At 43.1% G+C, this 71393-nt stretch overlaps 2 protein-coding genes across 3 annotated transcripts in view; both read left to right on the top strand.

Annotated features, from left to right (window-relative positions):
- Positions 1-4020: 4020 nt before the first annotated feature.
- On the top strand, positions 4021-42500 carry TMCO1 (transmembrane and coiled-coil domains 1). Its single transcript, XM_060644426.3, has 7 exons — positions 4021-4242; positions 4635-4712; positions 8983-9042; positions 14296-14342; positions 16140-16207; positions 25754-25898; positions 41910-42500. The coding sequence occupies exons 1-7, from the start codon at positions 4173-4175 to the stop codon at positions 42006-42008; spliced, it is 567 nt and encodes a 188-aa protein (XP_060500409.1). The 5' UTR covers positions 4021-4172; the 3' UTR covers positions 42009-42500.
- A 16424-nt stretch (positions 42501-58924) lies between these two features.
- Positions 58925-71393, top strand: part of ALDH9A1 (aldehyde dehydrogenase 9 family member A1) — a 23576-nt gene continuing 11107 nt past the window's right edge. The window contains exons 1-5 of one of the 2 annotated variants that reach the window (XM_078441054.2): positions 58925-59170; positions 61834-61979; positions 68197-68326; positions 69263-69397; positions 70939-71135. In XM_078441054.2, coding sequence (XP_078297180.1) covers positions 58990-59170; positions 61834-61979; positions 68197-68326; positions 69263-69397; positions 70939-71135 — 789 coding nt within the window. In that variant the 5' untranslated portion in view covers positions 58925-58989. The remainder of the gene's footprint in view (positions 59171-61833; positions 61980-68196; positions 68327-69262; positions 69398-70938; positions 71136-71393) is intronic. The other variant, XM_078441053.2, reaches the window with a different exon arrangement.

Genomic DNA, 71393 nt, shown 5'->3' on the forward strand with positions numbered 1-71393 from the left:
TACATAAAAGAATGGCTTGTGGGGGGGACATAGGTGGGTGTGTAACTAGAGACCATTTAGAAGTCTGTAATGCAAAGGAAGACAATGGTAACCTGAGCTAAAGTTCAGAAGGAATTGAAAGATGTAGAAAAGAGAGAGAGAGAGAGAGAGAGAGAGAGAGAGAAATGAAGCGGGGAGAATTTATCACATTTGGTGATTAGATGTATAGGATAAAGAAGAGGGAATAACTGAGGGTAGTTCCTGTTTTCTGGCTTGAAAACCAAGTGGTGCTACTCTGTGAGAGAAGAAAGGAAGAAGGGAATATTGGACTTAGTGTAGAAGAACTGGGTATGTTCAGTCTGGGATCTCCAAATGGAAATGCCCACTTGGCAGTCGGATATCAGGTCTGAAAATCAGGACAGAAACTCAGGCTGTAGATACTGCTTTATGGATCATCAGAAGACAGACAGTAACCAAGGTTTTTTGTTTGTTTTTTTTAAATGTTTATTTTTGAGAGAGAAAGACAGAGAGAGGAAGACAGAGGATCCAAAGCGGGCTGTGCGCTGACGGTAGTGAGCCTGATTAGGTGCTCAAACTCACGAACCAGGAGATCATGACCTGAGCCAAAGTTGGACACTTCACCGACTGAGCCACGCAGGTGCCCCATAACCGAAGCTTTTGAAGAGAACAAGAATCCAGGGAAAATGGATAGAAAAAATAAAATTAGTTCAAGGATTATGTGCTAGGTGATTTAATAGAACCAGTAACAATAACAATCAACACTTCACGTGCCCTTTCTCTGAGCCTGGTACTCTTCTAAACACTTTACCCACAAAATCTTTAAAAAAAAAAAAAAAAACCACCTTTGGATTTAGGCCTCACTACCATTATGCTACTGCATATTCTAGGAAACCATGGCACAATGCAGTGAAATGATTTGCTTAAAACTGCACATCTACTGGAGTGGCGAAGCCAAGATCTGAAGACAGGCGGTCTGACTCCAGAGTGGTGGTCTCAGTCCTACATAAACCTCAAAGTAGTTCTGGAAGGTAGGCATTTTTATCTCTGCGAATTTAAACTCAAGTGAGGCTCGGAGAAGCTAAATCACTGATAGTAATAGGGCTCACACCTAGTGGGGTAGCATTCAAACCTAAGGCCCATATCCGTTCATATCTGTTATAAAGCAGGGGTTTAATTTCTCTCGTCTTTTATGATGCCTGGCCCGGTCCGAAACATTCGTTTAGAACCAGTGTTGTTACTAACACTTCTAATAATCACATTGCAGGTTTAGCTCCCATTTACCTTCCACAAGTTACTGGAGGATGTACCATAACGTAAGAAAGTATAAACTAAGGGAGAAGATATGGGTACATGTAATAGTGAATCCTATCCAAGAGAACAATAAAAGGAAGTCCCAGGACAAAAGCCTTGTCATAGGCATGGGGACTGAAGGCAGTACAGTAAACTCTGAAATGGTGGTCCTCATGGGGAAAACTTTTGAAATCTAAAAATCTGTACAACTGAAAGATTAAAAAACTTGGGATATAGGATAAAGGAATCTGGTAGAATGTAGGAAGTGTGTTATTTTAACTTGCCTCTAGCACTGTTCTTAAACAAGGGTAATAGGGTCATGATATTGTTGCCCCAGGAAATGATATCCTAGCAGCCCATGGTTCTGTAGTAAACTTTTACATAGGAGTAATAGAAATTCCTCTTATTGTATTGTTGATTGTTACTGTATTGAGGCTTTTTTCACTTAAAAAAATATATATTTGTTTAGAGAGAGTGAGAGAGGCAGGGAGTGAATCCCAAGCAGGTTCTATACCGTCAGCGCACAGCCCAATGCGGGGCTTGAACCTACAAACTGAGACTATGACCTGAGCTGAAAGCAAGATACTTAACAGACTGAGCCATTCAGCCACCCCACATTTTAACACCTCTGAATGGCATGCATCTTACAATCGACGGCGCATCACGGTTTCCCTAGTTGTTTATTTTTTCTTAGCCGCTTATGTTTCATCTTACATGTTGGATTTGAGGAACTGTGTCAGGCACAGCTTTAAACGCTGTATAATATACTTTCTCATTTAATCCTCTGAACAGTTTTATGCAGCTTGTATTATTATCACCATTTTGCAGATAAGGGAACTCAGGCTCAAGGACAAGATGTTCAAGGACAGCTGTCAATGAAGTGGCAAAGCTAGAACAGAAAACCGGGTCTGATTTCAAAGGTCATGTTCTTGACAGATGGTAGTTAACATTTGTGGTGAGCAGAGCATAATAGCTGTGGAACCACTACCTTGTGCACCTGAAACTAATGTCACGTTGTGAGTCAATTGTACTTCCATTAAAAAAAAAAAAAAAGAAAAAAAAGTCATGGGGTCCCCGGGTGGCTCAATGGGTTAAGTGTCTGACTTTGGCTCAGGTCACAACCTCCCGGTTTGTGAGTTCGAGCCCGGCGTCTCGGGCTCTGTGCAGGCAGCACTGAGCCTGGAGCTTGCTTCGGATTCTGTGTCTCCCTCCCTGTCTGCGCCTCCCCAGTTTGCACTCTCCTCTCTCTCAAAAATAAACACTAAAAAAACAAAACAAAGAAACAAAAAAAAAAAAACCCCACCATTAAAAAAAAAAAAAAGTCATGCATTTCTTGTGCTTCAATATTTACACAAGTGATACAGAGTTGAATAGAAACCTACCCTACCCAAACCTTTAGTCCAATGGTGGTCTAGCTCCAATGGGAAGTCTTCTCAACTTCTCCAAGAAACGAATTTGCCTTCATCTATGCTCGCATATTTTACAAATACCTCGATTATATCTTACTATAATGTATGACTTCCAAGAACTTGGAAGTCAGCAATACTATCTTAATCACCCTCTCTGACCCTACAGGGCTTACCTCTGTACCTACTACCACATAGAAATTCATAGTTCAAAGGAGACAGGTTCTCTGCTGCGAACTCTTAAGAGACGAGAAATGCACATAAAACTAAAAAAGGCCAAAAGTAGCATTACAGAACTCTCAGCACATCGGAGTTTAAGTGAAAAGAACCAGTGGTAGAAAGTACAAGCCAAGGGGAGCCAGTTGAGCCAGCTTCCAGATTTTCATAAACACCCACTCCACACAGACATAATCAGTCTGAAAAAGCTGAAAACCTCTGCACAGGCTGAAACCAAGCTTCTGAGGCATTTTCTTTCACTGCTACGGCATTTAAAACGAGTTACCAGCATCTAGAGATTGAACGTTCACATGCATCAAGACTTCTGTATTTTCCTGGAAAGCGCGAAGATAATCAACACTGGGAGCTCCTTCTCCCAGGGAAACTGGCCGGATGTTGAGAACCCATCGTTCCTTTCAGAGAAAATGATCGCTCCCTCGTTCATGCTTAGCGCCTCCCATCGTTTCCTTGTGCCCAGCCTGCATAAGATGATTTATACGCCGCCACCGTCGGCATTTGGGTTTATGACCCCTTCTCTGGACTCGCCACTCACTGCTCCACTACACCACGTACTCTCCACCGCCCGCGTCTTTGCCTAGAAAGGCCTCTGCTTCCCCGCAACGCACTCCTACCCCTCGAAGCACTGCTCCCATTCCTTTCGCGGCTGTCTCTGACCACCCCCTCAACTGGGTCACAGCAGCCTTCGGGCCACACCTCTCTCAAAACCCTAATCGCACCGTCTGTACAAGTTTCTCTCCTTCGCTAGGACGGGCGTTCCTTGAAGCCAGCAGCCACGACTAACTGATTTCCGCGTTCCCAGCTCCAACTCCGTGGCCTGGCACCTAACGCAGGCGTTCAATAAGCCACCTGACCGGCCGTAGAGGTGTGGCTGGGGCAGAGGTGCGGACGAGCGGGCACAGTGGATTCCGGCAGGAAGGAGGACATCCCAACAGCCAGGGCCGCTGGGCCCAGTCTCGCCGCCGCAGTTCCGGCGCGGCCGCTCAAGGCCCAGCTCTCGCGAGATTAGGCCTGAGCGCCAGCCCTCGGGGCGGCGTGGTTCCCGCTGTGTTCGCGCGGCCACGCAACTCTCCGGAAGTAGCCCTTCCGGCGCCGTGCCCCGGAAGCGGAAGTGTGGCTCCGGGCTGTCAGAGAGCGTTGCTCGGTGGTCCTGAAATCTAGGGAAGCCGTTTTCGCTTCATTTTTGCTGGCTCTCGAGCGCTTCCCCCCTGGCGGGTGGGAGTGCAGAGAGGAAAGCGCAAGATGAGCACCATGTTCGCGGACACGCTGCTCATCGTTTTTATCTCCGTGTGCACGGCTCTTCTCGCCGAGGGTGAGAGCGGCTGCTTCTCTGACGTTTGATCACCTTCCGAGGAGAAGGATCCTAAGGCGCGGGACCGTCGGGCCACCAAGGGAGTGGTCGCGAGCGTTGCTTGCTTAGGGTTGGGATGGGAGGGCTCATCCAGGGAATCGGGGTAACTCGGGAACAGGAGCGGGAGGGGTCGCTAGGGTAGATTTCACTTGCGTATTTGTGGAGACACCTTCATATCATGTCTCCGTTGTTTTGGTTGAAGAGTCCATTGTCTTAACATTCGAAAAAAGTTAGCTGCTGGTAAATATAAAGCAAAAAGTTGAAATCCCTCCTTACCCAGCAGTCACCACTAATAAGTTTGTTGTGAGCGTTATAGACATTTCTCTATTAGCATGTTGCTTTTGATGTTTCAGGCATCACCTGGGTCCTGGTGTACAGGACAGACAAGTACAAGAGACTGAAAGCGGAGGTGGAAAAACAGAGTAAAAAATGTGAGTATGGCAACAGCCTTTAGCTGTAGCTCCCATATATCAAGTTCATTGAGCTCATGCATGTTCACAGTAAATATTTTAGGAGCACCAACCGATACAAAAACTGTATAGGAATACAAAGGTGAATCCGATTTGAATTGGAGCTGGATATAGATATGTGCAGTATTGGATATTTTTATGCAAAACGTGTAATACAAATGGCAGTGCTACGGGACATGAGAAGTACTCGTTATGTGCTGTGGTGGTTCTAAAACAGAGATCCCGTTCACTTTTGAGCAGCCCTGGAAGCGTTTGTGACGCAGATGGCCTTGGTGTCCTCCTTGGGTAGTTAGAAATTGGATAGAGAATGAGATGGGGGAAGGATCGGGGGTGAAGAAAATAGCATGTGTGCAAAAAAAATGTGGGCATTTTAACAAGAAAGTGTGTTTGGGGACCTAGGTCATTATGATTAGTATCAAGGTAAGCAGTGTCTTCAGGGATAAGCCAGGTTTCTGATGTGTGAGGAGGTTGATGGAGTTTGAGGAGAAGGTTAAGAACACGTAGAGTTTGCTGTCTTTGAAATCCAGCAGGAATTCTCCAGGACGCAGCTGAGGGAGCTGCGAGAGGTATTACGTGAATGGTTCCTTCCAGGTTTGATGTGGCTTTCAGTGTCCTTTTCTGCCTTTTAAAGATTAAATATAACTTTTGTATCTTAACATTTCTGTGACTTTCTGTATTCTATGACATACCTTTATGTCTTCATAAGAGTTTATAGGGTTTTCTTCTTTGCAGTATCTCACCTGATCTGCATAGTAGCCATTTATGGTTATGTAAATATTACCGTCTCTGTATAGAAAAGAGATTGAGGCTCGGAAAGGTTAAATGACATACTAATGTCTCAGCAAAGAATTAGAATCCAAACTTCTACTTTTAAAATTATAGTTTGCTGCTCCTTCACTTATTCAATGTGGATAATGTACCTCCACATATAGAAACCAAGCTCATTATCTTTACCTTCACTAATGCGGTCCTCTTGCAGTATTTCCCTATGTGGTGAATGGTACCTCCATGCCTCCGATAGTGCAAACCTGAAACCTTGACTGTGAACCTTTCTTCACTTGACTTTCAGAGTTTGCTCTTATCTTGCTGATCATTCTGTTGCAGTTTCCTTGTTGGTTACTCTTCTTAACCTCCTATTGTTGGTGACTCCAAATTTGTGTTTATCTCTCTTTTTTTTTAATGTTTATTTATTTTCTGAGAGAGAGAGAGACAGAGCACGAGCAGGGGAGAAGCAGAGAGAGGGAGACACAGAATCCGAAGCAGGCTCCAGGCTCTGAGCTGTCAGCACAGAGCCCGACGTGGGGCTTGAACTCACAAGCCAGGAGATCATGACCTGAGCCGAAGCCGGACGCTCAACCGACTGAGCCACCCAGGCGCCCTATTTTTAATCTCTATACTCACTCCCTTGGTGAACTCAATCATGTGCTATATTTGGCAATGGCACCTCAATTTATATCCTGAGCTCTCTCTTCTTAACGTGGGATTCATATATCCCTGTAAAAGCTCACCTTGTGGTGAGCTTAGCATAACATGTAAAGGAGTTGGATCAGTATGTTGTATACCTGAAATGTAACATTATGTGTCAGCTATACTCAAAGAAATTTTTAAAGATTCATGTCTCCGTTTGGTCAATTACACTGTAATGTCTAACACACATTTCAAACCCAGCATATCCAAATTGAATACTTGTTTCTCACTTCCAAGCCTCCTTCCTTGGTAGCAATCGTGATGGCAAGTGTATCCTTCTACTTGCTCAGGCCGTAATCCTTGTGCAATTATCTTTAACTCTTCTCTCACACCCCGCCTCTAAGACTTTTGCACCACCTTCAGATACATTCAGAATCTGACCACTTTTCATCACCTCCATTGATAACTGCCACAGTCCAAGACACCTTCATCCTTTGCATGAATTATTGCCGCAGTCTCCAGCAGGTGTTTCTGTTTACCTGTGGTCTGTCCCCAAGATAACACAGAATGATCCTTTTTAAAGACTCTTGGCTCATGTCCCATCTCTGCTCATAACCCTGTGATGGGGTCCCATTTTCACTCAAGAAGAGCCAAAGTCCTTACAGTGGCCTACAGAGCCTCCCCTATTTCTACTCTGATACACTTTTCCTCTCAACACACTCTGCTTCAACCACACTGACCTGCTTGCTGTTCACTGTGTATCAGCCATACTCCTGTGCTGGGACCTTTCTACTGGCTCTTCCATCTGCCTAGAATGTTCATGTCTCTGATGTCTGCTCAGCCAAGCCTCTTACCTTCAAATCTTTACTCAAAGTTTACTTCTGTGAGTCTTCATTTGACCACTGTCTTTGAAACTGCTTATCTCTTCTCCCACTACTACTCCTCATTTTCCATATCCTGCTCTATTTTTTCCCCCATGGTTCTTGTCACTTTCTAATATATGATTTATTTGTGTATTGTGTTGCTGTTTATTGTTTATCTCCACTTGCTAAAACAAAAGCTTCACTAGGACAGGGTTTTTGTTGTTGTTGTTCTGATATATTCCACGCACCTAGAACAGTGACTGGCACGTACTAAATGTTTCATAAACATTTGCTGATTTGAATACTTTCTTCTCTCACTCTGTATGTGCAGTCTACCCTCAAGTTACTATTCTCCTCTTGGGAAGCTTTCAATCTCTCTACATCCCTCCAGTCCTGCCACCACCACACGGTCTAAACTTGTATCATGTTTCATTTCATCTACTGCAGTAGCCTCCTCATTGGTCTCCCTGCAGCCACTCGAATTTATTGTCTATAGTACATCTAGAGTAATTTTTTCAAGACACAAATCTTATGTTACTTGCCCTTCTTTTGTTTTTTGTTTTGATGTTTATTTATTTTTGAGAGAGAGGGAGACGGAGCACAAGCAGGGGAGGGGCAGAGAGAGAGGGAGACACAGAATCCGAAGCAGGCTCCAGGCTCCGAGCTGTCAGCACAGAGCCTGACTCGGGGCTCGAACTCACAAACAGCGACCTGAGCCACCTAGGCGCCCCTTTAATACAACTTTTAGAAATAATACATGTACTGTACTGTTTGCTAGTAAGGGAAGTATGCTGAGATAATATACAGAACAAAGAACGTAAATAAACTAAAGCTAATTTTTGACATACCTATTCTTAGTGCATTCATAGGTGGACTATGATAGGTGGATAGATCAAAGATAGTAAATATAAAATTTAAATATGTTACATTATTCCTCTTTATTTATTTAAATTTTTTTTAATGTTTATTTTTGAGACAGAGAGAGAGAGACAGAGTGCGAGCAGGGGAGGGGCAGAGAGAGAGGGAGACACAGACTCCAAAGCAGGCTCCAGGCTCTGAGCTGTCAGCACAGAGCCCAATGTGGGGCTCGAACCCACAAACTGTGAGATCATGACCTGAGCCGAAGTTGGACACTTAACCGACTGAGCCACTCAGGCGCCTCGCATTATTCCTCTTTAAAAGGTTACTTTTGCTTTTACTTTTTTTATCATCATATTAATTGAAATGCATCCAAAGAAGTTGGTCTTAGCTTCCTTTGTTTGTTTTTAAGTAATCTCTATGCCCAGCGTGAGGCCCGAACTCATGACCCTGAGACCCAAGAGTCGCATGCTCCGCTGCCTGAGCCAGCCGGGCACCCCGGTCTTAGCTTTTTTGACTCTCCTGATCTCCCTACCTTGTGCATAGGTCTGTCATGGCAGTTTTCTGTACTATAATTGTTATTCGATTGTCTGCCCTCACTAGATTGCTCCTCAGAGGGCAGGGATCATGTTTATCTTTTTATCTACCTAGAACAGTGCCTGTTATTTGGCACCAGTAGCAGAATGAATGAATCCCTACCTTCTGGAGGGGATTGAATATGAGAATGAACTGTAAGTAACCGTAGTTCTCTGAGAGAGCAGAATTTGAAAATCATGCTTAGACTCAACCTAAGGCAATCACCCTCAGCTGATGGCTTAAAAGCCATCTTAGTTTTTATTATGTTCCATCAGTTATTATTATTGTGGCCTTATGTAGTCCATTACAGGTGTTTGGTGATGCTTACAGTATTGTTTTAGCCTTAGATTGCTGTGTCTGCCTTGTCCTGCCACCAGGTGTGGGAGTAGATCAGGTGACTTACTCATGACCATAATCAAAGGCAGGTGTAACTTTCTTGTGAGCTTCTTTCATTGGTTCAGCTGTGGTAAAGCCTCCTTCATTAGCATAATGCATGATTAATTTTTGCCATATTACTGTGTTTACAGTGGAAAAGAAGAAGGAAACAATAACAGAGTCAGCTGGTCGACAACAAAAGAAAAAAATAGGTAAGATGAGTTACTGCTATACACAAAATTTACCAGAAATAAATTTTGGAAATTTGAAAAATTTTAAATTAGAAAAATAAATTCTTAGGTAATGAAAATATAATGTAGTTGTTAGCAGTGGTAACTCATGTTTGTATAATTTTGTGGTTTACAAAGCACTTGAATACATTCCCTTGATTGTCTCTTGTCCATTTTGTAGGATAAGTTCAAGCAATTGCTACTTTTTTCTCTTAGCTTTGAAATTTTAGTTTTTGTAAAATGATGCTGACCGTTGTAGCTTTTGAACTTGGCTGAGGGTTCTTGGCATAGTTTGATAAAAGTGTATTTTTTTTCACATCTGACATTATTTCCAGTTAAGTCTGAGTAACTTGTATTGTTGCCATGGCTTCCTTAATGAGAATTGACTAATGATGGAAATCCACCAGGGGTAGGAAATTTTCTGCTGCGTAATTTTTATCTGATCTGGAGAGTAATACCTGTTTTTGGTTTTTCAGCGTATTTTAGAACTTAATTTCAAAATGTAATTCTGTTCCGAAAAGATAAGTGATGAGATATGATTTGTATTTATACTTTATGATACTTCTTTATTCTGAAATCAGGAAAAAACTGTGAAACTGTGTGTTTGGTTCAGAAACTGTGTCTGCCTAGGTCACTGCCGTTAATTATATCCTAGGAGAGAATTCTATCAAGCTGGACTGTGCTGCCGTCCTGTTCTGATTAAAGCTTTTGAATATAGTGTAGCTGATGGTTTCTAAATGGCTGACTCATTTAGCTCCATGGCAGGACGCTGCTGTAAACTTACTCTGGCTCAGGTGCTCTGGTCGGCACCAGAGAAACAAAAGTAGAAAAAATTCTATTAGAAGTCCATTCAGAGAGGGAAAACCGACCAATGCTGTATGGGAAATACTTTTGTAGGGGTATATTCTGAGTGTTATAAAGGTAAAGAGAAAGGATATTTAAACCAAGCTAGGGGATTCGTTTTTCTTGAAGAGATAATGTTTTAGTTGAATCTTAAAGTTTTAGTGTGAATTAAAGAAAAATGTAAGTAAATAAAATAGTGGTCAGAATTTATTGAGTACTTAACCATCTACAGCACACTGAAGTAAGCACTTTACATGTTGTTGTTTTTTTAAGTTTATTTACTTATTTTGAGAGAGACAGTGTGCACACAAGGTAGGGGCAGAGAGAGAAAGAGAATCCCAAGCAGGCTCCACGCTGTCATCCCAGAGCCCAATACGGGGCTGGATCCCACGAACCCGTGAGATCATGACCTGAGGTGAAATCAAGAGTCCGACACTTAACCGTCTGAGCCACCCACGTGCCCCAAGGCGTCTTTTTAAAAATCAACTTTACCTTTTTATATGTGTCTTTTTTGTCCTGTTCTGTTGGGAATGGTCCCTAGTGAAAAGTGGAATCAGTGGAGTATGTAACACACACCTTAAAATTTTTTTTTACATTTATTTTTGAGAGACACAGTGAGAGCGTGAGTGGGGGAGGGGCAGAGGGAGGAGGAGACAGAATCTGAAGCAGGCTCCACGCTCTGAGCAACAGTTCAGCAGAGAGCCCCATGCAGGGCTTGAACTCACAAACCGTGAGATCATGACCTAAGCCAAGGTCAGATGCTCAACTGACTGAGCCACCCAGGCGCTCCTGTAACGTATGCCTTTTAGGCAGCCTCAGACATAATCAGCTGTTACTTGCCCATGACTAAAATGCCTCATTAGTAGGACTAATGAGAATTAGTCTTAGCTTCTATACCATCTGACTACATCTTGTACAGCTGATCGTGCTCAGCCGTGAATTTATCAGAGCTGGGCAGGAGTGAAGCAAACATCTAAGAAATTTGCGTTTTTTACCTCCTCTAAAATCAAGTGAATATTAACTTATTTCTGAATTATTTAAAACCCAACTAAAACTGCTTTATTTGTATATGGGCAGTACTTAATAACAATTTGAGTTGAAGAATCTTCAAGAACTATAGTAGTGTTGGCATGTTTCATATACCTGTGTTGCTATATTTTTGTTAAGCCATGTATCCATACAGCCTACCTTGACAATACTTAGGGTTATAGTTTCTGTTTGGACATAATTGGAAAAAATGGAATAGAGCTTCAGAAAAACCGTCGCTTTAGTTTGCTCTCAACTTTGAGGCTCTTTTTGCTTTTTCTGCCTCTTTAGGCTACCAGCTTTCTCATAAAGGACTACCCTTCCTAGAAAAGGGTTTTTGGTATGCTTTATCTTCAGATCAACTTTTATTATATTGCTGAGTCATTCATGCAACAATTGTTGAGCACACACTACAATGTTGAGCAACTAACTACATGCCAGTTACTAAGGATACAGAGGTGAAGAAGGCATAGAGGTTCCTTGTCCTCCAAGAGCCTACCATCTAGTTGGGTTTATGGGTATAGAAACAGATCATTATAACAGAATGTACAAATTCAGTGAGTATAATGATAAAGATGAATATGGAATATTCTGGAAGCATAAAGAAAGGACTGCTAATCCAGTGTCTTGAGCCTACATTGTCTAGTACAGCAGCCATTAGCTACGTTTGGCTTTTTTAATTAATTAAATTAAGTTAAAATTTTAGTTCCTCTATCACATTGGGCCACATTTTCTTTTCTCAGGAGCCACATGTAATTTGTGACTACTTTACTGGCGGCACAGATACAGAATATTTTCATATTGTAGAAAGCTCCATAGAATAATGCTGACTAAGGAATCAAGATTTTCAAAAGGAGATGAGACAGCTGAGGCTTAAAAGTTGAGTACTAACTAACTAGGAAGGGGTTGGATAGGGACAGGATAAAACATTCTAGGTAGAAATCCCAGTTGGTCAAGACTGAGGAGTTTTGGGGGATGTGTGGTTCTCAGAGCTAAAATGAGAACAATCCAGGGAAAGTTGGGACAGTTTGTCATCCAAGTAGAAAGGACTTCATGAACAAAGACGTTGAATCCAAAGAAAAACTTCATATAGAGGGTGTTTGGTGTTGCAGCAACATAAAACTTAATGGGTGGGGGGAGGGGGTTAGCAATGAGGCTGCAGAATAAGCAGGGCCAGACGGCCGACTTGCAGGTGACACCGGGACATGCTCTTGAGGATGAAAAGCCATGCCAGAATTTTAAGCGTGGGAGCATCACAATTTTGGTCAGTTCTGCCTTGTGGGTAGATCTAACAGGCAGCTACGTGGAAGATGGATTTGAGGGAGCAAGTTTGGAGGCAGTGAGACGTGCTGGGAGACTTGAAATAACATAGGTAAGAGGGGTTAGAAATCTTCATTCAGATGTGGTAGGAAGGAGGTGAGCAGGGGGAGGGTTTCATAAATATGAGGTAAAATTAATAGGATGTGGTGTTTGGATGAGAAAGTAGGGAGTCAGGGATATGCCCAGGTTTCTAGCATAAGTGCCTTTTATAAGTACCTTTTATTTTATTTTATTTATTTTTAATTTTTTTGAACATTTATTTATTTCTGAGAGACAGATCATGAGCAGGGGAGGGGCAGAGAGAGAGAGGGAGACACAGAATCCAAAGCAGGCTCCAGGCTCTGAGCTGTTAGCACAGAGTCTGACGTGGGGCTCTCTCAGAGCCATGAACCGTGGGATCGTGACCTGAGCCGAAGGCGGATGCTTAACCGACTGAGCCACCCAGGCTCCCCTCTGTAACTTTTTAAAATTTCTTAGCAGTAGTCCCTTCCATCTGTAGTTATTTTAAGCCTACCTTCTCATCATCTCATACCCCAGTCCTTAACCCCACAATTTAAAAATGTCTTGTTACGTTGTAAGAGGACTGCCCGGATAGAAAAAGAGCTCCTTCCCCCAAGATAGACCTCAGCTTCATTGCTTTTCGTTTATTTTCTTCCATATACCTGCAGCATCCCCCTGTCTCCTGTCCATATCCTTTCCTCCCACGGAGAACAAACTGGATAGGAGCAGTTCAGGGCAAGAGATCATATATTCATCCCACTGTGTACTGTTGGGAAACTGCGGTCCGGTCTGCAGGCCAGTCTTCCTGTAGGCCTGTTCTTGATCCTCCTTTCCTTTACCTATCCAAATTTGCTAGCCCTCACACCAATTTATTCTAATGGTAGATTTTTTTTTTTAATTTTAGAGGATATTATATTTTGATTTTATAATCTTCCCGGGAGGGTGGGGATTTTTGTGTGTTTTGCTCATTCATGTATCCCCACTGCTCAGAAAAGTACCTGGCATGTAGTAGGTAATCAATAAGTATTTCTTGAATAAATTAATCCCGGTGATAATAATACATGATCAAAGAGAGCGATAGCATAGTGTATATACAGAATATTGGGCTGGTAGTTGGGAAACTTGGATCTAGTCCTGGCTTATGTGATCTCTGACAAGTCACTTACCCTCTGCAGGGTCTCGGTTTCTTCATAGAAACCATGAAACCCTTTATGTTGATGGGAAGATGGTAAATAAGGGCATTAGCGCACACTTGAGACTTCTTCAGCACCTGGGGTTGTGTGTGTGTAACGACTTTCTTGAAATCTATGTCAAATTTTCTAGCTTTCTAAGTGACTTACCTATAAAACTGTTTATTTGTGGAGTGATTAGTCTGTAATATGAAAGAACTTGAATTTTAAGTGTATCTTGATTGGCTTTTATTTTTTAGACTATGCTCTCTTGAAGAAACTGAAAGGGGGAAAATCATCAGAGATGGTAGTAACTCATAGTTGAAACCTAAGTGCAGTCATTATGTTTACACTTCCCATCAGCGTAGTGTAAAAGTATACCTTAATGTGGAGTTAAAACACTAAATACCAGAGATAATTTTTAACGAATCTGTAAAGATTCTTATTTTAGGGGCACCTGGGTGGCTCAGTCGGTTAAGCGTCCGACTTTGACTTGTGGTTTCGAGCCCCGTGTCGGGCTCTGTGCTGACAGCTCGGAGCCTGGAGCCTGCTTCGGATTCTGTGTCTCCCTCTCTCTCTGCTCCTCCCCCACTTGTGCTCTGTCTCTCTCTGTCTCTCTGTGTCTGTCTCTCTCAAAAATGAATAAACATTAAAAAATTTTTTTTAATTTTTTATTTTATTTAAATTGAAATATTTTAGTGCTCTGATACACTTGAATTGTTTGCTAATATAAAGTATACAGCGTTCCAGGTATTCAGCTCATCTTCTTAAGTGATACTGAGACAGAAGTGCTTTTGTAGTCACCAGTCAGTGACAGTTTAACATCTGCTTTGTGCTCAGCGTTGTGTATATTAACCAGTTCATTAATTCTTTTCAGAGAGGCAAGAAGAGAAGCTGAAAAATAACAACAGAGACCTATCGATGGTAAGAGTCTTAAGTACAATTTTGTGATAAACTACAAAATATTTTTTTAGCAAAAGGCCCTGATTTGCATTAAGTACACCGTACTTACCTTTTCAGAAATTCACCCCATAATGTCCTGGGAGTTCCTGGACCAGACAGAAGTGAAAATATGCTCCTGGGCTTAAACTTTGATTTCAGTAGTAGGAAGAACTCTTCTGGGCTGTCCGGAGCTCATAATTTGTCCCTCTCACACAGTTCTTGATAGCTTCCCCCGTGTGTTTTAAATGAAGTAGTCTGTTTTCTTTTTTATGTGTTTTATTTATTTATTTTGAGAGAGAGAGAAGGAGAGAGAGTTCCAAGCAGGCTCCGCACTGTCAGCACAGAGCCCGACGCGGGGCTCGAACTCACGAACCATGAGATCATGACCTGAGCCGAAGTCGGATGCTTAACTGACTGAGCCCCCCAGGTGCCCCTGAAGTATCTATTTTCTTTTTCTTTTCTCATGTCATTGCTGAGTCTTTGGTTTTCTGGTGACCTGTGTCAGCCCAGTATCTGAGTTGAAGCGTTAGAGATGGCCTTTATTGTTGCCTTTGTTCTTTAGAGGCCTTTTGTCCTGAGTGTCAGGCACACCATAAAGTGTGAAGACAAGTGATTTTATTACCCATTTACTCATTATTTGTAAGCGGTAGAGTTTGTTCAAGCGTGTCTAAGGCATAGGTAGGCTAATTATGTGGCTTGACTAATTTTTCTATTTAATTTCTATATGTTTAACACAGGACATTTGAACTGTGCAACAGTTGCCTTTGCTTACTGAGAGACCTTTGCTATATTATCTTCCGTTTCTTAAAATTCTTACTAATTTAAAGCTGTAACTCAGAAGTGCATCTTTTTGAAAATAACTTTTCTGTTGACATAATTATAAATGTTTATAACACCAAATTCAGAAACTACAGAAAGAAGAGAGAAAAATTACTGATAAGCCTGTCATCCAGAGATAACAGCTATTTTTCTTTTTTAAGTTCGTTTATTTATTTTAAGAGAAAGAACTCGAGCAGGGGAAGTGCAGACAGAGGGAGAGAGAGAGAGAGAGAGAGAGAGAGAGAGAATCCCAAGCACGTTCCGCACTGCCAGTGCAGAGCCCAACTCGGGGCTCGAATTCACGAACCGTGAGATCATGACCTGAGCTGAAATCAAGAGTTGGATGCTTAGCCGAGACACCCAGGTGCCCCCAGAGATAACAACTGTTAATCTTACATTTTTCTGATCTTTTGATTACTTATACTTTTACCACATATGTAATTAAGTAAGAAGGTAGCTGTAAGGAACAGAATACTTAACCAACAATGACTTAAATAGATAAAGATTGTTTAGTTGCTCAAGAAGTCCAGAGTTTGGCAGTCCTGGGCTGGTGTGGCAGGTTAGTAATGTCCTTAAGGACTCTAGATTAAGAATCTAGCCATCCTTAGATTATGGTTGTTCGGTTATTTGATAGTGCTTTACCTTCAGGTTTTATGTTCTTCGTTCCGAGGAAGAAGAATGAGCAAAAGGCCTAACGGGATGCTGGCCAAGTTCATCCCTTTTAAAAATCCCATTCAGTACTTGTAAGTCATTGGCCAGAATTGGGTTGCACGGCTACCCTTATACCATTCATCAGTAGGGGACAAGGAGAAGGGCTTGGAGGTGGAGGGCGGATTAGCCAATAAACAACTTTTTGCCGTGAAGGGCCTTTTAAACATGACATGAAGCCAAAATTTCTGAGGGTGTGCGTTAGTGGCAGTTTTCTTTAGTGTGAAATGACAATTGTTGGTCTTTTTACAGGTCCGAATGAAATCCATGTTTGCAATTGGCTTTTGTTTTACTGCCCTAATGGGAATGTTCAATTCCATGTGAGTAAACTTTAATAATAACATGGTTTTACATCACTGTTGTTGTCTCTGTGTGTGTATGTGTGAGCAGTTAACTTTTTTGGGTAATACTTTATTTTGAAATTTGAAATTTATAGAAAAGTTACAAGAATAATATATCCATTATCCAAATTCACCCATTTTGCTCCACTTTCTTTCTCTTTTTCTGTCTTCCATATCATATATGTACTCATACACACATTTATGTTTTTTTTTTAATTATTCAAGGGTATATCATAGGGTTCATGCCCTTTTACACATAACTACTAAAATGTATATTTCCTACACACATGGACATTCTCTTATATAACTTCGATTCAATTACCAAAATCAAGGAAATTCAATTCTGAGAGAATACAATCATATGAAAACTTTTTCATCCTCTTTAATATTGAGGATATTTTATGTACAAGGTAAAGACCAAGGTATTATGGGGCCTCTAAAAAGAATTTAATATGTCCTGTGTGTTTTTAAGTTATTTACCAGCATCCTGGTTCAAAACGAAGGGGGTCCTACAGAGATGTTTGATGCTTTAACAACTGTTACCTGTATGACAAGAAAGTAAGTTACTATTATCTAAACTGGCAGGTAGCAGGCTTGAGTAATTGTGGAACTACTTTTGGTAGGAACTGGGAAAATATCCAAAGATGACAAGCAGTCATTGATTCCTTGTCAGGGCCCACCTGTATCACCTCTACAGAAAGCAGAATTTCCCTCTCTCCCTCTTTACTCTTTCCTCCTGCTCTTCCTCCCCTGTTCCACTTCTGCCTGTCTCTGCCTCTCCCTGCACCTCCCCACTTCTTCTAGTCCCTTCTTCCCTCCCCACCAGCGCAGTGCCTACTCTGTGCCAGGCACTGTGGTAGGTACTGGAATATAACAAATAAAGCATGGCCCCTGCCATAATCGATTTTATGGGAAGAAAAGATAGATAAACAAATATGTTGATAGATGTTGTAATAGAAATCTGTGTGTATAAAGTGGGGAAAAGAATTGAGTGGCTGTTTTTATTTAGGTGAGGACTAGAGGAGGTGTCCAAAATGGTTTTAATATAAAATTTCCTTTTAGCTAAGGGTCTAAAATCATAGACCTTTAGAGCTGAAAGGGACCTTTGGAAGATGAAATAACTTGCCTGAGGTATCTAAGAGTCTCATGATTTCAGTCTTATAATTCTTTTTTTTTTTTTTTTTTTTTTTTTTTACATTTATTCATTTTTGATATAGAGAGACAGAGCACAAGTTGGGGGAGGGGCAGAGAGAGAAGGAGACACAGAATCTGAAGCAGGTTCCAGGCTCTGAGCTGTCAGCACAGAGCCCGACTCGGGGCTTGAACTTGTGAACCACGAGATCATGACCTGAGCCGAAGTCAGATGCTTAACCGACTGAGCCACCCAGGCACCCCTCTGTCTTATAATTCTAAACTCAGTACTCTTTTTCACTCTGCCATACTTTCTCTCATTTCTTGGATACATATCACCGTGAATTATCAGGCAAAGCAATCATTGAAAGGTTTTATAGTTAACTAGTAAGTGTCCATTTACAATTGAAATACTCAAATATTCTTCTTAAATTGTTACATTCTAGACAGCATAGGCCTGGCTAAGTACTCATCTATACTTAAAAAAATTTTCTTTTAATGTTTATTTGGGAGGGGAGGGGCCAGAGGATCTGAAGCAGGCTCTGTGTTGACAGCAGAGAGCCTGACGTGAGGCTCAAACTCATAAACTGAGATCATGACCTGAGCTGAAGTTGGACGTTTAACTGACTGAGCCATCCAGGCGCCCTTCATTTATACTTTTTAAATTTGATGCTTCACTTCTAGTGTTCTCATACTTCTGATTTTTTAAATAATATTTTTAAGGTTAATGCAGTGTGTGTGTGTATCTATTCTGATTGGCCTTAGCTTTATTGTGTGATTTTTGTGACAGATTTCAGTCCTGCCCTACTAGAGGTTCAGCATTTTGTTTTATTCCTTAGTTTTATGTTTGTTTGTCTTTTACCAAACTTATGTTTATGTCTCCCTCTAGTAGACTGTAAGTTCCTATAGCTTCCCATGTAACAGTTTTTATATCCTTAGGGTTTCAGGGCTTACGTAGATATTTACCGAATAAATTAAAAAATAGTTGTAAATATACACCCCAGTTTCCTCATTCATGGTTTCTGTACTATTCTGAGGTAAGAATTTGATCCCATTGAAATGTGAATCAAAACAAAAAAATTTTTTTTTAATGTTTTATTTATTTTTGAGAGAGAGAGAGTGCGAGCAGGGGAGGGGAAGAGAGAGCGGGGACAGAGGACGCATAGCCAGCTCCACGCTCCCAGCAGTGACCCCAATGCGGGGCTTGAACTCACGAGCCATGAGATCATGACCTGAGCCGAAGTCAGACACTCAGCTGACGAAGCCCCCCAGGTGCCCCGTGAATCAAAAAAATTTAAATTATGGGGCAACTGGGGGGCTCCATCAGTTGAACGTGCAGCTCTTGATTTTGGCTCAGTTCATGGTCCAAGGGATGTCGGATTGAGCCCCTCATCAGGCTCTGTGCTAAGTGTGGAGCCTGCTTGGGATTCTCTCTCCCTCTACCCCTCTCCCCGCTCACATGTGCGCGCTCTCTCTCTCTCTCTCTCTCTCTCTCTCAAATAAAAACAAACAAACAACTGATTAGTGAATCAGTTGCAGTGGAACCAAATTCTCAAAAGTATGAGTCTGAATGTAGTTGATGAAAATGTCTTCTACTAACTCTTTGGTCATAGCTTATTTTAGCCCCAGATAGCTCAAAGTGTCCTTTAATAAGATAGACTAATCTCAGCAATAAATGTTGTATTGAGAGTGTTTATTTCAGTATTAACACATCAATAGTGTTTGGAAAAAAAGATACAGAATTGTGTACATTCTGTTGACAGGTCAATAATGTAAATCTAATTTTCAAAGACTGTATGTCTTTACTGATAAGAGTGTTGACATTAGGTTTAAGTAGGGAGAAGTCTTGACTTGTAATCTAAGTTGTGAAACATGGAAATGGATCATTTGGCTTATGTTCATTATTTACAGTAGGAGGTAATATTAGATTATCTTTTTAGAAGAATTTGCCAGTTCTTTCATTTTTTTCTGTAGTTAAAACTAGAGCTTGGCATGCAGTTTTGATTTGAATCCATAGTTGGTTTAGTTGCTAAATGAAGCTAATACGTTTGATTATAATCATGGAATCACATAACCACAAAGTATCATAACATGTTTTTCATTTGCCTTCCTTTGATTTTCTCGCTCCAGTTTTCAGTTTTCCATGAGTGCTCTGTGTGAATATTTATAGTAGGTTTCAACTATTTTTAATGTTTATTCAGGTTGAAAAGCTGGCATGCCATTTTTTTGGTGCCTCTCACTGTGGGAGGTAAAAGAAAATTGCCCAGTCTAAGCTCTCAAGCAGCTTCCTGCCTTCAAATGGAATAGACATCTATATAGGAAATATTGATTTACGAGTTAAAAACTGTTTGTTCTTATGTAGCAGCCATCGTAATTTGTCGAAGGTCCATTATAGAGGTCTCTTAGAGAGAGAAATTCTATAACAATAACACCCTATCCCAACTATATTTTTCCCTTTTCTTGGGCTACAGAGCAGCCTGGCCCTGGGCCTCGGAGAGGCATATTTCTGTTTATGTTATTGCTGAGACTCACTTGCAACCCATCATGTTCTCTGCCACAGCAGCATTCTTCCTGATACCTGTGTGTCTTTCAGTGGGTACTCCTTTCTAGTCACCTGGAACTGAAGGCTTTGTAGCTTCCCTCCGTCTCCTTTCTTTCTTTCAGCTCACATTTCTTGTGTATCCAGCCTGTCCCAAATTTATCCCAAGTTATCTCTAATACTGTCAGCCCTCTCCTCCATCGGTTAACGGTTCCTGTGGACTCTGACCCCTCTGTGTCTGTCCAGTCATCCATCCGTCTATCCATTCTTTCCTTTCTCCTTCCCTTCCTCTCTTTCTCCCACCTCCCTCTCCTCTTTCTGTCCGTGCAACACCAGCTCTCCTAGTTTCAGCATGTTACCTTTCCTCTCTGCTACTACCCTTAACCTTGGGCGTAGCAGTAGCTTCCTCGCTGTTCTCTCTCCTCAGGTGTCCTGTCATGGCAGCATTAAGTTAACCATCACCAAAAGCATGTTCCTCATTGCCTAACGACCACACTGCTGCTGATGGAATAGTAACTGTGTGTTGGCCACTGTGCTAAACACTTAACTTTTGTTGCCTTTGTCATCTTAACAGCCTTCTTTTTTTTTAACTATTTATTACTGAAGCCACAGTTTCTTAATTAATTAGTTAATTAATGAAAGAGAGCGAGCAAGCAGGGGAGGGGTAGAGAGAGGGGGACAGAGGATCCAAAGCGGGCTCTGTGCTGACAGCAGAGAGCCCGATGCCGGGCTTGAACTTCTGAACCATGAGATCATGACCTGAGCCGAAGTCCAAGGCTTAACTGACTGAGCCCCCCAGGCGCCCCTTAACAGCCTTCTGAGCTGAGGATTATAGTCTTTCTTTTACTGACGAGAATGTGAAACTCCCAAGTTATTTAACTTGCCCAAGGTTTCAAAGCTAGTAAACGTTGAACTGGGATGTAGTTCATGTGTCTCTGACTCTAGTCCTTACATAGCATTGTGCTGCTCTGACTGACTACTGACTTAAGTCCAAATTCCATAACCTGCCTTTCACAGCATTCCATGCTTTGGCCAAAGCCTGTTTTTCAAACTTTGTTTCTTTTTATCGCCTACCAACTATTGTGTTCTAACTGCACTGTTCACTGTTCCTGAGACACACATTCTTTCGCATGAATTTTAGAATCACTTATGTCCCAGTGTCCCCTACAATAATCTCATTTGAGTTTTGACTTAAATTTTATTAAATTTATACATTAATTTTGAAGTGTTAGACACCTTTATCATTTTTCATATTCTCTTCTAGGAACATGGTGTTTCGCTAAGTTTGCTTTATGTGCTTTTGTGGTTACTTTCCAAATAAGTATTGTATATATTTTGTATTGTCTAGCGCGTTACTACTCGTATAAAAGCAAGCCACCAGTTTTTGTCATTTTATTTTGTAACTGACCATCTTGCTGAACTCTAATAGATTCTAGGATTTAATTTGGTTCTCTGATTTTCTAGATAGATAATCATATGATCAGACAAATAACTTGTTCTCATTCTTTCTAAATTTCCTCCTCCCTCCTTTCTCCCTGCTGTCTCCTTCTCTCTAGTTCTAAGCTGAATTGAACTAGAACAATTGGAAGAGGGTCAAAAACTTAATAATGAAATACCAAAAGATAGTCCAGAAGGGGCACCTGGCCGGCTCGGTTGGTGGGGCATGCAACTCTTGATCTTGGGGTTGTGAGTTTGAGCCACATGTTGGGCGTAAAGATTACTTAAAAATAAAATCTTTAAATAAAGGGGTACCTGGGTGGCTCAGTCAGTTAAGTGTCCGACTTTGGCTCAGGTCATGATCTCATGGTTCATGGGTTCAAACCCTGCGTCGGGCTCTGTGCTGATAGCTCAGAGCCTGGAGTTTACTTCAGATTCTGTGTCTCCCTCTTTCTCTGCCTGTCCCCAGCTCGTGCTCTGTCTCTCTCAAAAATGAATAAATGTAAAAAAAAATTTTTTTGAATCAGATTATTTGTTTTTTGCTATTGAGTTTGCATTGTATTGTATTTTGAGTAATAGCTCCTTAGTCAGATGTATGGTTTGCAGATTTTTTTCTCCTAATCCATAGGTTGCCTTTTCCTTTTCTTGCTTGCTTGTTTCTTTTGCTGTGCAGAAGCCTTTTCATTTAATGTAGTCCCACTTGATGATTTTTGTTGCTCGTGCTCTTGGTGTCATACCCAGAAAATGATAGCTGATGTCAAGGAGCTTTTTCTCCACATTTTCTTCTAGAATTTTTTTTTTTAATCTTAATTTTTGTAAATTCTTTTTTAAATTTTTTTTTTAACACCCAAGTTAATTGGCATATATAGTGCAACAATGATTTCAGGAGTGGATTCCTTACTGCCCCTTACCCATTTAGCCCATCCCTCTCCCACAGCCCTTCCAGTAACCCTGTGTTTGTTATCCATATTTAAGAGTTTCTTATGTTTTGTCCCCCTCCCTGTTTTTTTTTTTTTTTTTTCATTTTTTAAATGTTTATTTATTTTTGAGAGAGACAGAGCATGAGCGGGAGAGGGGCAGAGAGAGAGGAAGGCACAGAATCTGAAGCAGACTCCAGGCTCTGAGCTGTCAGCACAGAGCCCAACGTGGGGCTCAGTCTCACAAACCCTGAGATCATGACCTGAGCTGTAGTCACATGCTTAACCGAATGAGTCACCCAGGCACCCCAGCCCCGTTTTTATATTATTTTTGCTTTCCTTCCCTTGTGTTCATCTGTTGTGTGTCTTAAAGTCCTCATATGAGTGAAGTCATATGATATTTGTCTTTCTCTGACTACTTTCACTTAGCATAATACCCTCCAGTTCCAGTCACACAACACAGTTGCAAATGGCAAGATTTCATTCTTTTTGATTGCTGCGTAATACTCCATTGTATATATCTATACCACCTCTTCTTTATCCATTCATCCATCGATGGACATTTGGGCTCTTTCCATACTTTGGCTATTGTTGATAATGCTGCTGTAAACTTTGGGGTGCATGTGCCCCTTCAAAATAGCATACCTGTATCCCTTGAATAAATACCTAGTAGTGCAATTGCTGGGTCGTGGGGTAGTTCTATTTTTAATTTTTCGAGGAACCTCCCTACTGTTTTCCAGAGTGGCCGCACCAGTTTGCATTCCCTCTTCTAGGAGTTTTATGGTTTCAGGTCTTACATTTCAGTCCTTAATTCATTTTGAGTTCATTTTTGTGAGTGGTATCAGATAGAGGTCTAATATCATTCTTTTGCATGTGGCTGTCCAGTTTTCCCAGCACCATTTATTGAAGAGACTATCCTTTTCCCATCAAGTATTCTTGGCTCCCTCGTCAAATATTAGTTGACTTATATGAGTGGGTTTATTTTTCAGCTCTCAATTCTGTTCCCCCAGCCTGTTGATCTGTTTTTATGCCAGTACAATATTGTTTTGATTATTATAGTTCTGTAATGTAGTTTGAAATCAGGATGTGTGATACCTCCAGCTTTGTTCTTTCTCAAGATTGCTTTATCTACTCAGGGTCTTTTGTGGTTCCATATGAATTTTAGGATCATATTGCCGTTGGAATTTTGATAGATATTGTATTGAATCTGTAAATGGCTTTGTGTAGTATAGACATTTTAACAATATTAACTCTTCCAATCAATGAACACAGATATATTTTCATTTATTTGTCTTTTTCACCTTATTTCTTAAAAATTTTTTTGATGTTTATTTTTGAGAGAGAGGGAGCACAAGTAGGAGAGGGGGCAGAGAGAGAGGGACAGAGGATCCAAAGCAGGTTCCACACTGACAGCAGAGAGCCCAATGTGGGGCTCAGACTCACGAACCGCGAGGTCATGACTAAGCTGAAGTCTGGCTGCTCAACTGACTGAGCCATCATCAATTTATTTCATCAATGTCTTAGAGTTTTCACTGTACTCCTTGGTTATGTATATTCCTAAGTATTTTGTTTTTGATGCTATTGTAAGTAGGATTGTTTTCTTTGTTTCTTTATGATATAGCTCATTGTTAGTGAATAGAAATGCATAGAATTATGATTTTTGTGTCCTGAAACTTGTCTGAATTTGTTTACTGGTTCTAAAAGGCTTTGTTTGTTTGTTTGTTTTTGTTACAATTTCAAGTTGAAAATAACAGAATAAAATGACTATATGTGATTAATTTATTGGGTTTGTATGTTAGTGATAAGAGGGGATAGACAGCTTATATGTGTTCTGTCCCTTCTCCTCGCGGTCTGACTCTCCAGTAGGACAGTCACAGCAGCGTACCTGGAACACCATATTGTGTGCAGTTTGGAACCAGACGATATGGGGGCAGTTGCATTTAATATTTCTTCTGAGAGAATGGGAGTGTCTTCTGAAAAAATTATTACTTTTGTTTTGCTTTTGTGCGCTTAGGAGAGAATGACGGTGATTACTTCAAGCAGATCTTTAAATACTTGTGTCGTATATAAGTCGACTCACTTCGTGATTGAGCCGTTTCCTGTGTAAATATATACTGGGAAGGCAACTGGCAGTAGTAAGTGGACGGTCATGTATATAGAAGATGTCAGATTCATTCTATTCTGTATTTACAGGACAGTTGTGTAAGAAGCTCTTTAGAAGCACGGTAGTTGGTCTGGATATTTAGGGATTTTTTCTCCCCCAAAGACAAAGGTGGTATTTCTACTTCTCTTTTCCCTCTCCCTCCATAGAAACAGTCTAAATACCAAGTGTTTTTCTAAGAGGGCATTTTCTAGCCGCTTTAATTGGAATTAAAGACTGTCTGCATAATTCAGCTATGTTATAAAGTATCACTATCCTTAATCACGTTAATTTTTATAATTATTGACCGATTATACAACTTATTCATAGGAAAGTAAAGAAGAAACTCAACATAAATGCTGATATGTATCTTTTTAGAACTGTTTTCTAAGCTTTTCTCTTTCAGGAACATTTTTCTTTTCTATTTTAGAAAAAGTAAAAAGAAAACTCTCAAACACTAACAGTATGTTAAAAGTTATGTCTAAATATTGTGTATGCATCTTAAGCATCTACTTTTTTCATTCACCGCTATATAGTCCATGAATTTCTATTTAGAAATATTCAGCCTGTTTAATGTGTGTATTGGGAATCTCTGAGTCTTGTAAAGAGGGTTCTTAAAGTCTCCTTGGTGCCACGGTTCAGAACAGCGATTCTCAAAGTCTGGTCTGGGGCTCCCTGGACCTCCTTGAGACTCTGAGGAGGCCCTTGAGATGAAAATTACCGCCGTCATAATTGTAAGATGTTCCCCCCCCCACCTTTTTTACTCTTATTCTCTTATTAGTGTGCAGTGGAATTTCCCAGAGGCTTCAAGGTTTCATGGTGTAACCCTGCAACAGCCTGAATACTGAAGCAGCTATGCGAATTCAGCAGTGTTCTGTTAAACCAAACAGTAAAGATAGTTGCCAAAAGAAAAAAAAAAAGAGCCTTTCTTCTCACTAGATTCTTTTTGGTTTTGTAAAAGATATTTTTCATAAAAAATATTTGTGTTAACATAATGAATTTCTCACTACCTTTTAAATGATTTAATACATATTTTAACATTTTTCAGTTTTAATTTATAAAGCAGTAAATATGGATAGATATAACCTTTAAACAATGTAGGGTTCTCAAATAAATTTTCAGAATGTTAAAGGGTTCTGATGCTGAAACAATTAACAATCATTAGTTTAGAAAAAGATTGATGGGAAAAAATCTAGGTCTTTCCCTACATCCTTGTTCAGTACGTCTCTTTTTAGAATATCACTCTTTGTTTTTTAGAGATCAAGGGACTTAGAGTTCTATTTCTGTCTCATATTCTTCCCTGGAACTAAGAAGCTTGTCAGTCTTCTAAAAATAACAATTCCTTGTTTTTTCCTTTTTAGATTTGATGGTAGAGTGGTGGCAAAGCTCCCTTTCACCCCCCTTTCCTACATCCAAGGACTGTCTCATCGAAACCTGCTTGGGGATGACACCACGGACTGTTCCTTCATCTTTCTGTATATTCTCTGTACCATGTCAATTCGACAGGTGAGTGACCGTATCCACTATTAAATATACGTATCCTTCCTTGCTCTCACACCCTAAGTTCGCTTTTGCTTCTTTAATACTGACAATGTTTCAGAACCCCAGTGGATCCTCTAAAGCTGTTTTATTTTTATTTATTTATTTTTTAATTTTTTTTTTAACGTTTATTTATTTTTGAGACAGAGAGAGACAGAGCATGAACGGGGGAGGGTCAGAGAGAGGGAGATACAGAATCTGAAACAGGCTCCAGGCTCTGAGCTGTCCGCACAGAGCCTGACGTGGGGCTCAAACTCACGGACCGCGAGATCATGACCTGAGCCGAAGTCGGCCGCTTAACCGACTGAGCCACCCAGGCGCCCCTCTAAAGCTGTTTTAAATGTGTGTCTAGTTACTATGTGGTAGCCATGAAGTGAAACATGGTTTCCATATCCCATGTTTAGAGCTCTTAGGTTCCTTTTTCATTCCAGTCATCTAAAGATACAAAAATAAAGAGCGGGTTTGGTCTTCTCAGTGTCGTCTCTTCCTTATTACATACCACTGCCTTCTGGCACTTCAGGAACACAAACAAATGTAGTAATTTGGTGATTTTTAGAATATTCACAGTTGAGATACTCAAGTCGGTGTTAGAGAATTTACATTTGGTCACCAGGATTGTAAGACATTCATAGTAAAAAAGGGTAAGAGCCAAGAGAGAAGTATGGATAGTTGGGGGAACCCGGACAGAGACAGGACATTTGAATAGTTGGGGAAGATTCAGTCAGAAAGGTTTAGAGAATGAAGTGGCTTTTGAGATAGGACTTTAAAAAGCAAGAAGAGTCATGATCTCGTGGTTCGTGAGTTTGAGCTCTGCATCAGGCTCTGTGCCGACAGCACGGTCAGTACAGAGCCTGCTTGGGATTCTCTCTCTCCCTCTCTCTCTCTGCCCCTCCCCTGCTCACTCACTTTCTCTCTTTCTCTCTCAAAATAAATAAATATACTTAAAAAAAATTTTTTTTAAAGTGAGAAGAGTCCCTGGCTCAAACATTTTATATTTCAGTTTATATATTCAGTTTATAAATAAATAAAATATTTATTTATTTACTCATTTTGAGAAGGAGAGAGCAAGCAGGGGAGGGGCAGAGAGAGAAGGAGAGAGAGAACTAAGCAGGCTCCACTGTCAGTGGACAGCCCCATGCCGGGCTCCCTCTTACAACCACGAGATCATGACCTGAGCCAAAAGCAAGAGTCAGATGCTTAACGAGCTGAGCCACCCGGGGTCCCTATGTTTCAGTTTTTGAAATACTACCATTCAGCAGGCATTTCAGTGGGGAGATTGGCGCATGAGAATTCTTCTGAATACTGTCAGTGGCAGCAGATTTTTTGGTTGACCTGGCATGTGAGAATAAGTAGGAAATGGAATAATAGTTTGAAGCTTACAAAGGTCTTCGTGATCTTACTGCTTAATGCTTTCCCCACCTCCTCTCTCATCCAACCCTGCAGCCATTCTCACTTGCCTGACAATTTCCGTGTCCCGCTCACCCACATTTGCTTTTTGTGAATGCTCTTCGCTCTCTCTGGCTGCCTCCCCCTCGTCCTTTTGCAGATTAAATGCAACCGGGTCTCAAGTCTCCTGGCATCATTTCTGACATTTAACTACTTTCTGAAGGATAGATTTGAGAAGGCCCTGATGAGGTGAAGGAAAGTCAGAAGCCTATCTGAATTGTCTAGCAAAACATCATCATATTCCGAACTACTACGGTGATGAGAGGGATGGAAGGGAGGGGCAGGTTGGGACCTACATGGAGGGAAAGCAGCAGAACTGAGTGAGGGAGAAAGGAGAAACTCAGGTGAGCCCCAGGTATGGCTTTGGTGACCAAATGTAGACTGGTCTCACGAAGAGGGTGGGAATTGAGGAAAGAAGAGCAGGTTGGTTAGAAGATGAGCGGTTTGAGATGTTTATGGGGCAACTAAGTGGGCATGTCTGGCAAAAGTTGTACACTTGTGTGGCTGCGATGGGGTGTAGGCTACGTGCCTTGAAAATGTCTCTTCAGTGAAGCATTGTGTTTGGCTTAACCAAAGGTGAAAGCCAAGACAGTGACAACACAGATCTCTTTTGTTGGTTTAGCGGAGGTCCGTTGCGTTCCAGAATATTGTTCTTAAATGTGATTATTTAAATCTGAAACTTTTAAATTGGAGCTGTGTCCAAATAGTAATAAAACACAATGATGTATACATTCCACTTTAAGCAACAAAGAGCAGTTCTGCTTTAATTACATTCAGATGTTAATGCTTTATGTGTGACAACTCAAAATAGTCACTTAAAAAAAAAGTTTTTGAATGTTTATTTTTGAGAGAGAGAGAGAGAGAGAGAGAGCGCAAGCAGGGGAGGAATGGGGGTGGGGGTGGGGTTGGGGAGGACACAGAATCCAAAGCAGGCTCCAGGCTCTGAGCTGTCAGTGCAGAGCCCGATGTGGGGCTCGAACTCACGAGCTGTGAGATCATGACCGGAGCCAAAGTTGGACACTTAACCAACTGAGCCACCCAAGCACCCTGACAACATTTTAGATGGGACATTTGCACTGCTACCTGGCCATTGCTCCCCAGAATCACCGTCTGAAACTGTAGAGTTTTAAAACTGAAATAAATGTTAAGAATGATGGGGCATCCGGGTGGCAGTCAGTCTGACTGCCACTCAGGTCATGATTTCATGGTTCGTGAGGTCAAGCCCCGCGTCGGGCTCTGCGCTGACAGTTCAGAGCCTGGAGCCTGCTTCGGATTCTGGGTCTCCCTCTCTGCCCCTCCCCTGCTCACGCTTGCTCTCTCTCTCTCTCTCTCTCTCTCTCAAAAATAAATAAAACATTAAAAAAAAATGATAGTTGAGGATGTTCACCTCAAGCTGGTATTTAAACTCCTTTCAGATATTTCAGAAAGTCTGGTGAGGTGTTTGTTTAGCAGTTAATTTTATCAGGAATGCAGTGCTCATTTACCATGGTGGTCAGCGGTTTTTTTCTGTTAAGGTCTGGATAGTAAATATTTTTGTGTTTAATATACTCTGTCATAACTGCTCAGCTCTGCCATTATAGTAGGAAAACAATCATAGACAGTATGTAAATGAATGAGAGTGGCTGTGTTCCAACAAAACTTTGTTTACAAAAACCGGCAAGGGGCCAGCGACAGTCTGCTAATCCCTGAAGGTTCAGGCAGAGACTTGCAGCTGCTCAACTCTGCCATTAGACTATGAAAGCGCCATAGACAATGTGTAGACGAACATGACTGCGTTCCAGTAAGCCTTTGTTTATAAAAACAGGCGGTGGACCAACACGATATATCTTAACTCCTGAGGACTATAGTGCACAACATGTGCTACAAAGTTAAAATAGAATAGTAGATCCTAGACAGGTACAGCTTAATAAAATAATTGTTTATTGAGTACAGAGAAATGGAGGAAAGGGGCAGTGAAACACACACACACACACACACACACACACACACACACACGCACACAAATAATCAATGTGTTTTGAGCCAGGGAGGATACGTACTCATTTTTTTTTTTTTACTTGTCCAGTTCTGTGCGCTGATACTAATAAGAGAAAAGTATACAAGAGCTGTAGTATTGCATAGCTAACATAACAGTGTTGTATTTGAAAGATTTATTTCTTTTGGTATACGGTTATCTTCCCCAAGACTAATGGTGAGTTCTAACTTGTTGCTGCGTCCTGACTGCTGGTCATCTTGGGCAAATAATTTAATTATCCAGTTTTATACAAGGTATTCTAATATATTCAAAATCTTAGAAAAATCACCCAAATGACCTGCTTTTATAATTTTTACTTCACTGGCTGCAGATGGTTTCTGTACCTGTTCCTCACTGATTATTAGCGTATATACTGGAGGATTGTGAACTTACATCGGGTCTAACACACCTTAGCATTTGAAGTGTTATTATGGAATATATGCCTCTTTTTTCTTTAATTACAATGTTTGTTAGCTTGCTATTTCTATGTTTTGTTTTGTTGTTTTGTTTGCTTTATAGGATCTTAGGTTACCTGATAATAGACTATATACAGATGCCTATGAAATGAGCAGCCATAAAATACGAGGCTTTCAGAAATTCAACTTATAGACGTACTGTCATTTCCCCAACGAGGCCATTCTTAGGCACGGAAGTAGGCCACTTGATTTCAGATATACCCGTGGCATAAAGTAGTTTTAAGAGAACGTAATGAATTGGGTTTTTTTGCTTGCCTGTTTTGGGATGTGAAGTGGAGTACGTGATGGGGAAACTAATATAGAATGATTCAAGCTTCCATGATGATTGCTTGTATTCTGCCTTATAGGAGTTTTTATTTGGTCTATTTGTTATTTTTATCTATTTTCTTCTTTCCTTTCCAACTGTTCCAAGGTAGTAAGTTCTCAATTGTCTGCATATATCTTAAAGTACCTATGTATGCTATATAGTATACATCTTAAAAGTATATGTTAAACAAACAGTAGGTGCTACACCGAAATATAAACTTGTAAATTTGGCAAGTTGGGGTTACACCATTTTTTACTCCCAAGAGCAAGGTAGGAAAATGCGTTTCTGCCAGCCTCACCAGCAGAAATTGCTTTTGAGTTTTTATCAGTCTGAGGGATAGGAATTGCTTCCCTGTAGTTTTAACTTGCATTTTGGATTGAGCATCTCTGTTTGTCTAAGGCTGTTCATATATTCTTTCCTTTCCGTGGTGGCGAGAGACCGTGTATGCCTTTCGCCTATTTCTCTAACAGGTTGTTGGTCTTTTTCTGAATTTTAGCTCTTAACTTTGGGACATTCGCCCTCTCTGTGTGCTCTAAGTTGCACATAACTTTTCCAACTTGTCGTTTGTGTTCCAGTTTTACTTATAGTGGTTTTTGCCACACAAAATTTTATTTGCTCGCTGGATTTTAGTTTTTCCTTTTAGATCAGATTTGTCTGTCTTTTGTGGCTTTTGGATTTTGAGTTATGGTTAGAAAGTTCTTCTCCACTCTAAAGTTACCAGGAAATTCATCCTCCTTTTCTGTTGGTACTTTTTTGGTTTCAAGTTTTGCATTTAAATGATGAGCCAGCCCATCTGGAGTTCATAGTTACCTTCTTCTTTCTTTACGCTCTTCTACTTGGCCAGCTATTACGTGATTTTGAAGAAGGAGAACGCAAAAACATGGATTCATTCGAGATCACAGTTTGCCTACTTCTTTTTTTTCCAAGACTAAGAAGCCAGAGAGCCAAAAGAATGCAGTGAGGTGAACGATTGGACTTGAATATAAGCCCCGGCCAGCAGCCTAGTAGTGTTTTCTCTAGAGCTCTCGAAATCCGTCTTTGAAATTGGAAAGTCTGTTCAGTCCCAGTGACAAGTGTGTGAGTGGAGACTCTCCTCCTTCCTTCACACCTTGTTTAGATAAGAGGTCTTCTGAAATGTGCTAGTGTCCTGGGGCCGGCTAAGCAGCGTGATCTGAACCCCTAGAGGAGAAGAATGTGGAGGAGTAGGCCAGACGTCTCTGTCATGCCTGCTGAGTGTCAGGGCTCTCGACTTGTCAGGGTGACTGCCTGTGGCAGCAGTGGAGTCTTGCAGGATTCTCAAGCCAGTCCTCTCTGAGGTCCAGACACTACTTTCTGGTTTCCTATGTTCGGTAATTCCAGTGCTGTTAATCTTTCTTATTGATTGTGTTAAAATAGACGTAACACAGAATTCACTATTTAGCTATTTTCAGCTGTGCAGTTCTGTGCCATTAAGCACATTTACGTTGCTCTACAAGCATCTCCATTACCCCCAATCCCTGGCACCCACCATTCTGCCTTCTCTCTCCCTCTGAATTTGACTACTCGTGTCTGTGGGTTGATCTCGTGTAAGTAGACTCATACGATGGTGGTTCTTTTGTGACTAGCACGTTCTCAAGTTTATCCACACTGGAGCATGGGTCGGCACTTCCTTTTCTAAGGCCAAGTAATATTCCGTTGTATGTGTGAACCACGTTTTGTGTGTCCGCTCACCTGTCAGTTGGGCTGCTCCCACCGTTTTGCTGTTGTAACGCTGCTGTGAACATGGTGTGTCGATGTCTGTTTGAGTTTCTCTTTTTACGTCTTTTGGGCTATAATCCCAGAAGTAGAATCGCTGGGTCATAAGGCAATTTGACGTTTAACTTTTTTGTGGAATCACCAGCTGGTGTTCACAGCTACTGCGTCATTTTACCCAGTGCCGGTCATCTTAAGGCTTCAATTCACTACCAACTTGAGACCATTCATTAAAAGATTCAAGTAATTTTTCATGTTTTTGTTTCAGTGAGTGAAACCACAATTTCCTTCACTCAAGGTCAGTTTTATGCTAAACATGTAAAAACAATGTGTGTTTCATGCAAGTTACCTCCAGCAGCACTTATGGCCTTGCTGGTTTTAACAGGGAAGTCTTCTTACAATAGTAAACTAGAGTATAGCATCTAGGAGAATGAGAAACATTTCTGTTATTAGTGCCTTTAAAGTGTCAACAGTTTAATTGCTGAAGTGATTAGATACATTTACCATGGGTTTTCCTGCATTTATGTTTTTAAAGTCTTTTAGTTGTGAAAATTATGACTACATTTACATTTGTCAGTTAATAACATCTCTACAGTGTTAACCAGAATCCACTTTACTAAATGTGAGTGATGGTATAATTCAAACAACCAGCTCTGTTCCCTTCATGACAGTGTGCACTCCTTTTTATAATGGAGGTATAATAAATATAAGGCTGAATCACAGGTGTCTATCTGCTTCAGTCATTTCCCCCCCATCCTTAAGAGATTATTATCACATTAGTAACTATTTCTTGGTAGATTCTGTTTGTTCATTTATTCATTCAACAAAATGGAGCATGGATATGTATCAGGCTCCATGCTGGGTGCTTAGTATACACTTTGAAACAAAATTGACGTATAATTATGGTCCTTGCTGTCATGGAACTTCTGTTTCTTTTGAAATTAAAAGGTTAATTTTTCCAACTATAGCTTCACTTAAAAAAAATCATTATCAAATATGGAGGTGTAAAAGTACATTTAAAATTATTTTTTTCTTTTTTATCAATGTTTATCTTTGAGAGAGAGAGAGAGGGAGAGGGAGAGAGTGAGTGAGCGGGGTGGTTGGGGGTGGGGGGGAGACAGAGGATCCGAAGCAGGCTCTGCGCTGACAGCAGAGAACCTGACACGGGGCTCGAACTCACAAACCATGGGATCATGGCCTGAGCTGAAGTCGGCCGCTTGACCAACTGAGCCACCCAGGTGCCCCTAAAATTAATTCCATTATACTAGTCATTCAGAGTAGAAGCAGATTGAACAATGATTGAACTTTGAACCTAAACTAACACAATTTTATGATGTATTGCTAGTTCACATAAATATTTGTGAATCTGGTTTTCATCCATTACTTATTTTTTCCCATAGTAGGATGTTATTAGTTAATTAAATGATTCACCATTGACTTAAGAGCTTTCAAGGAAAAGTGGAAATAATACTATACTGATCATGTAATAGATTTTAAGACACATTCCTACTTGAGAAACTTTGAAATGATGGGGAGAGAGGAGGAAGACAACATAAGGTTGAGGAGATACAGGTTTTGGAAGTAAAGCACCAGGTTTTGACTCTTGCTGACACTTAACTAGCCGAGTGTCCTCGGGAAAGTCCTAGAACCTGAGTCTTTCCACAAAGGTGAAATGGGGGCGAGTGTACCATCTCACCATGTTATGATGATCACAAGACAATAATACACAGTGTTAGCGGTTCTTAGGGTGACATTTAAAAAAAAATAAGTACCCCCTCCTTTGGGGTATTTTTTAAAATTAGTATTTGTTTCGCGGCCCAGATAGGACAAAGTTGCTTTTTAAAGATTGAAGCAGGGTGGTATGTCTGTCATTAACTGAAAATAAATCTAATTAATTTTTCTCATTTTATCTTTCCCCCTTTTTAACATCCCTTAACGTTTAGTGATTAGTGCTTAGCTGCCTTGACCTTCACACCGCAGCTGTTTCCTTTGTGTGAGTTTGTAGCAGCGGAAATGGTAGGTCTGCCAGCTCCCATCGGAGGTGTCAAGTTGGTCCAGGGTGGTGGTGGAATTCAAGAATAGGAGGAAATTTCCTTAATTGCCTTTTAAATTTTCTTGTTAGTACGAGTCAGTAATAGATTACGTAAATAGTGATCTCCTCTATTAAAAAAGTGCTCTAAATCAATAAAAACTCAAGCAGATTTACCTGGTAAACAGCTAAGGGGAAAGTGGTCGATTCTTATGAATTTATGTGACTATAAAACCTATGAATAGAATTCCCTTTCTTTGAAAGCAAGAAGGATTAGTTGTTCTGAGGAAGAATGGAAGAAAGAGTTTTATCTTTTTTCTTTTGTCACCCATATCTTAATATATTACTTGATGTGTGTACGACTGTTATCTGGAAAAGTATCGGTGAGAATTTGTCATGGTCTCTTTGAACAGCTGTGTGCTCAGGAGAGAGATAAAAATAAGCATATTTTATTTTTTTTCACCCTTGGCTTTCCTGGGGCAAAGAATTTTGATATGCCTTGTGAATGTATAAAAACAGGTTCTAATTATGTCTTGTCAGTATATCTTAAAGTCATCAAAATGAGAAGACCAGATGCCTGCCATCTCCTGTGCCACATCATTAACATATGTCACTTCAGGACTTAGAGCTCAATTCATTAATGTCAGTATAGCTCATCTACAAGCAGGGTATTTTCATTTTTAGCACTTAAAATCAGAGAATTGCATGAAGTTTAGAAAATGATAGCTTAGCTAGTACGTGAGAAGAACAGATTATTCAGGCATTATCTTACTCTGATCTCTGCGAATCGTTTCAGTGCAGGAGTTCAAGGCTTTATTTAGAATATCGCCTGTCTTGCCGAAGATTGACTCAAGTCTTTATGCTATGCCAGGAATTCTTTGATGCTGAGAATACAGGGTAAAAAGCAGTGGTCTCTACCCTGTGAAACTCGTACTCTTTGTGGAGAGATAGATCCATAAGTAATAGAGTATGATTGACGCCCTTTGTCTGTGTGTTCACGTGCAAAATGGTACCAGAGGGAAGACCATGCTATGGAAGCCAAATGGCTAAGGGATGAAAGTAAGAGTTTATACAGAGGGGCCATTTTGTTGTATCTTGAAGGACGAGTAGGGGCTTTCCAGTCTTAACAGAGCATTCTTGGCATCGGAAGTAGTGTGAGGAACAGCACGGAGGCTTGAACGTGTACAGCAAATACAAGACTGTACAAGTCAATACAAGCGAGTGCAGAATTGTTGGTGGGGTGTAACAAGAGAAGAAGCGGGCCCCTGCTTACTACCTGTACCTCACAGTACAGCATCGAGTGATTCCTTTGTTTTTCTGGGGTTTGTCTTTTGTTTTGTTTTGTTTTGTTTTTATCGTGTTTACAGTGCAAGTCTCCTGGCAACAAATTCTCTTAATCTTCGTTTATCTGAAAATACTTTTATCTATATTCTTGAAGGATATTTTCACTGGATATGCAATTCTGGGTTGACGAGGGGTTTTGTTTGTTTTAATCCTTTCAGCTTTTTAAAATGCCCTTCCCCTGTCTTCTGGCCTCCATTGTTTCTGATGAAAAGTCCTTCCTATCTTTTTTTCCCTGTAGATAATGTGTCATTTTTCTCTGGCTGCTTTTAGATTTTTTTTTTTTTTTTATGTTTGGTTTTTCAGCAGTTTGATTGGATGTGCCTACGGTATTAATTCTTTTTTTCTTGATCGAGCTACAGTTGTTTTTCCTGCCCATTCCTTCCCTCTTCTTCTGTGATTCCAGTGTCTTATATGTTTGTCTGTTTTTTCAGTATTGTCTAAGAGGACACTGAGGCTCTGTTCAATTTTTAAAAATCTTTTCCTCTCTGTTCTTTAAGCAGGATAATTTCTCTTCATTTGTCTTCAAGTTTACTGATCCTCTGTCATCCCTAATCTGAATTAACCCTAAATCCATACAATGATTTTTAATTTTTTTTTTTTAATTTTTAAATTTATTTTGATAGACAGCATGAGCAGGGAAGGGGTAGACAGAGAGGGTGAGAGGGCGAATCCCAAGCAGGCTGTGCACTGCCAGCACAGAGCCCGATGCAGGGCTCGAACCCACAAAACCGTGAGACCATAACCTGAGCCGAAACCGAGAGTCGGATGCTTAACTGACTAAGCCACCCCAGGTGCCCCCCCATACAATGGTTTTTAAATTTTGATACAATGTTTTTTTAGTTCCACAATATCCATTTGGTTCTTTTTTTGTGATCCTTTTTCCCTGCTGAGATTTCCTATTTGTTCATTTATTATTATGAGCATATTTTATGCTTGTAGGCATAGTTATTTAGTTACTTTAAAATAAAAACCTTATCTACTAATTTCAACATTTGGATAATCTGAAGGTTGGACTCTGTCGCCTGCTCTCTCAAGTATGGGCTAAGTTTCTCGTTTGTTGGTATATTTAATTATTTTGGATTGTATCTTAGACATTGTTCTGATAGATTGTATAGACTCTGGATTCTATGATTCTTTGAAAGAGTGGTGAGTCTTTTAGTTAAGCAGGCAATTAACTTGGCATTCACACTCTGAACTCTCCTCTGTGGTCGGCTGTACCTGAGATCTCTGCTATGTTAGTCTCATCTGGGCTGCTTGAAGGCTGTCTAGTGCACGCATAGTTTAAGAGATGTGGGCAGAGTTTCAGTGTAGTTTTGAACTCCTCTGTTAGCTGTTTTCCAGGATCCTCTCACTATTATCATTAGCTGCTATGGTTGCACTAATCCCTGTCTTTTGGTTTTTCAAATGAGTAAGGCTTCAGTTTAATTCTGAGTCTTAGATACCCCACCCAGTGCCAGCTGCATCCTCCTACCCATTATAAGATTAAAAATACGTACATACATACATCCGTTTATACATCTGTAACATACAAACATACATCTTGTCTTCCAGCACTAAACTAAAATTCAGAGCATTCTTCTTGACTGCTCCTCAAATAAAGGGCTAAACAAGAGATCTAGGAAAGTGTTCATTGGAAGGATGGTTATAAGAGAGAGAGAGATTAGGATTGTCACTTGATTGTCTGACATACCTCCACCCCTTCAAAAAAAAAAAAAAAAAAGACCTTTATCGCCAGCAAGGCCTTTAGACAACTTAGGACAGAAAATATTCATTCAGTATTACAAAGGAAGTGACATCACTATAGTGCAGATTTGATGTGCTCATGTTTCTTTCAGAATTTCGATTTCCACTTTGTAAGAAATGTGTGCAAATCTGCATTATAATTTGTTACAACATAGTCACGTTCTAGAATGCTAGAGCGACAGGGGACTTGGGCTCCTTGAAGGTGCTTGGTGAAGAAGCTTGAAAGGTCCAGCAGGAGGCTTCAGGTCCCTTCAGTATTTTATCTGTTTTCTGTAGTGGGTTTCTTTCATGAGATTTTGTTTAAAGAAAGGATTAAAGGGTTGAAAATGATTGATCTGGCCATCCCGCTCCTTTCAAGGGGGGAGGGCAGCTGAGATTTGGAAAGGTGAGAAGACACTGCCTGTTGTTTCTTTGCCTGGGTTGCCAGTACTGGAACTCAGGTCTTCTGACTGCTGACCCAACAGTGTATTTCAGGTACCCCAGTGTACTGTCATTTTCTTCAGTAAATATTTCATCTTTACATCCTTTCTCCCAAACAGCTTATTGAAGCATATTTATTTATTTTAAGAGACAACAGGGAGGGGTGGAGAGAGAGAATCCCAAGCAGGCTCTACAATGACAGTATGGAGTCTGATTGGGGGCTTGAACTCATAAACCCATGAGATTGTGACCCGAGCTGAAATCAAGAGTCAGATGCTTAACTTAACCACTTAACCGACTAAGCCACCTTAACCACTGAGCCACCCAGGTGCCCCCCAAACAGTTTACTTAGATGTAATGTGAAAACTGTGGGGCTGCTGGGTTGGGCCATTTGACATGATTGGATTTTCACACCGCTTTGTGGATATAGTAAAGAATATGTTATGGGAACTTGATGAGAAATTATCATTAATTGGAAGTGAAGGCTGTTTGCTTGATGCCAGAGAAACTAACAAAGAATAAACTAAGGATTGCCATGGCTGAGTTATTTTAGCTAAATGACTAAGAAATAACATTTAGCTGAATGTCTTTATGGCTAGTGACCTGGGTCTTCCCAAAATATCCAGTTAGCAACCAACAACTTCCTTTTCTTGATCACCGGCTCTTATCCTTTACAAAGAGGAAGGAACGCAAATCCTGTAATGGTATTTTTCTGGGTTTCCTGCCAATAAAAGGCATGATTATGGGAAAACGTTTTTCCTTTGTTTTTCCCTTCTGAGATACACTCCTCAGTTGTTACCCTATTTATGACACAGGACTGGACAGAAATTCAAAATCGTTTTATATATTTTTCTATAAGCTTACCAAATCGTATTATATTTTGCATGTGTGTTGTGTTCTTCCATATCATCTTCATAATATATTAAAACTTTTGTCTTTTAGCAAAGTATTTCTAAACTAATCTTACGAATTCAGAAGGCCCGAAAAATAGGCGAATTAAGAGATGTAGGAAAGGGGCGCCCAGCTGCTCAGTCAGTAGAGCGTCCGACTCTTGATCTCGGGGTCGTGAGTTCAAGCCCCACTTAAAAAAAAAAAAAGAAAGAAAGAAAGGGAAAAAAAGGAGATTAGAGGAAAGCAGTCAGGTCGAGTCAGGATGAGGTTGTTGAAAGATATAAAGGAGATAATATAGGGAAAACTATCTGCTGCACAGGGTCGCACTCAGTAAGCATTTGCTGAGTCACGGCCTGGCAGTCGAATTATTCTTCATCTGCATGTGAGGATAATAAGCCCACCTCACCGCCTGGTTGGGGGATTGAATGAGAACAATGCCTGGCACTGTGAGACAGAGCTGCAGAAACACTTGTCTTTATTTTAGGTTATCCTGTTTAGCAATGTTTCAAAAAGTTGGGAGGCAAGCAATGAGAAAGGGGTATAAACTATTGTTATGTGTCCATATATTTTTATAGTCTTTACATGCATTTTTTATAGACTATTTTTTAGAGCAGTTTTAGGTTCACAGCAAAACTGAATGGAAGGTGCAGGGACTTCCCATATAGTCCCTGTCCCCACATATGTTCAGTCTCCCCCACTGTCACCCCCTAGCACCAGACTGGTACATTCGTTTCCAGTCAGTGAACCTACAGCAACACTTCATTATCACCCAAAGTCCGTGATTTACATCGGGGCTCACTCTTGGTGTATACATTCTATGGGTTTGAATTTATGTACTTTTAAAAAAAATTTTTTTTAATGTTTATTCTGAGAGAGAGAGAGAGAGAGCATGAGCAGGGAAAGGGCAGAGACACAGAATTCGAAGCAGGCTCCAGGCTCTGAGCTGTCAGCACAAAACCCAAGGCGGGGCTCGAACTCACGAACTGTGATTCACGCCTAACCGACTGAGCCACCCAGGCCCTCCAAATGTGTGTGTGTGTGTGTGTGTGTGTGTGTGTGTGTGTGTGTGTGTTTAAGTTTATTTGTTTATTTTGATAGAGAGCAGGGGAAGGCAGATAGGGAGAGAGAACCCCAAGCAGGCTCTGCGAGCCCAACATGGGGGCTTGATCTCATGAGCAGTGAGATCATGACCTGAGCTGAAATCAACAGTCAGATGCTTAACCAACTGAGCCACCCAGGCGCCCCCTGTTTGTAAACTTTAAAGTGCATAAGAGTGTTGAATGTTATTACTATGGTGGAGAGAATGGTTACCTCTACTCTTTTTCTTAGGTCATTTGTCGTAAGGCCATCACTTAGTTCCTACATGTGTTTTCAAGGAAAAGACTTCATGGATCAGGAGACAGAGTAATTTTTATCTAAGAAAAACCATGATAAGACCTGGGCTCATTTGTGAGACTATAGGAATTTGAACAGGTTATTTAGAAGTTCACTGAAGGAGGGGTGCCTGGGTGCCTGGGTGGCTCAGTAGGTTAAGCTTCTGACTTCAACCCAGGTCATGATCTCGTGGTTCATGGGTTCGAGCCCCACATCGGGCTCTGTGCTGACAGCTCAGAGCCTAGAGCCTGCTTCGGGTTCTGTATCCCCCTCTCTCTCTACCCCTCCCTTGATCATGCTCTCTCTTTCTCTCTCAAAAATAAATAAACATTAAAATTTTTTAGAAAATTTTCACTAAAGGATAAGATTGCATTCAGTAAATACAGAGCATTTACATTAAAATACAAATACTTGAGTAATGTAACATTGATAAACCTAATTTAGTGTTCCCAAAGGAAACCTGTGACAAGAGCCACAAGGAGAACAAAGTATAGAGCTTCCATGAACTTAAGCCTTGGCTACTAAAGTGCCTCCGTTCTAACATTCTTGTTGCTGTTTGAGCTCTTCCCCATCTAGAGCAGTGGACTTATGTCCAATAGTCATTTATATGTTTTTATTTCATAAATGAGACTGTCAACAGTCTACGCTTCAAAATATTTCCTATTTTCCTGTCAGTTGTCTTCTGTAAATTATAGTCAACCTGTAATTTAAAGGGCATCGGGCACGCCTGGGTGCCTCTGTCGATTAAGCGTCCAACTCTTGATTTTGGCTCAGGTCATGATCTCACGGTTCATGGGTATCCTCATGGTGCTTATGGACAGTAGGTCCTCGATAACTATTGAGTGAATGGATATACACATGCTAACCTGCCTTCCCGTGGGGTGGAGCTTGTTCTGAAGACGGGAACTGTTAGTATAGGATGTACTGGATGTACTGTGTAAGAGAATCCATCCGATTAAGAATCAAGACACATGAGTTTTAATTCTAACTCTGCTCTTCATTTACCTTCGTAACTTTGGACAAACAATCATACCTTTTTAAGTTTTCATTGGAGTTCCTCAAATACAAAAGGAGACCAAGCAAGAAAACGTAGATGATCTTTAAGGTTTTTCTGTCTTAGAAATGCTGTATGAAATCTTAACACCTGACCTTTACTGAAGCTCTCCATACTCATAAACCCTCTCACTTCCCTCTTTGAAGCATAGCATGTAATCCCCGCATCACACTCCCCCCTCATGGTTGCTCTCTAGTACGCCCACGCCTGTCTGCTTCTACCAGGTGAGTCATTGCTTTTTCAAGAGCCTGTATTTATCCCAAAACAGTTTATGCTGGTTTTACTTGTCGCTGTATTCATGTAATTTAATTTAATGTTATAGTACCTTATAAAATGTGAGTATAAAAATAGTTATTTTTATGAGAACTAGTTTAATGAAGGTGAATTAAAAAAACTGTTGAATTTGGGGCGCCTGGGTGGCTCAGTTGGTTAGACGACCGACTTCGGCTCAGGTCATGATCTCACGGTTCGTGGGTTCGAGCCCCGCGCCGGGCTCTGTGCTGACAGCTCAGAGCCTGGAGCCTGCTTCAGATTTTGTGTCTCCCCCACTTTGCCCCTCCCCTGCTCATGCTTGTGTCTCTCTGTCTCTCAACAATAAATAAACATTAAAAAAATTTTTTTAAAAAGCCGTTGAATTAGATGCAATGGGACACGTGGACAAGATGAAGGGAGGTGCTGGAAATCTAGGAGGACTCTGGACTCAGATTGCTTTGCAGGAACCTAAGTGCCCTTATCACTTTAATAAAACTGAAATTTAACATCTCGGTTTCAGCTTTAGACGGTGCAGTAATGACTAACTCCAGCTGATGATTCGTATTCAAAGAAAAGGCCTTGCTACAAGAAACAGCTAATGAATATGTTTTATATGGTTCATGTTGAACGAAAGATTACCTCTTTTAATGATTCTTCACTTGAAAAAATCCACTCTTTGGCTGTAGACCAGGTCCCATTAGGTGGCAGTACTTTAATTGTTGTATGAACTCCCATCATGTCGTAGGCCTTTTTAAAAATAACACAGTAATAATTGTCCTATTTTAGGTCATAACGGTACTTTTAATTTATGTGGCCTCTCTTCATATGTGATCCATGTAATATACTCTTCTCTACATCTCATATTCAAACCGAGTTTTAATTCTGTTTTCTTCACAGAACATCCAGAAGATTCTTGGCCTTGCCCCTTCACGAGCTGCCACCAAGCAGGCAGGTGGATTTCTGGGTCCTCCGCCTCCTTCTGGGAAGTTCTCTTGAAATCAGGAAGAGCCCTATAATTCCTGTCATTCTTTTTAAACATTCAAATTAGACTGCAACTATTTTGTAGCAAGAGCCATCGACAGACGTAGCACTTGGGCCACTTTCTAATTCTGAGTTATTTCTAGACTTTTTGGATATGATTCTAAAGAGAATGGCACCCACCAAACATGATAGTACTTTCAGTCACAGATAAATTAAAAAAAAAAAAAGTTTGTTGATTAGATAAGTTCAGGTGATGTCTACGTAATAAGAAACAAATAGCATCTTTCTTTTTGGCTTACACCAATGCTTTCCGTGGAACCGACTCTCAAGTCTGTGCTGTGTGCCGTTTACCGTGGAAGTTGGCTCCCCGGAGCATTTAGCGATCTGGAAGGAGAAGTTAGTTTGTATTACTCTTCAGTGGAACTATTTGTTGTGCATTTTTTCCCAAGCCAAATATATGACCTAAGATCAATAAAGAGGCCAAAATGTTAGCTATTTCATCTACAAGGAGAGATCTGTTTTGTACCATATTCCTGGAGTCATGTTTTTAATAATCTGAACGTAAACATTAGCCAGGAAGGGCTAAACTAAAACTTTTCAAATGTACTACGTTATCATACTTGCCTAAAAAGCTCAAAACACACAACTGTCCTATCGCGGAAAGCGTGAGAAGGAAAGAAGTAGCTCATGAGAGTATAAGAACGAGGGTCCTCGGCAGTTCCCTTGATACCCTTGTGCGGCCTTCTGGGTCCTTGGGAAGGCACTCCTCGTCCTCCCCTGGAGGCAGGGTTAGGGTTACATGTAAGCGATCTTACATTGCTTCCTTTTGGTCACAACAGCCTTTAGTTCCTGCCATGCTCCTTCGTAAAGGAGGAGAGGGCGCTTGGACCATGGTCATCCCCTGCGCGGTCCGTGGAATCGGAAATCTTGTGTGGAGGGAGAAGTCTGGTCACTTATCGGTAGTCTCCTTAGATGCACATGCTCAGCCAATGAGAAAAAGACGGGTTATTTGCAAAGTAACGGCTGTTAAATCGATAGCAAACTTCGCAATGGCATAAAACCCAGAAGACAGTGGGGCAATATCTTCAAAGCTGAGGAGAATACTTATCAGCCCAGAGTCTTATGTGCAACTAACCCAACAGTTGGAAGCAAAACCGGGAGGCAGTATTCTCAGAGCTACAGAGTCCAAGATAATTGAATTATTAAAGGATATATTTTGGGGGCATCTGGCTGGCTCAGTCAGCGGAGCATATGACCTTTGGTCTTGCGGTCGTGAGTTCGAGCCCCACGTTGTGCGTAGAACTTGCTTATTTAACAATATATAGATATGGATACATTTCCAGGACAAAAAAGAACACCAAGAGGAAGGTGTGGGATATAAGATACAACGATCAACACAGAAATTGATCAAATATGTGGATAAACTTCAGTGTTTTATGGATTATCTAATTAAGAATTATTTCAAGACGATCCCATAAGGTAATCACTGTTCCTACCCTCATTTTTTAAAACATTTCTTTGAGAGAGGGGGAAGGGCAGAGAGAGAGAGGGAAAAGAGAATCCCAAGCAGGCTCCATGCTGTCAGTACAGAGCCCAACGCGGGACCGGATCCCACAAACCGCGAGATCACGACCTGAGCCCAAATCAGGAATGGGATGCTCAACTGACCGAGCCACCCAGGTGCCCCCTTATCCTCATTTAACAGATGGAGAAACTGAGGCAGGAGAGGTTAAGTCACTTGCTCAACATTACTTAGCTAGTGAGTGGCAGAGTTGGGATTTGAACCGAGGCCGTCTGAAGTTAAGCCAGGCTCTCCGGTGCCTCCCCACAGGTTATGCTGATTCTCTCCCCTCAGCTCTTCTCTCTTCCGCTAGAGATTGTGGGCGCCGAAGTTGGGGATTTTTTTGTCATTCTTGCTCTTGTTTCCTTGACGCGGGAAACAGAAAAAGCTCAAGCAGATGACATGGAACAGAAATCTTTATTTCTAGGTTGCTTTTCTCAGAAGGACTGACTGATAAGGATAATGGTGATGATTTCTTAATGGCCAGAATGCCATGGACTATTCTGGGCAAAATGATAATTAAAAGAACGATCATGAAGATGATAATGATGATGATAACAATGATGACAAAAATGACTGGCTCTCTAGAAGAAAGCATAAGAGGAGAAGGAGCCACACAGAAAATTCTGTCAATGACTTTGTTAAGTGAGACTTTGTAGTCCGTCCTACCACCCACCTCCTTAGGTTTTGATAATAGGGCTTTCTGATCAAAAAGTGTATTTCAGGAGCGCCTGGGTGGCTGAGTCGGTTAAGCAACTGACTTCGGCTCAGGCCATGATCTCACGGTTCGTGGATTCGAGCCCCGTGTCGGGTTCTGTGCTGACAGCTCGGAACCCGGAGCCTGCTTCGGATTCTGTGTCTCCCTCTCTCTGCCCCTCCCCCACTTGTGCTCTGTCTCTCTCTCTCAAAAATAAATAAAATTTAAGAAAAACATTTCAAATAAAGAAGTGTATTTCAGTGAAAGATGGTGAATAAGAAGGGTCAAAAGGAAGAAGGAGAGTAACTTCTCTTCACCCTGTTTCTAAAAGAGCTCAGTAGTTGTATTACAAATGAAATAAAGCTACCACGTCACAGGAGTGTAAATTCGAGGATATATTAAGGGCTATGCAACCTTACAGTGTTTTTCTTTTAATTACTTGCCCTGAAAACTTTCAAAACTACTCATCTGGATGACTAGATCCAGGCCATCAATGAATATTGGAGATGACATTTCAAGCCAGAGAAGCCTCTGAACAACTCTCAAAATGTATGATTTGGCTACTTCGCCTGTGTAGAGGATAGTTGTCCCTATTCTAGTTTAGGGAAAAACTGAGCGTTCTAATGCCTGCATTTGCCTACTCAGGTTGCACTCCTAAAAGGCTGCTCAAGCAGTAAACTTTGAAAAACTGCAGGTAAATCTGAATTTGTTAACAGATAGCATTCCAAAATCTTAAGTCACTTTGGAAGCCGGAAAGCAAATGTGTATAGGTACTCCTATGCCCTTGACCAGACTGCGGTCCTCTTCTGCAGAAGTCAGGGACGTACGATGGCATCATTGGGTTGATGAGCACCCAGAATTCCCTTACCAATCATTTTGCCACATTGTAGGATGTAGCGGGGCTTTTTTTAAGTACACTTGTACTTAATTATTTTGTGTATTTCAGTACTGCTCTTCTGTACAAGTAAAGGTGCCGTTACTTTCTTTTTTTGGATTAATTCCGCTTAAGTTATAGTCTTTTAATTTACTTTTTCCTTTGAGTTTTTAAACTTTTTAGAATGGAAAAAATCTTAAAAGTCTTAAAAAGTAAAGAACTCTGAGATACCCATTACTCAACTTCAACAATTAACTCGTGGCCAATCTTATGTCTACCCCTGCCTGCCTCCTGTGGTATTTTGAAGCAAATCCTAGGCATCCTGTCTTTTATCCATAAATATTTCAGGACTTTTAAGCATGTATGCATACACACACACACACACACACACACACACACATATGCACACACACGTATAAAATCTCAGTATCATTTTACATAGCTAAAAATTCATAATTCCTTGATATCATAAGTTGTCTATAGATGGCAAAACTGTTCAGTCTTTTCGGAATCAAGAGCCAAATAAGACAACCGTATTGCAATTGGTTGATAAACAATGGAAATTTCTTCCAGTCTGTTGCAGCAGTTTTCCAACTAGAGTGCATCAGAACCGCCTTCAAGGTTTATTAAAACAGACTGCTGGGCTCCACCCCAGAGCTTCTGACTCTAAGTCCAAGGTGGAGCTTGAGAATTTGCACTTCAAACAAGTGCCAAGGTGATGCTGATGCCGTAGGGTTTGGAGTCTACTCATGTTGTAGTTCCCTACTGTTTCCGCCCCCCCCCCCCCCTTGCAGTTTATTTGTTGAAGAAACTAAGCTGTTTACCCTGTAAAGTCCCTCAGTTTGGATTTTGCTGATTGCATGCCTGTTTTACATACTGCTTGTTGTCGCTTTTTGTGATGTTAGCTTTCGATGCATTAATTGATTAATTAGGGATTGACAATGGTGATGTTTTAATTTCTAGTATCGCTTCATTTTATTATTAAATACCTCTATAGATAGAAACTTCCCCTCCATCTATGGGTTAGTTACATACAGAGTAGTAAACTTTTTTAGGAAAGGCAGAATAAAAGTTGATTGATTTTCAAAATGAGTTCACTGGTATCCTATGGTGAACAATTTCTGTGTGTGTGTGCGTGTGTGCGTGCGTGTGTGTGTGTGTGCTTAGCAGTTCATTGACTTAAACATACTTGATTGACTTTAATCCCCTGTAATTATTTTTCTTGTGAATGCCGAGATCGTACCATTTCTAGCCAACGAAGAGGCTTTCTAAGTTGGCTCCTGGGTCCATTTAGCATGACTCTGGTTGTCATTGGTGGCTTCCTTGCTAAGTGATATGACGAGATGTTTCGGAGCCATTTTGCATTTCCTACCTGACTTGACTGCAATGCTTTCGCCAAAGAGGCCTGGTTCTTTTTACTGGGAAATGGTATTTGGAGACTGTAATCAGAGCATTAAGGTTGTGCACTGAAACTGGGTTGCTCGGTTTCTAGGCTTTTTTGGTTTTTTAAATTTTTTAAATATTTATTTTTGAGAGAGACACACAGAGTGTGTGCAGGGGAAGAGCAGAGAGAGAGGGAGACACAGAATCCGAAGCAGGCTCCAGGCTCTGAGCTGTCAGCACAGAGCCCAACCCGGGGCTCAAACCCATGAACTGCGAGATCACGACCTGAGCCGAAGTCGGATGCCCAACCGACTGAGCCACCCAGGTGCCCCGGTTTCTAGGCCTTTTTTGTGGACTAAGATGGGTAATATGTTTTGTTGTTGTCATTTTAAGATAAAATACATCATGAATTTATACCGATGCCCTCCCCCCTACATAAATTTAGGACTTCATAGTTTTTACCTAGTTTCTTTAATCTGTGTCTCTTTTATCCACATCCTAAGAATTCCAGTTTTGAGTACCAGAAATGATAGACTATCACGTCATTCATTGGCATAATCCTATAATATCTGCCAAAAGTCTCAGGATATCAGTACTAATACCACTTCTATCAATATGATTACTGGAAATAGTTTAAGCTTTTTTTTTTTTTGGAAGGGTGGAATTCTTTCTTTTTTTCGTTTTCAAATTTTTATTTAAATTCTAGTTGGTTAACATACAGTGTAACATTGTTTTCGGGGGTAGAACTTAATGATTCATCACTTACATACAACACCCAGTGCTCATCACAAGTGCCCTCCTTAATGCCCCCCCCACCCTCACTTGTCTGTCCCATCCCCCACCCACCTCCCTCCATCAACCCTCAGTTTATTCTCTATTGTAAAGAGTCTCTTACGGTTTATTTCGCAAGGGTGGAATTCTTTAAGATACATACCACTCTGGGTTCATAGACCACTGAGATTTCAAATTACGTGCAATAGTCTATGCCACCAACTGGATATACATTTGTATTCATTTATTTGCTTTTCAACTTTTAGGGCATGCTCTTTCATTTTACCTTATAAAAATGACATCTAATGTTTTAGTAGGTTTCTAGCCTCGCCCAAAAAAGCATATTTAACCTCCGTAGAGAGGGGGCACCTAACTACCCATCACCATTCTTCTTTTATGGCTGCAACCCCACTCATAAGCCACCACATCCATGGCAAGTGGGTAGGTAGAGAATATTGCCAGAAACAATTGTATTGAAGCCAGTGGTGGGGATGGCAGAAACAGCAGCAGCACTGCTCCCTTATTTTTGCCTGCACTTGCTGGATAAAGCGAGGAGGTGTTTTGGGAAGAGAACACCATGTGCGGACGTGGCCAGCACTGACTCCTGCAGGTTCCTATCTCTGGCCCCCGGGCCCCCCTCCCAGGGAGTCCCCCTTACCCTGGCCCATCCATCCTCCATCATCTGGCAGTAATCTTCCTAAAATACAAATCTAATTGTGAAATTGAGAAGTTGAATTTCTCCAAGGAAAGTGGTCCAGTGGCTCTAAGTAAACTTAAACTAATTGCCACGGAACCCACCCGCCGCCCCTGGAGTCTGGGTCTCCAAGCACTCCCCACCTGATGACCCTGGGCTCCAAACAGATTTATTTGGAAAATCCTTTATTTTTCACAATCGTTTTGGACTTTATTACCTTTGTTTTCTCTGCCTGGAATGTTCTCTCCCTACTTCTATTACCTTCTAGACTCAGCTCAAGCATTACCTCCTCGTAAGTTTTCTTTGACCTTTACATGGTTCGGTTGTTTCCCTTTGCTGTATCTCTTTTTGAGGTTTTCATGTATGAATCACTTACTAAAAATGGGCAAATGTCTGAACTTTCTAAGCCTTGGTTGCCTCATCTGGAAAATGGGGTTAATACTCCATTCAAAATTCCCTTATCCAGCGTCCTCTCGTCCAAAGCATGCTGACTGATGCCCACAGCACACCGAATGCCCTTAGCCAGGCTTATGCGTCTCAGCTCCCGCTGGCAAATTGTAGCACGTTATTTGTTTTGTTCACTTTAATCATATAAATTGACAAAATATGCAAATTAGTGAAATATGAATGCGAAAACAATCACATCTATGAAAACAATGGTTTGGAATGACTCAATAAAAGTGGTTCAAAATAATTGCTTTGACTTATTTGTGGGTGAAATAACTGAGACTGAAAAAAGTAACAAAATTTTACAAATATTCAGTCCTTTTATATCCTTTCTTAGTGTTTCAGTTTGTATTCCACATTAAAGAAACCAAAACTGGAAATCAAAGATGATACGTTTTGGTTTTAAAACATTTTATCTTAGGCGGGGCGCCTGGGTGGCTCAGTCCGTGGAGCATCTTGATCTCAGCGTCATGAGTTCAAGCTCTGCTTTGGGTGTGGAGCCTACTTAAGAACATTCTACCTGAGGAAAGCATCCACCATAAAGCTTGGGATTTTCATCATTACAAATTCTGTTTAAATTCTTCCAATTGTTAAAAACTTTGAGTTGCAAATGTTTGCTTCTGTTGTATTACTGCTAAAAAAAATGTTGTATGGAAAAGAAAGATAATGATTCTTTGAAATAAATGAGGCAGGCATGATCAAAACAAAACCAAAACAACCAAACAAACCAAAGAAAAAAACCCAATAGGATTCCAAACAATAGACTCATACTGAAGGAAAAGGCCATGGCCATACCTCAGGAATAAATGGGTACATGGGGTGCCTGGGTGGCTCAGTAGGTTGAGCGTCCTACTTCGGCTCAGGTCATGATCTCACGGTTTGTTAGTTCAAGCCCTTGTGCTGATGGCTAGGAGCCTGGATCCTGCTTTGGATTCTGGGTCTCCCTCTCTTTCTGCCCCTCCCCAGCTTGTGCTCTGTCTCTCCCCCACCCCCCACCCCCGCCCCAAACAAACAAACAAAAATTGTTAAAGAAACAAATGGGTATTTATTTGTATATTTCAAGTTAAAAAGTGCCTTAAGTATATATAATACTTTCTTTTGTGATTCCACTCCATATTTGACATTTTAGTCAAGTCAGAGCAACTCAACAGCACCGTACTGGGTGCAGGGATTAATAATACATAGTATCCTCTAGAAGGATGAGCGACACTAATGATTGTGTTGTATATTGCAATGGAGGTAGCAACTCAGAGATAAAGAAACCACTGGTTGTTTTGGGGGAGGATTTGGGGTACTGGTCAGCAAAAAATTAGTCAAATAAAAACCCTTGCCGGGGCGCCTGGGTGGCGTAGTCGGTTAAGCGTCCGACTTCAGCCAGGTCACGATCTCGCGGTCCGTGAGTTCGAGCCCCGCGTCGGGCTCTGGGCTGATGGCTCGGAGCCTGGAGCCTGTTTCGGATTCTGTGTCTCCCTGTCTCTCTGCCCCTCCCCCGTTCATGCTCTGTCTCTCTCTGTCCCAAAAATAAATAAAAAACGTTGGAAAAAAAAAAAAACAAAAACAAAAACAAAAAAAAACCCTTGCCTTTAAGGAGCTTGGAATATAGACAGGGCAGCAAAGTATGGTAAGTATTAGGAACGTTACATGTTTTAGGAGCTTAGAGGAGGCTGCCCGACAGATCCAAGAAACGTTTCTGAAAGAGGTGACAGGAGCCAAATTGTGAAGGATTTCTTGGCGTTGGCGGAGAAAAGATTGGAAGAAAAGCAATGGAGACAGAATAATGTACAAGACCGTAAGCAGGCGAGGAACAGTAAGCAGGAAAAGACGAGCATTAGGGGCAAGTGGAGAATTGACAAGCGATGAGGCCTCTTCATGGTAAGCTAAGGGATTTAGTTTGAAATCTCCAAGAAGCCTGTGATTACAAGCAGAGAAGTAACATAAGCAGATTTACTTTATAAGATCACTCTGGTGGCAGGGTGGGCATAGATCAGAAAAGGCAAGCCTTTGGACGGGTTGGGAAGCCAACCATTCGTCAAATATTTACTAAGCACCTACTAAGCACCTACAGATATTTACTAAGCACAGGATACTGGAGTCACTGAAAATACAGTCACACTTTCATGAGTTCCAGTCTGGTGAGGGAAGTACATGTCCAGCGAATTGTCAGACAAGTTACCAAAATTAATTATTCTAAGTGATCACTGTGAATCCCTGTGAATCTGGCAGTGTGACTGGAGTATATGTCTGCGGTCCTTGCCCGGTATTCCTTCTTCTGATAAGTTTCCTGTAGGGAGCCGTAGCTCCCCTACTCCATGTACTGTGCCATGTCAGAAATGGCGTCCCTTGAAGATGGGCATAGAACCAAGGCCAGCCAAGTAGAGTACCCGATCCTCCTGGCCCCGGTGATTGGGCTCCAGACTGGGCATATGGGCCAAACAAAACCAATCAGGAACTACTCCGATATTTGACGGGTGGATCAAAGAAGAGAGAAGGCCTCTCACTCTTTTGGATCACGAGCTGTAAGGGTACACGCTCGACCCATTCCCCATCATTTCTGATGAATGTAGAGAAGCAGAGAATGAATCCAATAGACATATAGAAGTAGAGCAGAGGTGGGGGGAAGGGGGACCCTGACAACATTGTTTGAGCCCTAACTCAATTGTTTAGGTCTAACCACCTAAAGCTGAAGCCACATATGAACGTCCGAGGTACACTGAAAGGAATATAGGAGGAACAGCAGCACACGTAGGGGAAAACAATGAGTCCAATTTTGGGAGAAACGAAAGAAGCTTGTGGGATAGCTAGGTGGGAATGCCTAATGGCGTGTGGATCTAGGTTTCTGGCACTCAGGAGGGAAATCAAAGATGGAATCAGGGACCTGGGAGTCATCAAAATGCCAGTGAACGTTGAAGTCATTGGTTTGGCTGTGATCTATAAGGAGAATCTATAGATTGTGGAGGAAGAAAACCAAATTCTGGGGAACATTATCATTTAAAGGAAAAACAGACACAGAGATGTCGACAAAAAAAATAAGAATAGTCAGGAGAAAGCGAGGCTCCACAAGCTGACGATGAGGAACATTGAGATGTGGGCACCCTGGGGCGCCCGGGTGGCTCAGTCTGTTAAGCTTCTGACTTCAGCTCAGGTCACGATCTCACAGTTCGTGAGTTCAAGCCCCACGTCGGGCTCTGCGCTGACCGCTCGGAACCTGGAGCCCGCTGCGGATTCTGTGTCTCCCTCTCTCAATGCCCCTCCCGTGCTCACGCTGTGTCTCTTTGTCTCTCAAAAATAAATAAACATTAAAAAAATTTTACAGGGGCGCCTGGGTGCCTCAGTCGGTTAAGCGTCCGACTTCAGCTCAGGTCACGATCTCACGGTGCGTGAGTTCGAGCCCCGCATCGGGCTCTGGGCTGATGGCTCAGAGCCTGGAGCCTGCTTCTGATTCTGTGTCTCCCTCTCTCTCTGCTCTTCCCCCGTTCATGCTCTGTCTCTCTCTGTCTCAAAAATAAATAAACGTTAAAAAAAAATTAAAAAAAAAAATTTTACAGGATGCAGGCACCCTTGGTTCTTACACACACTGCCCACATCCAATCAAATCAGCGTATTCTCTTGGCTTTGCTTTTCTCATTTCCTCTCCCCGGACTACCACCTTGCTCCCCATCACCTCCCCCCCAGGTTATTACATTTGCATCCTAACTGGTTCATTTGATTGCACTCTTTGTAACACGGCAACAATGCGAGATTCCTTTAAAAGTCAGCCAGATTGTGTAACTCTTCTGCTCAAAACTCTCCACTGGCTCCCTGTGGTCGTTTACTAGAGCTCCTGTAATAAAGTACCGCAAACTGAATGGCTTAACCAACAGCAATTAATGTTTTTAAGAGTCGGAAATCTTTTCCTAGGAGATGCCTCTCCGGTGCTCACCGGCTGGACCTGGGTCACATGCCCATCCCCAAACCCACCAATGCCAAGGGGGATAAGACAACCCTGGCTGGCTCAGCCTACTCATCATTTGCCCTAGTTATGTGAGCTAGACTCTGGAGCAAAACTGGGGCTCTGCAAGTCTGGAAAAAGGGAGAAATGGCTTATGCCCACGTTGCGAATGTTAGGCAGTATGGATGCTGATTTGGAGGGGCCATTCAAGGTAGAAATGGGCTGCCTGTGCGGGGCAATCAGGTCCTCGCTGGGCTGTCAGCCTCTTTGTATCTTGCTGGTTGCTGCCACCTGGTGCAGGGATATTTCTATCATGACAAATATCCACCCAGCCTTCAAGTTTTGGGGCACAGGATAAAAGCAGCTTGGTGGTCAAGATTTCAAAAATGCAACAGCTATTTGAATCCGTTAACGACATTCTTGAATTCATTCTTTGTTGTATGGGTTTGCTTTTTCTACTTTTCTAACTTTTATGCCCGGGCCACTCAACCTCCTGCTTGTGTGCGTGCGCCACCTTGTGACGATAACGCGCTCTGCGAGCGTTAGGGGAAGGACTGCTTTGCTCTTGGAGCCACCTGCCCGCTGTCCCGGGCAAGGGAGGCTGTGGGAATGGACCCCACACACTGAGAGGGTCGGTGGAGCATAAGACAGAGGCCTCATAGATGCACGGCAGGTATATTTTCCAATTCTAGAACCTCCCCTCAAGCCTTTCAATATCCTTCCATGAAAAAAGAAAACCCGAAAACTATAAACAGGTTTGTTCCTCCCTTGACATGACAACCAGCCTTCAAAATAGGAGAGAAAGAGAGCAGTGGACCCAGGAGGGTCCCCCTCACCCTGCTGGTCACCTCGGTGTCTTTCTTCCTGTTTACATGTCTCCACCCAGCCTAGCTCTGCCTTCTCTCTGTCACCCTCTTTCTGCTGCACGATTGTCTCCGCTGGGTCCTCTGCAGCCTTTTGTGCATCTGACAAAGGCTGTTCTTTCCCGACTCATCCTCAATTTTATCATTTTCCTCAATTTTATCAATTTCCTCGACTACATCCTCAATTTTATCATAGGATGCCACTTTAACTAAATACTTCTTCGTGACAGAAATATAAATATAATTGCATACATTTCTCTGATAACACGTGGTGACGCACACCCCTCTCGAGCAGATGCTGCCGTTTCCCTGACTCTCCTACCTGGGGACCAGGAGGCCGGGTTGACAAGCCCTTAGCTACGCATGGCCCCATCCTTCTTTTCCCAAAAAGCCTACCTTCTTTCCAGCCTTACATCATCCATCTACATTTTATCTCCTTTCGGAGAAATACCAATTCAAAACGTATAAAGTGGATAAACATTTATAAAAAATAAAATGTATTTTTGTAAAAGACAAGTGTCTCATGATTTCACTTGAATACGGAGTCTAAAGAACAAAACGAACACCAGCGGAAACAGATCCGTTAAGTGTAGAGAAGGCTGTGCTGGTTGTCAGAGGGGAGAGGGGTGGGGGCTGGGCAAAATGGGTGAAGGGGAACGGGAGGTACAGGCTTCCAGTTGTGGAATGAAGAAGTCGACTGGGATGAAAGGCACAGCACAGGGAATACAGTCAACGGTATTGTGAGAGCATTGTGTGGTGACGAATGGTAGCTGTAATTGGTAGCCCCCAAATCAAATGTTTATAAAGATATAAAGATAGCAAAAATCTATGCTCTCCCTGATGCTGTCCTCCTATCTCTTCCTTTACTGCCTATTCCGAAATAACCGCTGTTAATACCTGTGTATTTGTGATGGTTTATTTTATGTGTCAGCTTGGCTAGGCTACGGTGCCCAGGGGTTGGGTCAAACACCAGTCTAGAAGTTGCCGTGCAGATATTTCTTAGATGTGATAAACACATGCGATCAGTAGACTTTGAGTAAAGCAGATGATCCTTCATAGTATAAAGGGAGCAGGTGAGCACCTCTTCAAAGCAGGTGAAGTCCTTAAAAGCAGACTCAGGTTTCCCAAATAAGAGCGAATATTCCTCAAGGGCACAGCATAGAAATTCTTTCCCAAGCTTTCAGCTTGCTGCCCTGCAGAATTTGGATTCAAGACTTGCAACATCAACTCTTTTTGTTTTTGAGAGAGGGCAAGTGAGTGAGGGGCAGAGAGAGAGAGAGAGAACCCCACGAGGAGCAGAGAGAGACGGGAGAAAGAGAGAGAAGTGGGGCTCACGTTCACCTGAAGTGGGGCTTGAGCTGCCCCGATGAGGGACTCGAACTCAGGAGCCATGAGATCACAGACCTGAGCCAAAGTCAGATGCTTAACCAACTGAGCGGCCCAGGTGCCCTGCAACATCAACTCTTACCTGAATCTCCAGCCTGTCAGCCTGACCTGTGACTTTCAGACTTGGCAGCCTCCAGAACTGCGTAAGCCAATTCCTTAAAACCTCTCTCTCTCTCCTATTGATTCTGCTTCTCTGGGAACCCTGACTAATAGAACACCTGTGGTGGGGATAGATAGCCGTCTCCCCAAATCCACACTTTGCTCTCCTAGTTAACTATGAGCTGCAGTTCGCTGTGGCCATGCAGCTAAGTTCTCCCCACCGGTATGGAAAGAGAAGTGATATGAACCATTTCCATGCCTGATCCATCATTACACCTCCTCGCTCTTCCTCTCTTCTGGATGACTGACCGGGTGACACTGAAAGCATCCTTGGCACCCATGTGTTGAAGATGGCATCCTGGATCCTTTAATAACCGTGTGGAGCAGAGCCCCCTCCTTCCCACCCCGGCCCCACAGATCTTGAATGTTCTCACCTACGTGTCTCCGGACTGTTTGGTAAGTGGTAAATAAATTTCTACAGCTTTCAAGTTATTGCATTTTGGATGTGTTTACTAAACTAGTTTCGCATATCCTGACTAATTCAGAAGCTGGTCCCTTGGAGTGGAGTGCTGTGTAAAATAAACACCTAAAACATAGGCACTGGCTTCGTAGATGCACAGCAGAAGGCTAGGAACTGGTGTCACTGGCTGACCAGCTGGCGTATCCTCTGATGTTTGGCAAAACAGTGGTGGGACCGTTGCTGTGGTGACTTGAGCAGATACAGTTCCTATGGCACCAGGACTTTCTAGAGCAGGAGGTCAGAATGAGCCAGAACGTGTGAAGTGGCCGCCTCTTGCTGTGTTTAGCTGGGTATTACCAGGAGGAGAGGAGCTCAGACCAGAATCTACTGGTTTTGAAGCAGAAGAAGGGAGTGAAGAGTCCCGAAAGTTGGGGACCCTGTAGATATTGGAAAGCCAACTGCTTCGGTAGCATAAATGGCAAGAGGCATGACTTGCTGGCCTGGTCTCAGAGGTGTCTCATTAAGCCATCTCAGGCCAACAGAGATCTCGTTTCAGTCTTACCCAATTGTTCCAGGGGTTTTCAAGGCAGCTGCCACTAAATTGACAACAGAGGAGCTCAGGGGCCAGGAAGTCCCTAAGTTACGAAACAGGTTAAAAGACTCCAACTGGAAAGGAACTCCGGGCGTGGCTCCTGACACGTGGGCTGGACAGAAGCAAAGTAATGCCTTGTAAGTTTCCGAAGTAAGCGTATTCCTGAAAAACCCACCCGGACCCTGGCCTAAAAAAAGTCTTTGTGAAAATAAAACAAATCTTGCGCTCCCAAACTTGCAGACATCAGGCTGTGAAACCTGAATAGTCCTCCAAGAGGGCTACTCTTGACCACCTACTTTAGATTTCTGCCCATCACAGGTTTTTAGTATTTTGATTAAGATGTGTTTTGGTGTAGTTTTCTTAGGGTTTCTTCTGCTTGGAGCTCATTGAACTTCTTGGATTGATAAATTTATACTTTTCATGAAATTTGCAAAAATGTTGACCATTATTTCTTCGAATATTTTTCTTTCCACCTCCCCCCCCCCCCCCCACCAACTTCTGAGACTTCAGTTACATATATGTTAGGTCACTAGATAATTGTTCCACAGCCCAGCAATGCTCTGTTTATTGTATTTTCTGGTCTTTTTCCTCTGTTTCATTTTATTTATAAAAAAAAAAAAGTGTTTTTAATGTTTATTTATTTTTGAAAGAGTGCAGGCGGGGGAGGGGCAGACAGAGAGGGAGACATAGAATCCCAAGCAGGTTCCAGGTTCTGAGCTGTCAGCGCAGAGCCCAACATGGGGCTTGAACTCACGAACCATGAGATCATGACCTGAGCCGAAGTCAGATGCTGAGATACCCAGGTGGCCCTGTGTGTTTTACATTTTAGAGAGTTTCTACTGCTATGTCTCCAAATCCACTAATCTTTTCTTCTGAAGCATCTATTAATCTGTTAACTCCATATGGTAGATTAAAAATGTTTGGATGTTTTTCTTATATCTTTTTTTAATTTTTTTTTTTAAACGTTTTTTTTTTTTTTTTTTTTAATTTATTTTAGAGACAGAGAGAGACAGAGCGTGAATGGGGCAGGGGCAGAGAGAGAGGGAGACACAGAATCGGAAGCAGGCTCCAGGCTCCAAGCCGTCAGCCCAGAGCCCTACGCGCGGGGCTCGAACTCACAGACCGCGAGATCGTGACCTGAGCTGAAGCCGGACGCCCAACCGACTGAGCCACCCAAGCGCACCTCTTTTTTTTAATGTTTTATTTATTTTTGAGAGAGAGAGCATGTTAGGGAAGGAGGGGCAAAGAGAGAGGGAGACAGAGGATCTGAAGCGGCCTCTGAGATGACAGTAGACAACCCGACTCTGGGCTCCAACTCAAAAGCTGCAAGATCATGGCCTCAGCCAAAATCAACAGTCTGACGCTTAACTGGGTCACCCAGGTACCCCTGTGGATCTTTCTTTTGATCGATTTTTCTCCTGGGGGTTGGCATGCATGATAATTTTTTATTGGCTCTGGACATTCTGGGTTATACTTTTTTAGATGCTAGACTTTGTTGTATTCCTTTAAATATTTGGGGGGGTTTTGTTCTGGGGCACAGGTGATTTACTTGGAATTGATTAGATCCTTCTGAGGTTGGCTGCTTAGCATTGTTATGGCAGGCCCAGAGCAGCCACTGGCCTAAGGCTAATGTGACCCCACTATTGAGGCAATACGCTTCTGAGGACCCTGCACAACGCCCTATATTATATATTTTAAATGTTTATTTATTTTTGAGAGAGAGAGACAGTGGGAGAGGGGCAGAGAGAGATGGAGACAGAGAATTCCAAGCAGGCTGCGTGCTGTCAGCTCAGATGTGGGGCTCGAACTCACAAATCCTGAGATCGTGACCTGACTGAAATGGAGAGTCAGATGCTTTACCGACTTAGCCACCCAGGCGCTCCCACGATGCCCTATATTATAAGGTCTGGCTGGAACACAAACAATCCTCAGTCCTGTAAGAGCTCAAGGGATTTTTCTGCTTATTATTTTTTGGGGGGATTCCCTTGGTCCTGAGTAGTCTCCTCACTACTGAGTGATTACTATACACATCATTACTCAGCCTTCAAATCCAGGGCACTCCCTGCGGATCTCCAAAGCTCTCCCTTTGTCTAGCTCGGTCCTTTTTAGCCGCCTTCACACTCTTGAACTCTGCATTTTGTCTCCTCAGTTCAGGAAGGTGGCTGGGCCCCGTGTGGGTTCCTTCTCCCTGCACTGTGGCCTGGAAACTCTTTTTAGGCAGAGAGCTGGGAAATTTGAAGGGCTTGCTGCAGACCAGTATTCTCCGTTGCCTGTCCTCCCCTATCTGTAAGTTGTTGTTTCCTGTGTTTTGCCCAGTTTTCTAGTTGTTTAAGGCAGGAAGATAAATCTGGCCCCGTTATTCCATCATCACTGGAAACAGGAGTCTCAACACCCACTTCAGATGAGGACCTGCAGGAGAGCGGATAAGAAAGTACCACAGTCAGGGACTTAACGCTCTCCGGGCTCTGCCGACCTTCCCCCCCCCCCCCCCCCCCCGCCCCGCTTCTTATCTTTATTGAGGTATAATTCACAAATAAAAATTGTATATATTTAAGGGGTTTTCACATACCCCTCGATGTTTTATGTATATACGTATACACTGTGACATAATCACAAGCAAGCTAATTCACATGTGCATCTCACATAGTTAACATTTTCTGTGTGTGTGTGTGTGTGTGTGTGTGTGTGTGCGTGCAGGACACTGGCGTGTGGCCCTTCTGGCTAAGCAAGGGCCTGACCTGGTCCGCCCAGGAGCCTGCTGACCCCCAGCAAGTCTCCCAGACCCCGCTCCTCACCTGGGGTCCCGCCGTAAGGCCACCAGCTGCAGCTCGCCCCGCCTGCCCGCGGCCCCGCCCCTCCTCGGCCGACCCGCCTTTCGCCCTGCCTCCCGGCGGTCCGACCCCGCCCCTCCACCTCCCCGAGGGCCCCGCCTCTCGCCAGGCCTCCCGAGGCCCCGCCCCCCCAGGCCGGCCCCGCCCCTCCCTGCCGCTCTTCCGCCTTCCCCGAGACCCCGCCCCTCCCCGCCCCTCGCCCTGCCTCCCGGCGGTCCGACCCCGCCCCTCCACTTCCCCGAGGGCCCCGCCGCTCGACAACCCTCCCGAGGCCCTGCCCCCGCAGGCGGCCCCGCCCCTCCCTGCCCCTCTCCAGCCTTCCCCGAGACCCCGCCCCTCCCCACCCCTCGTCCTGCCTCTCCGCCCCGGCGCGGCCCTGAGCTTTGGTTCCCGAGCCCCGCCAGTCCCGTATGTTTTTCCGGGGGGGCCTGGTCGCCTTCTTGCCTTGTGTCCGCGCCCTTCGGCCTGGTCCTGTCGCGGCCATGAACACTGGCAGTTTCGTTGTGTCGCAGCCGCTCAATTACCGTGGCGGGGCCCGCGTGGAACCGGTGGACGCCTCCGGCACCGAGAAGGCGTTCGAGCCTGCAACCGGTAACGGAATGGAGACCGGGCGGCGGGGTCGGGGGTGTTGCGGCGGGGGGCCCGCGGGGGTCGTGGGAGGGGACCGGTGGGGGGGACGCGGCGGCGGGCCCGGGGGATCGTGGCGGGGGGAGGCTGGGGGGAAGCGGTGGGGTCCCGGTGCGGGTTGGCGCCTCCCCGTCCCACTCGTGGACGGACGTGTTCTACTGCCCTGAATCTTCATTTAGTGCTTTCTGCAAACGTTTGCTGTGACAGATGAGTGACGGTGTGGAAAATAGAGTTGTCTGTGCAGGCAGCTAAGGACTCCGTGCAAACACGAATGCATCTGCACAGGGACCCGGGGCGGGGGGGGGGGGGGGGTGGGGTAGGTGTGTGAGGTTGTGCTCCTGTTTATTATTAATTTTTATTAAAAAGTTTTTTAAAATGTTTAGTCATTTTTGAGAGATAGAGACAGGGCACGAGCGAGGGAGGGGCAGAGAGAGAGGGAGGCACAGAATCGGAAGCAGGCTCCAGGCTCTGAGCCGTCAGCACAGAGCCGGACACGGGGCCCGCACCCACAAACCGTGAGATCATGACCTGAGCCCAAGTTGGCGCTTAACCACCTGAGCCACCCGGGCGCCCTGAAGGCTAAATTTTTATTTTACCTTATATATTTTGAGAGAGAGCAAATGGGGAAGGAGCAGAGAGAGAATGAGAGAGAGAATCCCAAGCAGGCTCCCTGGTGTCAGCCTGGAGCCCGACATGGGGTTTGAACTCACAAACCGTGAGATTATGCCCAGAGCTGAAACCCAAGAGTTGGTGGTTTAACCAACTGAGTCACCCAGGTGCCCCTATTTTTTTTTTTTTTTTTTTTTTTAAGTTAGAACTACAGTAATGTCTTCAACCACGTGCACAGAAGAGGATTGGGATTTCTTGAAGGAAGTTGGTGAAAACATTACTGCTGAGAACAGAGGAGCTTGCACAGATGGCTCTAATGAGTGTGAATGAGAACTCTGTTGCCATCTCAGCCTTAAAATACTCCTGTGGGTGCATCAGACTTGGGAAAGGGAGGGGTGTCTGGGTGGCTCAACTGGTTAAGCATCCGACTTCGGCTCAGGTTGTGATCTGGTTGTTGGTGAGTTTGCTTTGGGCTCTGTGCTGACAGCGCAGAGCCTGGAGCCTGGTTCAGATTCTGTCTCTCTCTCCACCCCTCCCCCGATCACACTGTGTGTCTGTCTCTCTCTCTCTCAAAAATAAATATTCAAACAAAAGAGAATTGGAAAAGGGGGAAAAAGCCCTGCTTTTATCCAGTGCTTCAAGTTGCCAAGCACGGTGCTGGGCCCTGGGTTTGCTCTGAGAATCCTGAAGGTAACACAGCTAACGAGGAAGACGTTTTGGTTTTGGTTTATGTTTGTTCCGCTGGGCTGTGTGGGATATTTGTGGGGAGAAAAATGTGAATTTTTTTGTGCACACCGGAATGGCGGGTGGCCAGAGACAAAACTGGGTTGCAAAGGACTGGAGAATTTAAGATCAACCAATGGCACTAAACCACAGAGCAGCAGTTAGTCTGAGCAGGAAGGAGCCACGGGGGTCCTCAGACTCTTCCTGGGGGAGACCGCCTCTCCACGCCCATCCCCACGGTTACGAAGGGAAAAGAAAATTTGCTCTGTATTTTAATTGCCTACGGCGTATGTGAACTTTAGCCGCGGCCTTTACCAACTAGCTATTCACGTTTTAACAGAAATTGCAGGCTTGCCAAAGGTCTCTGGACAGAGTCCTACAGGTTCTTAGAGGGGGAGGGAGAAGGAACTGCTGATTGGTGTACTTCAAGAATTCAGTGGGAGGGGCGCCTGGGGGGCGCAGTCGGTGAAGCGTCCGACTTCAGCCAGGTCACGATCTCGCGGTCCGTGAGTTCGAGCCCCGCGTCGGGCTCTGGGCTGATGGCTCGGAGCCTGGAGCCTGTTTCCGATTCTGTGTCTCCCTCTCTCTCTGCCCCTCCCCCGTTCATGCTCTGTCTCTCTCTGTCCCAAAAATAAGTAAAAAAACGTTGAAAAAAAAATTAAAAAAAAAAAAAAAAGAATTCAGTGGGAGAGTCCGTCACAACCCTTGGCCTGTGGGGTCATGTTGCATGGAAATAGGGAATGACCTTGGAGTGAGAAAAGGAGAGACGGGGACTTTGCTATATTTGGGGGAAACTTTTTCTGGCGTTTAGGGTTATGTCTTCCTGATAACTCTTTGTTGACCATATTCATCAAGCATCAGCAGGATGATAGGATTTCTACAGAACAGAGCTTTTAAATGAGAGTTCATAACCCCAGAAACCGAGTACTTGCAGCCTCGATTTCACAAGACCTCGGAGATTCTCAAATACTGTTAAAGAGAGGTGGCAAAACCCAGCTGCAAAATAGAGGACAGAGGTTCTCAACCCGGAGGCCATGCTGTGCTTTGGGCAAGGCGCCTGGTCTCTCTGGAATTCTGTGGTGTGGTCAAGTACTTTTTCCTGGACCGTAGTTTGCAACAAGATTCCTAAAGGATTCAGTCACCTCAAAATAAAGGAAAGAACTGCCTGGGGTGGGGGGGGGGGAGGTCATTAAATCCGACCACACTTACCAGCAAGAAGGGTCACTTACAGGGAATTTGGATACACAGTACTTTGAATGTGAGGCCACGTTGGCGTTACTGTCCTGTCCTCCTAGGCCGAGTGATCGCTACCTTCGCGTGCTCAGGAGAGAAGGAAGTAAACTTGGCTGTCCAGGATGCAAAGGCTGCCTTTAAAATATGGAGTCAGAAATCTGGCATGGAGCGTTGTCGAGTTCTTTTGGAGGCTGCGAGGATAATAAGGGTATGTTTCATTAGTTTTTTTTCTCTTTCAGAAATGTCCCCTTGTGTTGCTCTGAGGGTTCTTTGTGATGCTTTGCACTTAGACTTTGATGCTCTGTTAGGTTAGGCCTTTTTTACAAAATGGAAACACCTTTTCTTTCTCTTTCTTTTTTTTTCTCTTTTCTCTTTTCTTTCTTTCCCTTTTTTCCCCCCCATTGAGAGAGAGGGCGCAGGTGAGAGAGCAGTGGGGCTCACCTGAAGCGGGGCTCCTACTCCCTGGAAGTGGCTTGAACTCATGAACCAGGAGACCATGACCTGAGCCGAAGCCAGATGCTTAATCAATTGAGCCACGGAGGAGCCAGGAAAAAACATTTTCATTTGATCACCTGGGTATATATAGGACATGCTTTCTTTGATTAATTGCTTTCTGGACCTTGGCTCTCTGTGACCTCTCCCTTGTCAGGTTGTTTTCTCCATCTTTGTTATAATGTATCCTTTGCAGCTTGGCTCCTTTTCTTTTTAACTCTGTGTACTGGTTTCCTGTTTACTTTTTCCTCTGATGAGGCTTAAGTTTTCTTTTTCCGATGCATTTTCTACCTTAATTGCCTGGGAAGATTTCATAGATTTATAGGTATCCCCCCCCCCTTTTTTTTTTTTCCAATTTTAGAGCATGGGAAGGGGAGAGGGGTGGGGGTGGGTGGGAGAGAGAGAGAATATCTTAAGCAGGCTCCACACTCAGAGCCCGATGTGTGGCTCAATCGCATGACCCTGGGATCATGACCTGAGCCAAAATCAAGAGTTGAACACTCAACCGAGTGAACGTCCCAGGCACCCCTAGATATTCCGTTCTTAAAAAACAAAGTTAAATGTTTTATAGTCTTTTTAAAATAATTTTATTTATTTAAGTTATCTTTAGGCTCAACATTGGGCTTGAACTCATGACCCCGAGATCAAGCATTGCGTGCTCCACTGTTTGAGCCCCTAAACTTTTCACAGTCTTTAAAAGCAAAAGGACTAGGTGCTTATTACAGAAAATTAGAAAATTCAGAAGGATGTACACCAAAGTATGAATCGTGGTTATCTCTGAGCTGTAGAACTTGGGTGATTTTTATTCTCATGAGTGTGTTAAGTCAAAAGCTGCGATGTGTCTGAGAATTCCCCTACTTGCAAAGATACGTTGCATATAGGGATACAGTAAAATTTTGGTTTGCAAGCATAATTTGTTCCGGAAACATGACTGTAATCCAAAGCACTTGTACATCAAGGTGAATTTCAAGAACCGTGGGCTCAGTTGTGATCATGTGTCATGTACTACTCGAATTGCAAGACATCGCTGGTTTATCAAGTTGAAATCTTTGGAGGTGTTTACTTGTCTTGCGGAACACTCACAGAATAAGTTATTCACGATCTGAAGCTTTAATTTGTTTTAGGAAATTAAGAAGAAAAGTGTGGGTGTGTGTGTGTGTATAGTGATGGAAGACTTGAGAGTTGCTGGGTCAGAGAAAGATACAGGTTATCACTCACAATAAAATGCAGTAGCCAGAGCAGTGCCTTAGCACTAGTTTTCTGAGCCACAGTCCCCACAGGGAAATGCATTGAGCCAAACATCACTCTCTTGCATATAGTGTGTTGCCCCATAGGATGGGAACCCTAAAGTTATGAGATTCCGTTGATATAGGAGCTGCTCTCACATCAGTGCGTGTTCTTCTCTGTAGCGAGAGAGATTACTCCTTGTTAAACAGATCTCCAGGGTTAAGGGGGAAGGTGTTACTGAGTTTATTTCCCTGGAAAGTAAGCAGATGTCTCCAAAAAGGGGAAGCAGAGAGCCTTCTATCTCCTCACCCCTCCAGGCACCTCTATCTTTAGGGAAACACTGTGTCTGTTTTTCAAAGGCCTTTGCTTCTCAGTCAGCTTGCCAGGGTCCTTTGCTCAGAAAGCCGGGGCCACAGAGATGTCAAAATGTTCATGGAGCATTTTCTCCTAACTAAGTATTTTCCCCTATTATTAAAAAATTAATTTTGGGGTGCCTGGGTGGCTCAGTCAGTTGAACATCTGACTCTTGATCTTGGCTCGAGTCATGATCTCCTAGTTTGTGAGGTTCAAGCCTGCGTTGGGCTCTGTGCTGACGGTGCGGAGCCTGCTTGGGGTTCTGTCTGCCCCTTTCTTCTCCCCCGTCTTTCCCCTCCCCCCCCTTCTCTCAAAATAAATAAATAAAAACATAAGTAGTTTAAATTAGACCAAAAGCAATAAAGCAGATGATTTATGATTTTAGTTTTTCACTTTTTCTTAGCACATGAGCATTTAGGGTTGTTGTGTCCTCTTAAGAATTGACCCCTGGGGTGCTTGGGTGGCTCAGGTTAAGCATTCGACTTTGGCTTGGGTCATGATACCGTGATTTGTGGGTTCGAGCCCCATGTCGGGCTCTGTGTGGACAGCCTGGAGCCTGCTTCGGATTCTGTGTCTCCCTCTCTCTCAGCCCTCCCCTACTCATGCTCTATCTCTCCCTTTCTCTCAAAAATAAACAAACATTAAAAAAAAAAAAATTGGCCCCTTTATCATTATTAAGTGACTCTTTTTTTTTTTTATCCTGAATAATATCTAATAATATTCTTTTGCTCTGAAATGGACCGTTTGATATTAGTTTTCTTTTCCTTTTAACCTCTCCCCCTTTCCATTAATATCTGTGTTACTGTGTTAGTCAAAAATATATTGCTATCTTTTTGTAATGCTTTTGTCTGATGCTCATGCTTTATACCTGCCTTTACCCAAAATTATCCCGTAACTGAACAGATTCTACCCTCTGATCATAACCTATAATCATAACCTTCCATTGTTTATTAGTTCTTCCCTTTCTTTTTTTTTAAGATTTTACTTTTGGGGCTCCTAGGTGGCTCAGTCGGTTGAGTGTCTGACTTCGGCTCAGGTCGTGATCTCACAGCACATGGGTTCGAGCCCCATGTCAGGCTCTGTGCTGACAGCTCGGAACCTGGAACCTGCTTCAGATTCTGTGCCTCCCTCTCTCTCTGCCCCAACCCACTCACATTCTGTCTCTATGTCTCTCAAAAATAAATAAACATTAAAAAAAAATTTTAAGATTTTACTTTTTACTTTTTTAAAGTTTATTTATTTTGAGAGATGGAGAGCGTGACTGGGGGGTGGGGGGGAGAGGCAGGCGAGAGAATCCCAAGCAGGCCCCACACTGTCAGCCGCCGACGTGGGGCTCAAACTTGCAAACTGTGAGATCTTGCCCTCAGCCGAAATTGAGTCAGACGCTTAACCAATGGAGCCACCCAGGTGCCCCAAGGTAAAAATATTTTATATTTACCCACATTTTTACCATTCCCAGTGCTCTTCATTTCATTCCTTTGTGTAGGCCCAGATTTCCATCTGGTGTCATATTTTTTCTGCTTGAAGAAATTTCTTTAGCATTCCTTATAGCACAGTTTTGCTCGTGATGTTCTTTCAGCTCTTGTGAGTCTGAAAGTCTTCATTTTGCTTTCACTTTTGAAAGAATTACAGGTATCGAATTCTAGGTTGACGGTTTTTTTTTTTTGTTTTAGTTTTTTTTTTTTTTTTAAATTTTTTTTAATGTTTATTTATTTTTGAGAGAGGGAGAGGGACAGAGTATGATTGGGGGAGGGGCAGAGGGAGAGGGAGACAGAATCTGAAGCAGGCTCCAGGCTCTGAGCTGTCAGCACAGAGCCCGACGCGGGCTTGAACTCCCGGACCGTGAGATCATGACCTGAGCCGAAGTCGGACGCTTAACCGACTGAGCTACCCAGGAGCCTTTGTTGTTTTAGTTCTTTAAATTAGGAAGTTCTAACTAAATTTCTGCCCATCTCTTCTCCTCGGGGCCTCCGATTACACATAGCCTCGGTGGCTTGAAGCTCTCTCCTGGTTACTGATGCTGTTTGGGTTTTTCCTGTTTTTTTCTCTCTGTGTGTTTTAGTTTGGATATTTTCCAGTGTTACCAGTACTTTAATTTAAAACTTACTAACTGCAAGGGCACCTGGGTGGCTCAGCCGGTTGAGCCACCGACTTCGGCTCGGGTCATGATCTCGCGGTTTGTGAGTTCAAGCCGCGCATCGGGCTCTGTGCTGACCGCTCAGAGCCTGGAGCCTGCTTCCGATTCTGTGTCTCCCTCTTTCTCTCTCTCTGCCCCTCCCCCACTCATGCTCTGTCTCTGTCTCAAAAATAAACATTTAAAAAAAAAAAAACTTACTAACTGCAGAAAACCTGTCTCGGTGCACACAAATTGCAATGTCAGGCCTGCCCAGAGTATTTTCTGATCTTACTAGCATGCACTGGGCGGGACACCATAGGTAGTGGCATAGAGGTCTGCAGTATACTTTGAAAGTGTGCGGAGGAGGGAAAACACTCAGAGGGATGACCGCAGCCTGCTGGTGTTGGGCCCCGTGGAGACAGATGTTGTCTGTGTCCGAGAGCACAGGGTCTGGGCTAATTTATTTAGGACTTACCAGCTTCCTGTTTTAGAAATAGGTTTCGTGGGGCGCCTGGGTGGCGCAGTTGGTTAAGCGTCTGACTTCAGCCAGGTCACGATCTCACGATCCCGCGATCCGTGAGTTCGAGCCCCGCATCAGGCTCTGGGCTGATGGCTCAGAGCCTGGAGCCTGTTTCCGATTCTGTGTCTCCCTCTCTCTCTGTCCCTCCCCCGTTCATGCTCTGTCTTTCTCTGTCCCAAAAATAAATAAACGTTGAAAAAAAAAAAAAATTAAAAAAAAAAAAAAAAAAAAGAAATAGGTTTCGTGAAGGCAGAGAATGGATCTCTGTATTTTTTCTTAGTAATGAAGGTAGAATGACTCAGTCAAAAGTCTTTATTTCTCAGGTCTTTATAGAAATATGACACGTTCAGATCTCACTGTCAGGACTTCCCTTTCCTGTGTTTCCTCTTGATTTTGATATTCCTGCTCCCTCTTCTCTGATATTTGTACTGTTGACACATGGCTTGGGATTAATTTCAGTTGCCATTTCATTTGCTTGTGGTCTGGCTCACCGCTTACCCATTTTTTTTTTTTTTTTTTTTTTAAAGGAATTTTTTTTTTTTTTTTTTAATTTATTTTTGGGACAGAGAGAGACAGAGCATGAACGGGGGAGGGGCAGAGAGAGAGGGAGACACAGAATCGGAAACAGGCTCCAGGCTCCGAGCCATCAGCCCAGAGCCTGACGCGGGGCTCGAACTCACGGACCGCGAGATCGTGACCTGGCTGAAGTCGGACGCTTAACCGACTGCGCCACCCAGGCGCCCCCGGCTTACCCATTTTAATAAGACAGTGCTACATCTTGTCATTTGTTTGATTCACCTTTTATGTGTGTTCACATATCACCCTCTCCTGTATTTTACATCCGGTCCATGAGAGCAAATGTGTGTTTCTTACATGCTCCATTCATTGGGTTCTCTCACCTTTGGGACAAAGAAAGGGGAAATTAGCTTTTGTCTTGAGGTCAGTTTCCCAAACCTTTCCAGTCATCCCTGGACCATCTCCAGCATCTCTCAGCCACATAGGCTACAGCTGGAACAGTATTTCGTAAGAGAATTGATGAGTACTGACCATTAGAAAATAATTATCTTGGGGCGCCTGGGTGGCTCAGGCGGTTAAGCGTCCGAGTTCGGCCCAGGTCATGATATCATGGTTTGTGGGTTCGAGTCCCACATCGGGCTCTGTGCCCACAGCTCAGAGCCTGGAGCCTGCTTCAGATTCTGTGTCTCCAGCGCTCTGTGCCCCTCCCTCACTCACTCCCTCTCAAAAATAAATAAACATTGAAAAAAAATTATCTCGTGATTTTCACCTGCTGCATGTCTTGGGGTGAATTAAAGCTGTGCGTGTAATATAACTTCTCACCTGCCACTTGTGTGTGTAGCCATCGTGTGTCATTGGCTGTTGTAGTGATGGTTGTCTCTCACTCTATACGTGCAGACGCATATGTGCGCACATATACGTATTTATACGTGTATACACATATGATGCTCGCTTCTCAAACCATACCTTTTCTAATTGATCTGGAAAGGGGGTATTGGGCTTAAATCTGTGACGATTAACTTGAGGGGGGCACAGGGCTGCTGTTGAGCGGTAAGCTTTCTCTCCCAGATGTCGTAGTGCCACTCCTTCTAAAGCGTGAGCTGTTTCTGTTTTTGGAAATTGGGTAGCATATTCTGAGCATTGAATCTGTTGGGGCGTATGATAAGAAGTCTTAAGTCTAGTCTTCCATTTTACCCAAAGGAACGGAGGGATGAAATCGCCACCGTGGAGACCATCAACAATGGAAAGTCCATCTTTGAGGCCCGCTGGGACATCGACACCTCCTGGCAGTGCCTGGAGTACTACGCGGGCTTGGCTGGATCCATGGCTGGTAAGCCCCAGCTGGGCCTTTCGGGAGCCACTGACCGGGAGGCAGAAACAGATCCTAGTGGTGAAGCGGAGACAACTGGGGCTTGAGACAGACCTGGCTTAAAATCCTGGGTTTAGCCACTCTGCATGGGTGACCCCGAGAATTACTTTACCTTTCCTTGTTGAAACTGGAGATGATAATCCCTGTTTTCTTGGGTTATCATAAGGGTTAAATGAGAAAATATATGGAAAGCACTGAGCATGGTGTCTGAGCTTCAGGCCAAGTTGTTGAAAAACCAAGAGTCAGTCAGTGTTCTCAGTATTTACTAGTTCTACCTAGTTAGCAAAAAAGATTTTCTCGATTCTTTGTGACGTTTACAGTAGTGGGTGTTGGATGGCTTCACAGGACCCAGGAGGGCTGTGGGGAGCCAGAAGTCTGACATATGGGTCCTGCTCTGGAGGCTCCCCTTATTTCCATCATTTAAAAAAAAAGGTTTTTTTTAATGTTTATTTATTTTTGAGAGAGACGAGTGCGAGTGGAGGAGGGAGAGGCTGAGAGAGAGGGAGACACAGAACTGGAAGTGGGCTCTAGGCTCTGAGCTGTCAGCACAGAGCCTGACGTCGGGCTTGAACCCATGAACAGTGAGATCATGACCTGAGCCGAAGTCGGACGCTCAACCGACTGAGCCACCCAGGTGCCCCCCCATCTCACTTCTTCAAGTTACTATCTGTTAGGTGCTCTCCGGTTGTAGAGAATTATATGAAATTGAGCGAACACGGGTTTGGAGGATGGAAAGGATTCTTCACTGGAGTGACTATGCAGAGGCAGTGTCCGCCCGGTGAGAATGAACAGAAGAGCGGAGACGGGGAGGAGGCCGGCGCAGTGGAGCACGGCTGTTGGCGGAGTCTTGGGAAAAGCAGTCCTGCATTCTCCGTGACGCCCCTGTTTTCCCCTCAGGTGAACACATCCAGCTCCCAGGCGGATCCTTTGGTTATACCAGAAGAGAACCACTTGGCGTATGCGTGGGAATAGGCGCCTGGAACTACCCCTTCCAGATCGCCTGCTGGAAGTCTGCTCCCGCGTTAGCGTGTGGTAAGAGTGAACGGTTCTTCCACCCATGAGCTGTCCGTTCTGTCCCTCACCTTTTCGTGTGCGCGTGCACACACACTCATTTGCACACTCACGCTCCACATCATAAGGGGCCTGCGTTGGGGCACCCGAGGCCCCGAGGACCTGCGTCTGCTCCCGCCCGGCCTCGTCGGGGCTTGTAGTGTATGTTATGTGTGCGGATTACATCCATATTATTCCCACTTTTGTTTTTATTTTGTTTAAAATTTTTTTTTAATCTTTATTTAGTTTTGAGAGAGAGAGAGAGACAGAGTGCGAGCAGGGGAGGACAGAGAGAGAGACACACACGGAATTGGAAGCAGGCTCCGGGCTCCGAGCAGCCAGCACAGAGCCCGACGCGGGGCTCGAACCCACAAACCATGAGATCATGACCTGAGCCAAAGTTGGACGCTCAGTTGACTGAGCCACCCGGGCGCCCCTATTCCCACTTTTATTTATCTTATTTTTGTTATGGAAAGGAAGAGTGTTCATTTTGGTCCTGGAAGTCTTCTATTTTACTGTGGAATTGATTTCGATTTGTGCTACTTGTAAGCTCTCTTCCTTTCTGGACAAGGATTGTGAAATGAACCTTTGTGTAGGAAGAGGCACTCGGGGGGGCGCCTGGGTGGCTCAGCCGGTTAAGCGTCCGACTTCGGCTCAGGTCATGATCTCACGGTCCGTGAGTTCGAGCCCCGCGTCAGGCTCTGTGCTGACAGCTCAGAGCCTGGAGCCTGCTTCAGATTCTGTGTTTCCTTCTCTCTCTGCCCCTTCCCTGCTCTTACTCTGTCTCTCTCTGTCTCAAAAATAAATAAAACATTAAAGAAAAAACAAGGAAGAGGCACTCGGGAGCGTGGCTTAAGCAGAAGATACACTTGTTCCTTCCTTTGTGTCTTAAGAGAAATGGTAAGACTTCCTTCTGAGTGACTGGTGGGCTGACTTAGAGAGTTTTTCATACTGTTTAAAGAGGAATTGATGGGAAAAGAGGATTTATGGTATCTTAGAAAAATACAAGGTGTAAAAAAAGCATTACTGAAAAAAAAATGTTACTGTTAGGACATTGTGTTGAAATCGCACCTTTTCTTGTGTTGCTGCCTCGCGTTCTTCTGCTGTTTGCATGTTCTCTTGTGAGCTGGAGCTTCCATTTTCCGGGACGACTACAGCTAAGCCACTGGTTTGGAGACTGAACAAATTAACCCTTTCTGGTCTTCAGTTTCTACTTGTAAAGATTTTTCTTTCAGTTTGTTTTTGAGAAAGTGCACGCATGTGAGCACGGGAGAGGCAGAGAGAGAGGGAGGGAGGGAGAATATCAAGCAGGCTCTGTGCTGTCTGTGCAGAGCCTGACTCCGGGCTCAAACTCACGAACCATGAGATCATGACCTGAGCCAAAACCAAGAGCCGGACGCTCAACCGGCTGAGCCACCAGGCACCTGTGGAGTTGTTCTGGACTCGTCCTCCTGTCCCATCCTGTCCTCGGAGGATCACCAGTATTAAAAAACCTTTTGTTCTTGTGTCTTGGGTTTGTGCAGGTAACGCCATGATCTTCAAACCCTCTCCCTTCACGCCGGTGTCTGTGCTGCTGCTGGCTGAAATCTACACGGAGGCCGGCGTGCCCCCTGGGCTCTTCAATGTGGTGCAAGGAGGGGCCGCCACGGGCCAGTTTCTGTGTCTGCATCGTGATGTGGCCAAAGTCTCCTTCACTGGGAGTGTGCCCACTGGCTCGAAGGTGAAGATAAAACCAGCATCGGTTCACACACACACACACGGCAGCGCCCGGCCGGCGTGGAGTAGATGTCAGAGGCCCGTCTTCTGATCTGACCTGGCTTGAACTGGGAGGGGGCTGCCGCAGGGATTGGGGGCAGAGATCTGAAGTGTGTTCCGAAGGTGGGAAGCAGGGAGGGAAGTACAGTGGGACGATGAGGACCGCCGACCAGAGGGGGCCCCGCGGGGACGGAAGCCCTCACCTCCCGCCCGCGTCTGAGAG

This window comes from Panthera onca, chromosome F1 (genome assembly GCF_046562875.1).
Source record: "Panthera onca isolate mPanOnc1 chromosome F1, mPanOnc1 haplotype 2, whole genome shotgun sequence".
Taxonomy (NCBI): domain Eukaryota; kingdom Metazoa; phylum Chordata; class Mammalia; order Carnivora; family Felidae; genus Panthera; species Panthera onca.

Excerpts from the sequence above, each read along its gene's own strand:
- TMCO1 (XM_060644426.3), top strand. The coding sequence starts at position 4,173 with ATGAGCACCATGTTCGCGGACACGCTGCTCATCGTTTTTATCTCCGTG. Across the intron at positions 4,713-8,982 it reads GGAAAAACAGAGTAAAAAAT|TGGAAAAGAAGAAGGAAACA; the intron begins GTGAGTATGGCA and ends CTGTGTTTACAG. Across the intron at positions 9,043-14,295 it reads ACAACAAAAGAAAAAAATAG|AGAGGCAAGAAGAGAAGCTG; the intron begins GTAAGATGAGTT and ends AATTCTTTTCAG.